The sequence below is a fragment of the Nyctereutes procyonoides genome, unplaced genomic scaffold (assembly GCF_905146905.1).
Source record: "Nyctereutes procyonoides isolate TBG_1078 unplaced genomic scaffold, NYPRO_anot_genome, whole genome shotgun sequence".
Classification (NCBI taxonomy): Eukaryota; Metazoa; Chordata; class Mammalia; order Carnivora; family Canidae; genus Nyctereutes; species Nyctereutes procyonoides.
The window spans coordinates 6,606,836-6,678,924 of record NW_026575130.1 but is presented as its reverse complement, the minus strand read 5'-3'; the positions used below and the strand labels follow the sequence as shown (position 1 = coordinate 6,678,924).

Here is a 72,089-nt window from a genome sequence, read left to right as displayed (position 1 = left end):
ATGGAGGCGAAAGCCAATGAATCCAGTTTGAGATCTGTTACTCATGAGGAGCCCACTGTACATCCAAGCATCTATTAGAAAGAAGATGGCATTTTTAAGGATCTGAAACATCTCTGTTTAAGTTTCTTTTTCCAGGGTCCCTGAGTGGCTCAGTTGGTTAAGTGTCTGACTCTTGGTTTTGGTTCAGGTCATTATCTCGTGGGTTGTAGGATCAAGCCCTATGGCAGGCTTCCCACTCAATGGGGAGTCTGCTTGAAGATTCTCTCCCTCTACCCCTCCCCCAATTTAAGTGCCCTCTCTCTCTCTCTTTTTCTTCATCTCCCTCAAATAAATAAATAAATCTTTTAAAAAAAGAGTTTCTTTTCCCTTAACAGATACTTTGAAAGGAATAAGATAAGATACCTTCTTATAAATATCACCTTGAAGCTGTTTGAATGCCTGCATATAGAATTTATTTGCTTCTTTAGGAAAATTGTACAAACCTCTTATTCTTTGAACTAGATAGGGCTCACATGCCAAGTTATGATTTCTATTCTTTTAAGTGACAAATAATTGTACTTGCCTCTTGATTTGGCAACTGATTCTTTCTTTCACTGATAGCATGTGTCTCCATACTTTTGCTTCCCACCAAGATTAGACTTGCCCATGGCCTATGAAGTAATCTAAACTGTTTTGTATTTTTAAAGACTAGTAGAGGAGACACCAATGATTGGACATCCTCAAAATTTTACCCAGTGGTTTGAATCATCATAAATATTCTCTGGACCCATCTCAACATTTGACCAATTCTTCCCATTAAGTCATACTAAAACAAAATACATTGTCTCAATAATTACTATATTCAACAACCTAAAATTAAGCATATTATCACAATACTGTGGTACAATTAGAAAGAAATTATCTCCTTTAACAAAGTTGAGGAGATACTCGTAATAGAGACGTAGAAGAAATTTTTAGAAAATATTTTTTTGCAATTGCAGGAAAAAGGTCTATCATGCCTCATGAAACAACAAAGCCCTCCTTTATTTCATTCCAAAAAAAAAAAAAAAAAAAAAGCCCCAAACTAAGCATGGTTCTAAATACTGCCATTAAAATTCTATTTAGATTTTAATTTCTGCTTAGTTAACACTGCATTCATTCTTAAAATACACAAATTGTCACTAAAAGTACATCTCCCTAGAATGTGATTTTTAACAATGAATAGCTTGTTATAACTAGCTAATATTGCTTTGCAAACCCAAAACCTTTTAGTAAGTTTATATAAAAACACTGATAAGGTCTTCAAAACATTTGTGATTAAGAACCCGCGATGCAATAATACTGTAGGAGAACTGTCGACAGTAGCTTCTCACTGCCTGCCAAAGTCTATGACTCTGTTTTAAGATTATGAAAGGCCATTCATTTTGTTTTCATGAACTTAAAGATGACTTAACCAAATCCCGTAACAGTAGTTAATGGTTCTTAATTATATGATGTGATTAAAAAAAAAAAAAGAAGAAGAAGAAAGCCTTATTCACTGAAAGGCAGTATTATTACTAAAATTGTCTAATTTTATATGATAGTAAAATTAAAAGATGACACAGAAAGATGGAAAAATAACCCATGAGGTGGTTAAACAGCATCCAAAGTTTTCACTTCCCTATGCCAAGTTTTAATTCAGGGAATCAGTCTTAGTTGCACACAATTTTAGGGAAACATGAAATTAAGTTTTGGAAGCAGAATTCATAGCTAAATAATTTCATCCAAAATCAGTTCTTTAGGGATGCCTGGGTGGCTCAGTTCGTTAAGCTTCTGCTTTGGGCTCAAGTCATGATCCTGGGGTCCTGGTATTGAGCCCCAATTGGGCTCTGTGCTCAGCAGCAAGTCTGCTTCTCCCTCTGCCTCTCCCCTCTGCTCATGCTTGCACTCTCTCTCTCTCCCCCTATCAAATAAATAAAATCTTTTTAAAAAATCAGTTCTTCATTTATTTATGAAGAAGTATGTTTTGCATCATTCCTTGAATTTGCTAGCATTTCCATGATTAAAATTTTGTCTTCAAAGTAGAATGGCAACATACTCATATCTTGAGTAATCTTCATTGTTATACCTATATATCCAATAATAGTTTCAATAAAAATAAAAGTAATCCTTGGCTTTCAAGGATTGGATAGGATTTAAAACATGAACATGATAAGCATACTTTAGATTGCCTACAACATTTCCTTTGATGTATCTGATGTATTCCTCTATTTTTTTCAAACCTATGTAAAGACACTGGCTATTCTAGAGTTTCTAGTCCTTATCTGTCTTTTTAATTTATATAATAATAACTACTATTCATTGAATGTCAAATATGTGCTCACCTAAGTTCTTCATTTGATGCTCTAGAAACCCTGATACTGCTATTTTACCCTTCATACTAACAAACAATGAAGAGCTTGAAGCTCATAGAAGTTAAACTATATCCTCAAAACACAGTCTAAGAACAAAAACAGGATTCAAATGTAGTTCCAAGGGACTCTGAAATTTGGGCTCTTCTACCACATAATGCTTCTTGTCATATATCCAACTCTCCGTAACTGTTCCACCTTAAACTGCAGCATAGTTTTAATATGACTTAAATATTATTAGTAGTTATATGGCTTAAATATTATATTCATTTACAGGAGTGTCCGAGTTGGACAATAGTTTATATGGTCACCCTACCTTTAGGTCGATATACATCTATAACTAAATGCATATCTTTCCAACCATCTCCCAAAATGTGCCCTTATTGTGATATCCTTTACCCCTGTGGATGGCACCATAACATCCATTCACCTGCAAAAATCTCAACACAGGAATAACTTAACTCTTTCTTTTTCCTCTTTTTTCATATCCAATCACCATCATTTCTTCTACTTACTATCTTTCAAATCTAGCTTTTCTCCAGTTATGCTTCCACTATCTTAGTTCTGACACTCACAATGTCTTTCCTGGACTATTATAAAAGTTCTCAACTGATATTTGTACTTACAGTGTAACCTATCTCTAAACCAATCTCTATATCACAATTAGTATGAGCTTTTAAGAGAACATATCTTATCATACACCCATCCTCTGTTTATCCTCTGAATAAACTCTTGTTTGGTACAACACTTGGCCCAAAACTCTCAAGGAACATATTGTAGTTATCAAGTTGAGCTTTGAGGTTCCCTCTAATTTTGCCCATTTCTCATCTCGTGTCATCTCCATGTGTAAGAGATGATGGAGTGATGATCTACCTCTTCTCTTTTACAATGTTCCTTTGTCCTTTTTCCCTTCTCCTTTAATGTCTCCCCAATTGAAATTAAACTCTTAAATAAAAAAAAACTTCTTTGATTACTTCCCAACTCTTACTCTGTTTGGGCTAAATGTTTTTCCTTTTAGCTCCATAATATCCAAAGTATAACCACATGATAATATAATGTTCTGGTTACTTGTCTGCCTTGCTGAGTAGACTATAGGCTCTTTGAGGTGGACCTTTCATCTTTTATTTCCAATATCCATGACTAGATCTGGCACATAATAAGTATACATCAGATTTTTATTGCTGATTATAACAAAATATTTATTTATTGAATAGGATTAAGATGATGATGATGATGATGATAGTGCTAAAGAAAGGCAATCTATAAGGTTTAATGTACCTATGATTTTTATAATACATACTGGGAAATCTGAGAACAAAAGATATCTATATAATGACATTTAAGGTTTTCTTTCTTTTTAAAGACATGATACGTAGCCTTGGTTTATAATAATATCTATTCAAGGGCTAAGTGGGTAACTCAGCTGGTTAAGCATCTGACTTTGTCTCAAATCATGATCTCAGGGTCCTGGGATCAAGCCTCGCATTGAGTTCCTTGCTTAGTGGGGACTCTACTTGTGCCTCTTCTTCCCCTATAGCCCCTTCCCCTGTTTGCACTCTCTCTGTCTCACTCTCACATTAAATAAAATCTTTAAAAATAAAAAAAACATTTTAAAAATAATAATCTATTCAAATGATAGTGACATAGAATTTCAGAACATGAAGGAAACATGGAATCTAGTCTAGTGATTTTCAATACATCATTTAGCATTAGATCAAAATCATACTCAGATCCCTGGTACCTGAACAATTTACAATCTACAGCTATTGCCTGAAAGTTAAAAGGATAGTAACTGCCAGAATATGAAATGTCTTGCTTCTTCTACTTCTGTGCTCCTTTCACTAGACCTCTGGAGGTTATAAGGCTCCAAAGAGCACAACTGTATAAACTTAAACCTAGTTCAAAATCTTTTCTGACAAAAAAGGAAGCTCAAACCTTGAGAAGGTTGTGATATTCCCAAGAGCATCAAGTGATGTAAGGCTAGACATGAATCTCTGGTTCCTAGGCCTATATTCTAAACCTGGTTTCACACTGCTTCTAGCAGAGAGACAGCTCAACTCTGGGAGCACCAGAAAAATATTCCTATCACCTAGGTAAAACAGTAGTACTAGAAAATGTGGACATTAAATAAGTGTTAGTGTGAATTTGTCTTACACATCACATTGCCCGCAATGCTAATATATGACCAAACACTGTGTATTGCAGGCTGCCAGGTACACTATTTCCTTCTGCCAAGCATTCAGCATAGTTTCTTACAGATTTATTCACCATAAGAGTCAATAAAACATAATTATAATATTAATTTGATGGAATCCCATAAATGTATGCTCTCTCTGAATCAGTGGCATTTTAGAGGGAAAAAAAATACAGTATGAGCAACAATGGGAGGTATCTCTTTTAAAATTGGCCATAAATTGTATTGGCTTTTGATATGGGTTGAATTGTGTGCCTCCAAAATTCATATGTTGAAGTCCTAACTCCTAATATCTCAGAATAAGGCCTTATTTGGAAATAGGGTCACAGCAGATGTTATTAGTTAAGATGAGGTCATACTGGAATAGAGTGAACCTAAACTGATATGACTAGTGTTTTTGTAAAAAGGGGAAACTTGGAGATACACATAGGAAGAATGCTATGTGAACGCTATGTGAAAATTGGAATTATGCTTCCACACACCAAGGAATTGACAGATCCTAGAAAAAATTCCCAAAAATAATTCTTCCCTAGTGGAAGAGGCAGCATAGCTCTGCGGACACCTCAATCTCAGACTTGCCTCCAGAACTAAGGCAATACATTTCTGTTATTTAAATCACTCAGTTTTGGGCACTTTGTTACAGCAGTTCTTACAAAATAATATAATTCTAGATCTTTAATTGCTCTCAAGGGGAATCTTTCTCAATCATCTAGTTAGTAAGTCACATGCCAAAAATTAGATCTCTTTACTTCAATGTTCCAGTTGCTTTGCTAGAACTTGATTCAGAAGAATAAGTAAAAAAGCATTACAATTTTATAACTTCCATATACAGAGGATGACCTGAATATAGAATACAAAATCACAAAAATACAGACAGTCCAGTGTGTTACAAAAATTAATTATATCTGAGCCTGGTCATACTGCTCTAATGATTAAGCTTCACATAACTGGACACAAAACTTTATGGCCTTCACATATATTTTTACCCCATTTTATCATGATCTAATTGCCACATTTAAAAACCTTATTTCTACCTATAGACTATAACATTTGAACAAGTTTTAAAATATTCCAGCATAAGTGCTCGCTTCGGCAGCACATATACTAAAATATTCCAGCATAAGATATCTTTATCTCTAATCCCTACTTTATACTATCCCTTGGTCTCTCGTCTTATGTATGATTTTACCTTTGCAAAAATTATGTTAAATATTTTTAAAAGTTTGTTTCAGATCAAGCAGTGATCTAAAAGTAAACACCTGTCTACTTTCTTTCAAAATTAGTAAACACTATTTTATAAACTTCATATATACTCTAGAGAAGATATTTTTTAATCAGACAATGAAATTAAGTCCCTTATAAACAGACATGATATTTAGGTATTCATTTTTCCTTCTCACACAAACATATGAACCAGAAAAGAAGACTATTATATTTCTAAATATCATCTCTTTGTATTTTTTCAAGAGGCATACCTGTTCTCCTTGAAATTTTTATTTCTGTCCTATGTTAGAAATATGTCAGTGTCACTGCCTTCATACCAAGAGAAGATGACCAGCACTGTGGTACAGGTAATGATCTTTCCAACTTTTCAAGAGTTGAGTTTGTCATTGCTTTTCTACAGGACCACCTAAGCAGCACAGGGATTCAGAATCTCCCAATTATTATATAATCAGCTCACAAAGGGAAATGCATAAGTTTAGGCAAATCATTTGATTTAGTTCAGCAAATGTAATTACTGAGAGCATACTATGTGTCATCATTGTGTTTGGCATGAGGTAAACAAATATAGAAGAAAATTCTTGAGGAACTTATAGTCTAGAGATACATAAATAAACAGATATTGGCATAAGGTGGTAAGAAAAAAAATAATAATGTGCCCAAGGTTCTGTGAAACCTAGAGATGAGTGTTATGAAACCATTTGGCCCATCTGAGAGTTGTTCACAAATTTCCTGGAAAAGATGTACCTGTGCTAACTTTGGATAAGAGCCTGGTCAACAGGGAAGTTGGGATAGTTCTCTCAGGTAATGGAGCAAGATGAAGTACAGTACAGAAGTGCAGTCAAATCTGGTTTCTCTGAAGTAGACACTAAGTCCAAGATATTATTAGGATCAATACTTGTGGAAGAGAACAGGAAGAAGCAGGTTTAGGAAGAGGGGAAAACTAACTGTGGTACAGGATGTTCAAGCCTCTGTCAACACCTTGGGGAGCTCTGGAGCCATACTTTATATCCTTCCCTGGCTCTGTCAAGAGATACCAAATGCCCAGAGGGGTATGACCTTGGGTATGACCTTAGCACTCTGAAGCTAAGGTAGTCAGAAAAAGACTAAGTGCTGGAGGCACCTGGGCAACAGATCCTTCCTAGTAGGAATCTGGGCAGAGCATGTTCCTCATTCATCATAAATGTCCAGTATTATTAGATAGTAAATTTTCATGTGGAGGATTGGAGGAAATGAAGCTGAAAAAAGTCAATTTTCACAATTTTCAAAGACATGTTCTCACAATAATGTGCTGCCGCTAAAGAAAGCTGATTGTACATCTCTTTCCAACTTTACATTTGGTGACATCACTTTGGTATCTTGAAATCATCCTTGGTGAAAGTATCTGCACCACAGAAATTGTCAAAAGTTACAAATCAGAGCTAAATTTTTCTGAGAACCTGTTTTCCATAAACACAGGTTTAAATTATAATGAATAAAAGCCCTGGGTAAGACAGCATTCTACAACTTGCCCAAAATAAGGGAGGTCATAAACAATAAGTCCCATCTCTTTATACTGAGAGAAGTTAAAACTTTTGCCTTTTCCTTTTCTTCTCCTGCCACTAACCTCATTTATGCCTTGGTAAAATTGCAGTAGTCTCAGAGGATAATTCATTCATTACAAGTATTTTGTTTTCATGCTATTCAAGAGTATGTACTGAAGGTATACTATGTGTTAAAAACTAAGTGTGAGTATTCTATGGTGAGCAAACAATAGTGCCTATTCTTAGAGTTATAGTTGAGATACATGTATTAGTTTAAAAACATCATGAAATAAATGTACATGGTGATAACTTTATGAAGACTAGACAATAAAAGATATTTAAATAATATCTTTGATGTCTTACCCTTTTAGATCACTAAATAGTATAAAATAAAACATCAGTGTCAGACACTAAGAATTAAAGTAATGATAGTTTGATCAAAAGCCAATTATAAATATTATTAAGAAATTTTATCTTATTATTCTTTTTTTAATTTTTTGGATCTCGCCCGCCCTATTATATATTCTTATGAAAAACCCAGCTAAATAGTGATTGATTTTTTTTCTAAAAATGTCCATACATGTCCCTTAGCAATCACAGTGTCCCTTTTTTTTCATGTACTGTATCATTACATTCATCTGCTGTACCATTACAAAGATATAGACAAAGAGAAATTTGAATATTATTGAAAATCAGAAATTTTTTTCCTCAGGCCACTGTTACTGACATTGGAAATAATATATCATATTAGAAGCATAAAATTACATTAAAATAAACTCTCAGGTATAGCATTCAGTTTTTCTAAATAATTCTCTTATTGAATATTAGTAAAATTCTTTGGTTAGAACAAAAGTTTAGCAAAGAAAATGCTGCATTTCACCTTCAAGTTTGTATCCACGTACGCATGGATTACATGAAAAAAAAATATCTGAATTCTATTTGCTGGCATTATTTTAGGGGAAAGGTAATATTTTGTACTTGGGATTCCTGATCTATACCTAACAATACCTGAAAGAGAAATTTCACATCTGTTCATGATATCACATTTCCTATGCATAGTCCTATCCATAATGTGCATTCAGTTACAAGCATATATCAAAATCCTGTTTTAGAGGATTTGGAAAGTAACACTTTCTATTTGGGACACTTCAATTATGTGCTTGTGAATTCTGAGCAGATAAAAAAATAATTAATCCATGACAATCTGATTCTACTTCCTATGGTCAAGATTTAGATTGAACAAGATTTTGTCATTTTTAATATCTATTATCTTCACCCCCAAAGTCATTACAAAATACATCTCCAGAATCAGATAAAAATTTATGTGTTACCACTGTGGATTGCACCAAAGAGTTAAAGCACCCCAACACATTATACATATATTCATACATATGGCCAAAGGGATACCATTCTCATTTTTCATCATCAAGGCATTTATAAGACTCCTATCTTCTTTTGCTTTTGTGACCTCTAGTCAGAAAGGCCAAAGTAAATAAAGGTCAAGATAGATGTCAAATCAAGCAATTACTACACAGGGAACTTGGCTGTGACCTTCAGATTAGAAACAGTGACCTGTCACAGCAACAGGGGAAAACCTTCCTGCAACCCCTTCTCCTGTTTTATGAAATACAATATAGATTCACAGCCTAGACTGAAAAAAAATTGATATCCTTCATTTGCGTTTTAATCTTTTCCACCCTTCATATTGGGGTTGTCCTTCCATTTTCTCCTTGGTTATATGCTCTGAATTGTAGACATGTAAGAGGAAAAATTAGTAGGAACCTGGAGTGAGAAGAGACAACATATCTATCTTAAAAAATGAGAATGAACCAACACAACACGAAGACATTCTAATATCACATTTATTCATTTAACTTTACTTAAGACTGCATAGAATTTAGACAATTTGTGTAATAGTAGTGATCTCAATCAATGATGCTCATATTTTTTTTCTGCAGTGGGTCTCTTGTAGAAATGAATTTTTGAAATATTCTATGGGAGGTCACTAAAATTTGCAAATTCATTTATATAATTGAATTGATTCCTCTAATCTCTAGATTCTCACTTTCCTCTCTACACTGAAGAAACTTCCACTCTTCATTCCAGAGGCTATGTTGAAAAATACTGCCTTTATTAATGCCATGCTAACCCTACAACCTAGTTTACTCCTGAATCACTGCATTCCTTAAATTTCCCATCCTTAAAAAGGTCTATATTAGTCTTTTCTTTTTTTTTTTTTTGTCAAAAGAGAAAAAGAAAATATTTACCCATGAATTTTGAGTTGAGGCAGGAGAAAAAGGAAGGGAACTGTAAGTTACAGAAATAGTTTTGATAATGGAATCTTACAGAGTTTTTTGCTTTGCCTTTTACTGCTTGGTTTATCAAAATTCACAAGGAAATATGGCTATTTAAAAAAAATCGCAGCCATACTTCCTAACAAATTATTATATTTCGTTGTATTAATGGATTTGGGCTGTTAAATATAATTATTTTCAGTAAAATTCATTAAGTCAAAGAACCTGTTTTGAAAATCTGACTTTGAAACAAGCGGACAGAAATAATATGAAAACTAAACACTAATTTGCAAACAGAGAAACCAGAAAAATGACACAGACATCATCCTCTTATTGGAAAACAAGGAAGAATTACCCAGGAAAGGAGAAAAAAAAAGAAAAACTGTTGAAAAGGAAAGGCTTACTTTTCAAAGATCCTTACATTAGCAAATTTTATATGTTGACCCTAAAGGAAGAATGTAAGTATATCACTTTACAGTAATTTTCATTTCAAATTCCACTCAAATCTAAATCTTCAGTGAAAAGAGGAAAGAAAGAAAGAAAGAAAGAAAGAAAGAAAGAAAGAAAGAAATTAAAAGATTTTCTTATCAGCATACTTAAGAAAACCAAAACAAAAGGAAATCTTTCCATAAAAAGGTGAAAGCCAGAGTGCTTTAAATTCTATGTAAAGGACATCTTTTAAGTCTAATTATTTTCTGACCTTATGCTGTTTTGCTTTGTTGTTCAAGGACTCTAATCAGAGATCCTAGTGGAAAGTTTGGCCTATTAGTATTGTTATTACACTGGTTCTTCTAAGTCACCAAAGAAGCTAACTTAGCATATGTGCTTTGCATGGTCAGTTTGGAAAGCTTTATAGACCCAAAGCGTTCCTTCATAGATTACATTAATTTTGCAATATTATTTCTTCCAAAAGTATCAACACATGGGGAGGGGTAGGTGTCAGCAGGGGCAAGAAAGAACTTCTAGAAATTCCAAATTGTCTCTGAAAAAATAATCTTCACCTCTACTGCATATATTTTTATTTACAGAATTCCCAGAGGCACACCTGGGTGGTTCAGTAGATTAAGCATCCAACTGTTGATTTCAGCTCAGATCATGATCTCAAGGCTGTGAGATTGAGCCCCGCCTCAGTCCTTGCTGGTTGTGGCGCCTGCTTAAGATTCTCTCTCTCCCTCTCCTTCTGCCCTTGCTCCCCTAAAATAATTCCCAGAGCTGAAGGCAAACAAAAACAACTCAGCTCACACTACTTTGAATTGTACATCTTATTTCTTATTTCATTGTGCTTGCAGTTAAAAAAAAAAACGTGAATGAATAAGACTGAAGAAGCAACCTGTGAAGGCTTGAGGTGTTTTCTGTTTTCCCAAGAGGTGTGGCCAGATTTGGAAGAAAAAAAAAGTTGTGTACTAAAAAATAATGTCTAGGAATAAGAACCTGGCATTTAAATAGGAGTGGATTCCCTCTAAATTTTACCTCAGTGGCTCCAAGATATGAATCATAGAAAATGGGCACCTCCCTGTGGCTAGCATTCCTTCTACCCACCTTCAATAATGCCAATTAGCCTGGGTGGGGCCAACATGGAGGTAATCTTACATACTGGACCATTTTAGTAATAATTTTCCCCTTTGGACAGAAGTCTATGGGCTTTAGGCAAACTAAAAATAAAACTAAACAGTTTAAGAATATGGAAAAGTTAGAAAAAAATTAAATTTTACTAATTAGTGTTTATTTTTAATGTCTTTATTCCTATGAAAACTTTAAAATAAGCCAATAAAGCATAATAATCATCTAGAATTATCACTAAGCACTGAGAATGCCAAAAGTTTGTTAAAATGTTTGCTTTAAACCCCAACCTTTCTAGAAGTGCAGTTCTCACAGTCCTAGACAAAATAATAGTGATGATAATAATAATAATGAATACAAAATAAATTTAGAAGACTGAATTTCTTCATAATGAGTTATTTTAGTGTTGTACTAAATATATTTGTTAAATAGCACTTATAATAAGTATAATTTTTATGTAGCTATTTTCCCAAAGTTCTATAAATGCTATAGAAATCAATGCCTAAACTTTACCAAAATATCCTGACAATGGACTATCATTCAGCCATAAGAAAGAAGAAAATCCTATCATTTGCAACAACATGGATGGACCTTGAAGACATGATCCTAAGAGAAATAAGCTAGACAGAGGAAAAAAAATACCACATGGTATCACTTACATGCATAATCTTTAAAAAAAGAAAAAAAAGTCAAACTCATAGAAGCTGAGAGTAGAAAAGTGGTTGTCAGGGGCTAGGGGTGGGAGAAATAGGGGCAGGGTGGTAAAAAGGTTCAAACATCCAGCTATGAGATAAATAAGGTTTGAGGATATAATGTATAACATGATGACTGTAGTTGATACTGTATAATTGAAATTTGCTAAGAGTAGAATTTAAATGTCCTCACACACACACAAAATGATAAATACCTGAAGTGATATATATGTTAATTAACCAGATGGTGGAGATCCTTTCACAATACATACATGTATCAAATCATCATGATGTACATTTTAAATATTTTACAATTTTATTTGTCCTCAATAAAACTAAAAAAAACCATAATAATCAATAAATAGTAAAAAACAAGTACATGTAATAATCCAGGACAATTTCTGAGGTAAATGCATTTGATCCTCTAACAATCTTATAAAATGGAAAAAAATAGTAATCTCATTGTTAAGATGAGGAAACTGAGATTCAGAATTATTATGCCTATGGTCTTAAGCTAACTATTGGAAGAAGAGGTAAGTTAGATTCTAGGCCTCTTGGATCTCTTATGCCAGTTCATATTCACCCTCTCCGTATATAATTTAGCCTTCAAATTTTTATGTAATCTATCTGTTCTTTAGAAATTCAGAGAAAGCATATGTAAGTTGGTTAAGGCTTCATATTGTTGAAGGCTTTGAGCAGAATCTTACAAGTGGACCAGTTAGGGTAGGTGGAGGGAGAGGAGAAATAAATGTATGCCAGGAGGGAGAAAACAATAGCTAAGAAAAATGTACTATACTGAGCATTTAATCTGTATTATCTCATTTACTCCTCATAATAATACATAATGAATTAAGTACTTCCTATAAGGAAACTGAGGCTTAGGAAACTAAGGAATTCACCTGGGTTACAGAGATGGGAAAGGACAGAAGCAGGAACTGGATTCCAGCCCTGATCTGCTTGATTCCCAAGGCCAAGCTCTTAACCTTTATTCTCTACTACTTCTGGAACAAAGCATGAAAAGGAGCAGAGCATGAGTGAAAATAGCTTGACTAGAAAGAGTCATACTGAGAGTGGAAGAAAATAAAGCTGAATAAACAGATCAGGACAGAGTTATAGAGTGCCCGAAAATTAAAGAAAAACTACACTTGATGTAACAAGCAATGGGATTTCTTTATAGAATTTTAAACAGGAAGAATGATATTAAAGGGAAATATTCAAAGAATGTCCTATGGCAGGAGACTGGAAGGAGTAAAAGATGACAGTAAAGGGCAAGTTAAAAAATTAATCTAATGGTTCAAGTATGAAATGATGATGAAGATCTAATCTGGAGTAGTCAGCATGATCATGAATCAGAAAAAAAAGGATATAGAAAACAATTAGAAGGAAGAATCAACATAATTTCATGACTAATTAGATGCAAGGACTGGAGCAGAGAAATGATGAGTCAAAGATGACTGGATGGTTTCAAGCATAGGGGACTAAGGAGATGGCGCCACATGAATAAGACTGAAGGAGGAAACAGTGGTGGGAGAACATGAGTTTGTGTTTAGTCATGTCAGATCTTAATGACTGATGAGTAGGACTTGGACTTGAAGACTCGTTTTCATATGTTGAAAAAAGGTGATTAGAAACAAGGGCACAGCATAGTAATGAAAGTTGTAGTTTCTGAATTGCTGCTGAAAAACATGGAAAGAGAGATAACAGGGCTGAGGATTTAGGTGAAAGAGTTTCCATAATAAGGATGCCTAAGATGAATGAGGAGGCATTCAAGAAATAAGGAAGACCAACCAGTTTCTTCCTTGTAAGGTGTTTGCAATTTACCTGGCTAAGCATCATTAACATGCATGAAGAAACATCAATGGAATTACTTATCTCAACTGGAATATAAGCTCCATGATGGCAGGAACTAGTACCTAAAATAGGACTTGGCATATTTAGAGAATTCTATATTTATTGAATTAATGAATAAATCATTGTACCCCATATGTCAGCAACTAGCACAATGCCTGGCAAATAGCTGGTGCTCAATAAAAGTTGTTGAACTGAATTGAATTAATAATTGTATCTTTACTCTGAAGAGATCTCATCTTAAAGTTGTTAATTACAAGATTCCAAACAAGTTCATTAAGAATTCAAAGAAAAGTGGGGTGCCTGGTTGGCTCAGTCGGTTAAGTGGCCCACTCTGTTTCCACTCAGGTCATGATCTCAGGGTTGTGAGATTGAGCCCAAGTAGGGCTCCAAGCTCAGATGGGAGTCTGCTTGAGGTTCTTTCCCCCTCCCTTCCCTCACTCTCCATTCCTCCCCTCACTCTCATGCACTCTCTCTCTCTAACATAAACAAACAAATAAAATCTGGAAAAAAAGAATTCAAATAAAGGATACATTATTGAGGCAAAAACATAAAATAGCATTGAAAATCTAAATAAAAAGAAAGAAGGATGGGAAAAAATAATCACTAAGTCACAGAAGCAGAAATGCATTTGAGATATCTGTACATCAGCTAAGAATTTTGATGTGAATGAAGGATATGAATTTAAAAATCAAGAGAAATATCACCACTTAGGTTGTGGTGCTAGAACCAACCACACACCTTCAGGACTGACTATAGGCAATAAGAGAAAAATGAGTTAAAGACCATACCAGGTCTGTGACCTGAGTGACTGTAAGAATGATGGCAATGGAGAAGCTCAAGTGGAGAGAAAGATGTGTGTTTTAATTCCAATATAATTAACATACAGTGCTATATTAGTTTCAAGTGCACAATATAATTATTCAGCAACTCTACAAATTACCATGTGCTCATCATGACAAGTGTACTCCTTATTCCCCATCACCTATTTCATTCATCTCCCCAGCTCACTTCCCCTCTGGTAACCATCAGTTTGTTGTCTATAGTTAAGAGTATGTTTCTCAGTTTATCTCTCTCTCTCTTTTTTCCTTTGCTTATTTGGTTTCTTAAATTCCATAAATGAGTAAAATCATATGGTATTTGTCTTTCTCTGGCTGATTTATTTCACCTAGCATTATACTCTTGAGCTCCATCTATGTCATTGTAAATGCCAAAATTTTATTGTTTTTTACAGCTGAATAATATTTCATTATATATATTCTACATGAGGAAGATGTGCTTGATTTGAAACATAGACGCTCCAAAATTTCCATTAGAGATCATTCGAATGAAATTCTTTCAAATGAGCTCAAGTGAAAATGAAACTCATAAAAATAAAATACAAAATTTTGTAGACATCAGGAAAATGAAAAATTGTACAGCTTGGTCACATGAAGGCATGCCTCCTGAAAAATCAGAAATAAAGTTGACAATCCTTTTCTCAGCCATTACATTGCAGGCCTCACATGATACTGTATCTCTGGTCCATTTTCCAGCTAGTCTCTGTAGACAAGCTTCCTCTGTTTTTACAAGGCATTTCTGTCCCTCCAAAACTTTTAGCTGAGACATCACTTTGGCTTTTCATGATTCCGACTCTACATGAACATCTGTACATTGTGTTTTCATTCTGAAAATAATGTAAACATTTCTCACATTCTTTCACAAGAAAAGTCTTATCACTGCTCTACTTTTTTTTATAAAACCACATAAAGTCAATAATAAATTGTGTAAGCGAATTTATGTTTACTGCCACTTCAAGTATACATACTGATTAATTCTCCCTTTGATTTTATGCTCATTAATTTATTGCCTAAAAAAACTATTTCTACATCCCATGTAATCTAATACAAAAATCAACAGATATTACTAACTGCCTTATTGACTACAATGGCCTAAATTTATTAGAGGAATGGATACTCAGTGAAATGCCACCCCAAAGAGACAAGAAATATAAAAAGTGACAAACCTGGCTGGTTCACAAACAGGAATTTCTGACACTAAATAAAGACATGTTGAGAAGACAATTTTAATTTATTAAGCTACAAACTGTTTGCAAAAATATTTTTTGGAACAAAAAGTATTTTTGTATTATTCTATAATTTGTGGTATGTGATAACATGAGGTCCAAAATTTAAACTAAGAGAAAAAAAATCCTCCTTTAAAATATATATTAAAACTAGAGAGCCTGGGTTGCTCAATCAGTTAAGCATCCAACTTTTTTTTTTTTTTAGCATCCAACTCTTGATTTCTTTTTTTTTTTTATATAAATTAATTTTTATTGGTGTTCAATTTACCAACATACAGAATAACACCCAGTGCTCATCCCGTCAAGTGTCCCCCTCCGTGCCCGTCACCCATTCACCCCCACCCCCCGCCCTCCTCCCCTTCCACCACCCCTAGTTCATTTCCCAGAGTTAGAAGTCTTTATGTTCTGTCTCCCTTTCTGATATTTCTCACACATTTCTTCTCCCTTCCCTTATATTCCCCTTCACTATTATTCATATTCCCCAAATGAGTGAGAACATACACTGTTTGTCCTTCTCCGATTGACTTATTTCACTCAGCATAATACCCTCCAGTTCCATCCACGTTGAAGCAAATGGTGGGTATTTGTTGTTTCTAATGGCTGAGTAATATTCCATTGTATACATAAACCACATCTTCTTTATCCATTCATCTTTCGATGGGCACCGAGGCTCCTTCCACAGTTTGGCTATTGTGGACATGGCTGCTAGAAACATCGGGGTGCAGGTGCCCCGGCGTTTCATTGCATCTGAATCTTCGGGTAAATCCCTAACAGTGCAATTGCTGGGTCGTAGGGCAGGTCTATTTTTAATTCTTTGAGGAACCTCCACACAGTTTTCCAGAGTGGCTGCACCAGTTCACATTCCCACCAACAGTGTAAGAGGGTTCCCTTTTCTCCGCATCCTCTCCAACATTTGTTGTTTCCTGCCTTATTAATTTTCCCCATTCTCACTGGTGTGAGGTGGTATCTCATTGTGGTTTTGATTTGTATTTCCCTGATGGCAAGTGATGCAGAGCATTTTCTCATGTGCATGTTGGCCATGTCTATGTCTTCCTCTGTGAGATTTCTCTTCATGTCTTTTGCCCATTTCATGATTGGATAGTTTGTTTCTTTGGTGCTGAGTTTAATAAGTTCTTTATAGATTTTGGAAACTAGCCCTTTATCTGATATGTTATTTGCAAATATCTTCTCCCATTCTGTAGGTTGTCTTTGAGTTTTGTGGACTGTATCCTTTGCTGTGCAAAAGCTTCTTATCTTGATGAAGTCCCAATAGTTCATTTTTGCTTTTGTTTCTTTTGTTTTCGTGGATGTATCTTGCAAGAAGTTACTGTGGCCAAGTTCAAAAAGGGTGTTGCCTGTGTTCTCCTCTAGGATTTTAATGGAGTCTTGTCTCACATTTAAATCCACATGCAGAAGAATGAAACTAGACCACTCTCTTGCACCATACACAAAGATAAACTCAAAATGGATGAAAGATTTAAATGTGAGACCAACTCTTGATTTCAACTCAGATCATGATCTCAGGGTTGTGAGATCGAGCCTCACATTGGGCTCCACACTCAGTACAGAATGTGCTTTTCCCTCCCTCTCTACTCCTCTCCCCATCTCTCCATGTTCTTTCTCTCTGAAATAAACAAATAAATAAATAAAGTATTTAAAATATATATACTATCAAAACTTTATGGAAAGGTAGTAGTCACTACTAATGTTTAGTCCCTCTTCAAATAACCTTTTTTTTCATTCTGCAAATACATATTTAATAACTAATACAGGAAAGAAAGCAAAAGACCACATTGATGTTTCCTAAATATGAAGAAAATAACAATTAATTAAAATAAGTCCTTTGTCAACCATGGATCAAAATATACATATATAATATATATCCCCAAATAAGACCTGATTGTTGCTTTATAGTATTCCACAAATATAAAAACCCTCAACATTTCATTTCATTCATTGGTTCATTTATTCTATTTACCTCTTGAAAATTTCTAATATAATAGCCATCTTTAAGGTGCTAAAATTTTTCTGAAGATAAAACTTTATTTGGTTTAATAAAATCTTTCAAAGTATAGACAATTCTGTTTATGTCTTTTTTTCTAATTGCAACAGTAAGGAACACATCTATGCGTTCCTATTTTTATATAGATAAGTGTTCAAATATGGGTTATGATATAAGATTTTTTATGTAAGATAGTCATCAATAGAGATTACCTCTCCATTTCCCACTAATATTCAGATATTGCTGGTAATTTTAATGCAACTACTCAATGTGAAAATTTCAATTATATTGTGTGAAAATATTTGAATTATGAACCATTCTGTGAAGTAACTCCATAAGGCAAGTGTTTATTAGTTTGATAGATTCATTCTGTTTTAAGTAAGCATTTGATCAAGTTATAATATTTATATTACAATCTATTCTATGTCTTCAATTACATAAATGTAGCTATGAAAAATCTTATTAAATTCTTTCATGTAGTTGCAATACCTGAAAAAGTCTGGTAATAACTCTGACCCTCTCTTTTGTAATCTGTTTGTTGGAGACAGTAAATCACAGCATTTTTCTGTAGGTTAAACTAAACAAGATATTAAAGTGCCTAGTACATAATAGATTTTCAGTAAATGTTTGCCTTTATTATCATAAAGTATTTCAGGGGAAGAATAAAAGCAGCATAATAACACCACTTTTAAATCCAGGCATTGAAATCACATGTATTCTTGGGCTGTCTTCTTACCTTACCACTACCTAGTAGCCTAGGTAAATACATTGGATTCCTGTCATCTTAATTATGTATTTGACTCTACAGGCAGATACCAAACCAGGAATTTCAGGATTATGCACAAAAGCCATATTGATGACCTTAATTAATTTAAACTCAGAGAATGCAACTTCTGAATGAATTAACTGAGCCAAGATATTAACTCTTAGAGGGTGATTACTTGCTTTTGACCTGGGACTGCTAGGAATATGATTTGGTCCTATTCCCAGACAGTCCCCAGCTTGTCTCTCATTTATATGAAGTAATAAATACATTTTTTCTTTCCAGTCCCCTTCTCCCTCCACTCTAATTTTATTCTCTAATATAATGGTAGACGGATCCTACCTCTCTAATTCTGCTAGCTATCCACTCCCTTCTCCTTCCATACTTTACAATAAGTGATCCTCAAGCATTTACTATGCAATTTGGTCATCTGTTTCTGTATTTCAGTAAATTGAAGATCTGGCTTTGAAGGATCCTTCTCTTAAAATCCCCTCCCCTGGATCTTCCCATTGATATGTCCTACAGTCCAAGCCAGGACCTGGATGATATCCAGAATAGTGAGGCTGACCACTATAATTCTGGTATTTATGGTCAGAGAAGTGAAAATAATACAGGTCAGGATAAACCTTAACAATCCAAAAACAAACAAAACTATCTGTAAGTATAATGCAAATGTTCTTAATAATGAGGCTCAGACAAATTGAAAATGAAAACAATTTTTATCCCCTGTAATTTAACACTAGTTCTAGGCTTCAACTGAAAATGTTTTATTTTATAGCTTGGTAGAATTTTGATGAAATAAAGGGAAATGTTAAATACAATGTCCCCTCAAGAGCTAATTATCCTCAATGGTTTTTTAATAGGCCAGAGTATTAACCTAATTAACCCATCTTTCAAGAACATGTTGCAGAAATGGGGCCTGTCCAACCACTCCTGCATATGTTCAGTTGCCTGAACATGCTTGTTTTTGTGGTTGAAACTCAAATTCTTACTCCCACACAACATAACAAAAACTTTCAAAAGGTTAAGTATCTGCAAAGATCCATATTTATTTGATACATGTTTTTCTTTTTATAAGACTTATATTTACTTATTTAATAGATTTCTTGTCTATCCTGGCACAGTCAGAAGTTTATATTTATGTAATCAGTTTCTCTAAGTTTGCAGAGTATCTATTACATGTCATTCAAAGCTACTTATTCGCTCAAGTTCTCTGTTTTTTGCCTAAATTCTGTAAATATTTTATGAAAATAAGCAAAATAGACTAAACAAAATCTATATTATATTTTGTGATTGTAGACTTAGTACAACATGTATTTTGAGAAAGAGTTAAATTTGGTGAGAGCATAAGTTTATAGTTTCATGCTACATACACAGAAAGAGGCAACATTTTAACATTTATTTTAAGTCTCAGTACTAAAAAGATTTGAGTAGATTCATTGATATTGAGCAATGTAATGGCAAAATAACACACACACTATATTATATGTCAGATCATGTTAGAATTCCACATGCATTATCTTTATTTCTCATAACAACCTTATGGAGTCAATCTATTGTTAAAATCCTCATTTATTATAGATGAGAAACTGAGACTATGAGAGGCTAATGAATTTGCCCAAAGTTCCAAAATTGAGGAGCAGTTGGGATTAGGATTTGAACCCAGGTGGTCTGATTCTAGATCCATGTTCTTTCCCGTAACGATAGAGAAAGAAAAGGAAACCAGAGTTAAAGTTGACCCAAGAAATGTGCATTGAAAATTCTGTTTTATACAAAAAGTGAATCATAAGTTTGGCTCTGATTTTCTGGGAACCAAAGAAAGAAAATAACATAATCCGAAATAAAATCCACACTGCCCATAAACTAAAAGGCATATCAACAACTCAAAAAAAGATGGCTTTTCCTCTGGTGGACTTTATGAGAAAGAACAAAAAGTAGTCTAAAAAACAAAAACAAACAAACGAACAGCAAAAAAATATGGCACCTTCTCATTTTCCCTTAAAGGTAAACTCAGGGAATAATATAGAACCTCACTCAAAGAAAGCATATTCATAATGCACCAAAGCAATATTATCCATATATGTATGTCCAATGATGTGGCTTGAATCCAGAATAAAATAAAAAAAAAAACTCAAGGAATGCAAAGACTACATCTTCTGTCGGCAATATTCCCTGTATAACAACGTAATATCTCAGAAGTATTTAAACATTTAATGAGAGTCAGGAAGCAAATATTAATATTATATTCACCAATAAGAAACTGAGATGTGCCTTTTTTATCTTGCTGATTTAGAACTTGTCTATTTACTTAATTCTTCAGTAAACTAGAAGATAGAAATATAGTGATAATAATAGGGAGAATAATAATACTCCCTCGTCTTCTTGCTTTGAAGATCAAATAAAGTAAAACATAAAAAGTTCTTAGTGCTTGCTCATGCTATACATTGATTAAAATGTTGACTATTAATAATATTTTTAAAATATTTATCATCCATATTTAGAAGCTCTGAGATGGGCCCTTCAAAGCTTCATAGAGCATAGCAAATTGAAAGAAGTATTTTGATTTAAGAAATTAAAAGTGTAATATTCATATTGTCCTAGGAATCAATTACTAGTTGAGTCAGGATATAACTGAAGAACTACAGGTTGATTTTGTGATCTCTGCCACTTTTTCAAAATATTATACATTAGCTTATATTGTTGTGGAAAAAAATGATTGTTTTTTCTTTAGTTGTCTAGACAAAATTAAGCCCTTGGATCTAATAATAAAGTGAAGATATATTTCTATCCAAACAAGGACACCATTGAATCAAAGGGGGTCCTGAAATACTTAACAGGCACTAACCTACAACAGGTATAAACCAGTATATTCCAGCACATCTAGGATATAGGTTCACCCTACCTACCCTTTCTTTTCTATTTCAATAATAGAGAAAAGAATTAATGACTATGCACTATCCTATATGCAATTTTAGAGGCCAACTATGCCAGTATTTTTTGCAAAATCAAAGTTGCATTTCATTCAATGTTGAATCTCCAAAACAAATCAAGTATTACTAATTGTACTCAGATTCAAACATATTTTAACACTTTCTGCAAAAGTTGAGACCTTATAAAAAATTCTGATGGATTATAGTGCTCATTAGTTTGATATCATAATTGGTCATTTAGAAAATAATAATAATAATTGGTCACTTAATAGTATTCAGATCTGTAATATCTGAATAATATTAAATTATTAATTATTATAAATTATTAGTTAATATTATTTAAATAATATTAAATTTTGACATGTCTTTTCTTTTTATTTGTAGAATTTATGGACAAATAAATACCCAACAAATTCAGTGACAATGTAAGTACATTTAATAGCTCAAACTTGTTCCATACCTTCTTTTTTTTGTTTCGTTTTGTTTTAGAAAGATATGCTAATGCAAGAAGTAAAAAAAATGTTTCCAGATTCTTTAAATCAAATACTTTCCTTTCACAAAGGATATTTTTTTTGTCTTGACATCCCTATAGTTTATTCTTTCTAAAGTCTTCAAATTCTCATTATCTCCTAAAAAAAAAAAAAAAAGAAAGAAAGAAAAAGACAAATATTTATCTATCTGACTTTTCAAATTAGTTTTTTCTTTAAAAAATCATTATAAAATGAAAATAAATGAAGGGTTAGAGAAGAGGAAAGTTAAGTACTGGGCATTCTGAAATGTTCCTATGCAGAGTATGAAAGTGTAATTCATATTTAAATAGAAGAGCGTGCCTGGTGGCTCAAAAAGTTAAGCCACTGCCTTCAGCTCAGTTCATGATCCCAAGGTCCTGGGATCGGGTCTTGCATAGGGCTCCCTGATCTTTGGAGAGCCTGCTTCTTCCTCTACCCCTCCCCACTGCTTGTGCAGGCTGTCTCTCTTTCCCTGTCATTCAAATATACAAAATCCTTAAAAAACAAAGACAAATAAATAAATAAATGGAGGAGTATCTTGTACGAGTATCAATAATAAAAATAATAATGGAATAAAAAAATGTTCCCATTGAATGAAATTTTACTATGTGACAATATAAATTAATTGATAAGGAATTTCTGGAAGAAATTGATATTTTAAGGAGAAAAAAATGTAGCAAAAAAAGAGTTAACATGGAATTCTTCTTGTAAACTATGGATGCCTTTCTCCACTTTACTTCTAATCTTTGAACCAAGTAGCATTGATTCCATGCTCATTCCTTATAGTGTTGTTCTTCTCTGAGAATCTAAGTTCTGTAAGAGCAATCATTGTTTCTATACCATTACGTATCCTCAGGATATTATGCAGAATCTGCCATTTAGTAGGTGCTCAATAAACATTTATTGGTTGATGAATTATTTGGGTTCCACACTTCAGCATTTAAAGTCCAAGATTAGAACAACCAATTTAAAAACCATCCTAATAACTTGAATTAATAATAGGTTTACTATGATCCATAAGTGTGAGGTAGTTTCAAAGCCTAATGCAATCTTTGACTATGTTGGTATAGATAAAGTGCAGATCAGGGACTAGTAATCCTGTTTTATTCTGTACTCATCAGATCATAAATCCTAAGAAATTTTGACAAAATGGACTCAATTAGAAGAGTAAAAGAGGGTGCTGAAACCTATAAATTAATCATTCATGCATCATTAAAGAAATTAGGGAAAGACAAGGTGGGACATATTCATCCTTTATTTTTAATCACCTTTATTTTTTTAATCACCTTTAAATACTGACTCAATTCTATGGAAGAGGAATAAGATACAGCAAGGCAAATTATAACTCAATATTAGAATAATTGTTTCAATAATTAGAGATGACAAAGAATGGAATTGGTTATCTTCCTTTGAGATGCTATGTTCTCTATCTGGATTGGTAAAGAGTTCTAGAAAGATAGATTCAACTCCATAGTACTTCTAAACTGCTATCATTTTATCACATATCTATATATGTAAAATATAAAATAGCTAAATTCCACTGTTTTATATAGAGCCTGCTTTATACAGAGCCTGCTCTATAAAGAGCCAAATATATATAATATTTGGATATAAAGTGAAATGTTTTTCATTATTCTACTATAATTTCAGAGATATACATCAACCAAAACAAAAAGAATTCTGTGACTGACTTCAGAAAGATGTCTGTACTTCTACAATGTTTATCACACGTACTTAGTTGTTAAAATCTGTTAAGATAGTGAATAAATAATAATTGGCATAAAGTCACTCTTTCTGAAGTACTTCTCAGGGTTTATTTCTATTTCACTGGAGCAATTAAGAATTTGTGATAAGCATACAAAACAATTCTCCACAACTTATGTCATCAGAGAAATGCAAATTAAAACAATGAGATACCACTACACATCTATTTGAATAGTTAAGATCCAGAACACTGACACCACCAAATGCTGGCAAGGATGTGGAGCAACAGGAACTCTCATTCATTACTAAATTACCAATAAAAAGCATATATGTATATATTGTTAAGCATACATATTATATACATGCATATATATCCTTTAAAGGTATGTATATTTTAACCTCCACTTCACTTCTCTTTCCCTATTCTTGTTCATTTACCCTAGGAAAATCAATTTCCTATTTTATTTTAGATTTTCTTCGATTTATAAATTATAGGGAATACTCTAACTCCTGCTGAAAAGTGTTGGTGAATTAATGGAAAATTGCCACAAGGAAAAGCGTCTTTAGTATAGAATTTAGATTTTTTTTAATGCTATCAGTATCTAAAATGCTCAAAATTGCCTCAAGTTGCCAACATCACCACATTCTTCTTATCAAGCTGCCTCTTCTCATACCCTGACATCCAAAATAAAGAACCAAAGAGATGTATGATATCATTGTTTTTCTGCTTTAATTAGTTGTGCTGTTTTTCCTTGCCTGACCACAATCCACTATGAGTTAACTCTGATTTAGATTATTTTTAAAACCCAACCCTGTTTTCCTGTAAAAATGCGTATAGCTCATTTTAGTAACAAGAGTGTTCACTTAAATTCTAATTATAGCCACTGTTCCCTGCAAACCTTTTTTTCTGCATAACAAACCATAAGTCAATCTTTTTCAGTTTGCGTCTTTGTAGTTCATGCTTTGCTAATGATTTTTTTCTCCTATGTTACCTTAAATCCTACCAAAATAAAGTGAATTTTGTTTTTAACTTTTTTAAAAAAGAAAATATAGTGTTCAAAGACATCATAGCTTTTTGGTTGTATGTGTATGTTATATATTTATATATATATCATATATAATTTTTTATTCAAAAAAATTAAGTACAAAAATTAATTAAGTATTATACAAGTCAGTCTAATTTTTTAGCACTGGAAATACCCAGAGAGACTCTTAATCTGCTGGGTTAGTGAGAGATCTATGAATAGTTCTTATTCATCAGTCTCAAACAGACCGCAAAACTCAAGACAAAAAAGGTTTGAAAGAGGATGTGGCAAGGTGGTAAAGGAAGTAATTTAACATGTTCATGGGGCTCTTAAATAGTAGATTTTGAGAGGAAGGGAAAAACACCTTTCTAAGTTCCTTAGACAATCTCTTAAACATGCAAATAAGTGACTAAGAAAAAATCAATGTAGCAATGGATGGGGCATTTTTCCATGGTATTTGGGATCATGTTAAAGCCATTGGGAATTAAACCGAAATCTCAAGGGTCTCATCTACAAAGGTAGGAGTAAACGAAGAAGAGACCAAATGGCTGAAAAGACTACTGAGCTGGGATTTTAATCACTAGTACCATGTAAGATTTTCATTTCTTCCATTATGCCATAAGGGAATTAAATGATTTCTCTGTCTTCTGAATTTCATGGGTTCCAAGTGGATTTTAATGGATTTCAGATGATTTTATTACAGTGTCAAGAAAACAATTCACATTACTTTAAAGCATTAAATCAAATGGACAGTTTTACAGTCTATTTCATTCATAGACTACTATGACGATGCCACTCTCTGTATCCCTCCAAATCTCATCTAGAAATAACTATTCAGGACAATATTATGTTGACAAATTAATACAACAAGAAATTTACCTTTTTAAAACATTAATGATTTTTAAAATCATATTCTAAACGTAATATCAAAAGAATGTAAAAGTATACCACCATGAAAGAAAATAACTATTCATTTTAAGTTGCTGAAAGCCAAGTTACAGATAAAAGACTCTCAAACTGATACTATTGCTAGATTCAGGGAAAAAAAGATTCAAGTTTCTAAATTCACAATATAAATGGAAGTGTATAGAAATGGTAGTTGCAAGAATAACGGTCTCATTAGTGGGCTTGTTGTTTTGAAGGAGACCATGTGTATTCAGCCAGACGCTATAAAATCCTGATGTATTCATTAATAATTATCACATGCCAAAATATCTATTCACTGAGTTAATCTTTGTAATAATATAAGCCATATTCTTGTTCTTAATCTATTAAGGAGAAAGGGGAGAGAGCAAGGTGATGATAATATAGTGTTATAAATGTAATGGAAAAGTTAAGGAGCAATTGAAGGGTGCTTAGTCAAGAGTTGCTAGGGATGGGGAGATACTAGAAGTTCAGCAAAGTTTCTTGAAGAGTTTCTGCTAGGAGAAAGAGAGAGATTACTTACAAAGGTTTACATTTCCTGCTGGTCAACATCCAAACTAAAGCAAATAGATTCAATCTCAGTTTAAAATGTTAATGCCAGGTTAACACATTATGTGAAAGTACTAATATAACCAAGGCCATCAGACTTTGGTACATCCACAAACTTCTCAAGAAAAGGTAGTGGGGCACATGGTGGTTCAGTAATTGAGTGTCTGCCTTCAGCTCAGGGTATGATCCCTGGGTCCTAAGATCTAGTCCCCACACCAGGCTCTCCACAGGGAGCCTATTTCTCCCTCTGCCTTTGTTTTTGTCTCTCATGAATAAGTAAAAATTAAAAAAAAAAAAAGAAAAGGTGGTAAGTTGATGTTCCCTAAAGATCTAGCTCATACAAAGCAAACTATTAATATAATGAAGTTTCTATATAATAAAAGACCAACAATTATTATAATATTTTAAATGGATATTCAAAACTCTGTATTAGGCTATAAAAATTCCATATTTCAAAAGACCCATTGTATAACTGCAACCATTTGTTTTACATTTATTTAAAGAAAGAAAAAACAAATTTGTTACTACCATTCATGGGTATTTTTAACATTTTTTCACTAAACTGTAATCAGACATTCATTGTTCTTTTTTTAAAAAAGATTTTTAAAAAATTATTTATTCATGAGAGACACAGAGAGAGGCAGAGATATAGGCAGAGGGAGAAGCAGGCTCCTCACAGGGATCCTGATGTGGGACTCAATCCCTGAACTGGATCCTTTGCCCTGAGCCAAAGGTAGACGTTCAACCACTGAGCCACCCAGGTGTCCTATACATTCATTGATCTTTCATTTTTTTTTAAGTCATCCCAATATTCTGGCCAAACTTCATCTGTAACATATGTATACATATGTGTGTGTAGTTAAAAACATATAAACAAATACAGTAATGTTTATTAGCTACACCAAAATATGCCACCTGAGATTTGCATACATTTTAATTTTTGTTTTGAGACAGTAAAACTTTAGGATTTCAGTTTACAATTAAATGGAGTAAAGATGATATTTTCCAGTTATTTATGCAGTGCTCTCTATAACTCAATTTTTTAAAAAGTGAGGAAGAAAGTGGACGAGATTCTTACCATTCATCTCTGAAGCTTGATTAAACATCTTAATTAAACCATCACATAACAATGAATTAAGGAATAGATACGACAAAATATGTTTTATTCACATTGGAGACTATCTCACCTGTGGTTTAGAATGACTTCAAGCTTTGTGACCTAAAATTTTAGAATTAAAAATATAATCAGACATGATTATGATTAACTGAGTTATCTCAGACAATGTTAGGTAGGCAGCTTGACTAAAACACAAAGAAATAGAGAAAATACTGAAAACTTTTTCTCATAGACTTCACACTGAATCCTAAGTTAGCAAGATTTTAAAAAGTGAATGTGTCCCTATCCATACTAAAATATTACAGAAAAACAAAGCTCCATTCCTAAAATAATCCTAGGATTATAAAACATCTATGTATAAATGTGAAAAATGAAGAAATACAAGACATCAAAAAGATTTAGCAAGTGTATACTAAGAGCGACAATAAATTCCTTTCAATAAATACGTTAAAGGAGGGGATATAGATATTAATTTAAAAAATAAAACTAGATAACAGATTGCTACAGAAAATATTTCCTTTGGATCACAAAACAGCTCTAAAGCATTGCTAACATACATCTGAAAGATATGTGGGGGTTTTTTTCTGCATGTGGCATCTCATATCTGAAAAGAAAATAAATAGGAAAGATAAACATGATAGCCGTGGAAAAAGAGGTATCAAGTGCAATTAACGTAAGATGTCCACCATGAACGTCATACAATGAACTATGATCACTATGACCAAAAATGAGTCCATGGAAGAGTCACAAGAAAACAAAATAACGACAACTGCAAAGGGTTCTTTTAAGATATAAATTAGGCTACCATTTGCAGCAATATGATCCCCAAATCAAAACTTTTATATAATTTTCCTTAATTCTTTGGAATTTTAAAAACACAGTGTCTAAGCTTATATTTCAAACAGATTATAAAACAGAGTTTAAGGGAAAAGGTAAGTTTTAAAAGGCTGCAAACAAGCACATATATCCAGATGCTGGCTTCATACTCTACTTAAAAACTTTGCAAAGAGCTCCATCTACAGGCCATTCATGATATGCCATTCTCCGTTAAAAAGATGTCTATTCCCACTTTCCCTAAACAGTTCCTTATGATTTGTTCTGTTTTAGCACAGAAAATGTTACATCGAGTAAATACATTGAATAAAACATAAAATTTTACAATTTTTCCTGTCACATTGTAATATTTCTTGACAGATGAGAGTATTACTCGAATATATCTATGTATGAAGATCCACCAGTGGGAGACCATTAGCTCCAGAGTTATTCCCTAAAGGGGTTAATTCTAAAGGAAGGCTAAAGGAGAAAAGAGTCTTTACACTTTCTTTCTAATTTTCTAATTTTAGAAGCAACTTTATTTTTTTTCTCCTTCCAATTTCTCAAATTCCTTGATAATTTAAGTTCTTAAAAATTTTTTTCAACCTTGCATTGAAGCAAATTAGAGATACCTTAAGCCAGAAGCTCTTCTTTCTTTCTCCTCTCCCCCCCGCCATTATTAAAGTCAGAGATAGTGAGAATACAAAAGAATCTGGAAGGAATTATGTGGAGCAAACAAATCCAATATATCACTAAATCCTGATTTTTTAATCTCTAAAGCCCTATGTAAGTCATTTGACCTCTTATGTCAAGGAGTGAGACACATCTCCAGAGAGATCTGATTTCAAATCTCACGTCTGAAAATTACCGTATTTATTCATTAGGCCGAGCAACTCGTGGAATCAGGGTGTAAGAGAAAAGACAGCCCTTCAAAGCATTACTTTTCATACCAAAGAGAGTAACATAGAGTGATTCAGACAACCAATATTAAATATTTACATACTTAAACAAGCATACAAGTCCACCACTGGCCACAAATTTTGACCATTAAAATCTCAAATGAAGTTTTATGAACACAATGCAATGGCTTCTGTGAAGATATTTCCATATAAAGATTGCATAAGTAAAACAAGATGAATTTGATTCTTAACAACAGGAATCATACCTGGCATGAAATATTAAATATCCCTCTCATGTAGACAATTATGGGATTGCTGTATTGATGTATGATAAACGTACAAATCTCCTTTTTTAAAAAAAGTAAAGACAACAGCTCTTCCAGCTCTCAGCTCTTTAGAACAAATCTGACACAAGGTTAAAACAAATTATAGAATCTCAGGTTTGAAGACTATTGAAGGTAATTTAATCCAACCACACCCCTTACGAAAGAGCCACCCCTTGTCAAGGGGTTATCCAGGCTATGCTCACTCACTACATCTCAAGTTGTCAATCTTTTTCTTTGAGCAGACCCGACCATAGGGAAATTCATCTTTATTTTGTTTTTAAAGATTTTATTTACTTATTCATGAGAGACACAGAGAGAGAGAGAAAGGCAGAGACACAGGCAGAGGGAGAAGCAGGCTCCATACAGGGAACCTGATGCGAGACTCTATCCCGGTCTCCAGTATCACGCCCTGGGATGAAGGCGGCACTAAGCCGCTGAGCCACCCAAGCTGTCCCAGAAATTCATCTTTATATCTAGACTAAATCCTTCCATTACAGTGTCAGCCAGGAGCTCTGTGATCATTTTTAGGTTTATGCAGAACAAATTCAACTCTTTTCCAGGAAAGAGCCCTGTGATAGTTGAAGAGAGCTTTAACCATTCCCCTGATCCTTTTCTTTTCCTCTTAAGTAGTTAAGTAGTTTTGTTCACTCTTCCTATATGGAATGGTTTTAAATCTCTTGTCTTCGTGGACTTTTCCCCCAGAAGAAGTATAATTTGATATATTGTTGAAAGTATGATACCCAGGACTGAGTACAATCCTCTAGAAGGATACCTTTACAGAGTTGGTTGGAGTCATCTAACACCTTGTGCATAGTAGGGGATGTATTTTTTTTTAATATAAGTTAGTTTAGTGAAATTCATTTTAATCAGGGTTGGGGGAAGTGAAAAGAGTAGGACACCAAAATCTTATTGCTTACTAACTAAATGTGCAAGTTTTCTATTCTTTTCTCCATCACTATTGTGCCCATAAAGAAAACTGCAATCATAAATAGACTCTCTAGAAAACTGAGTGTATTGAGGTATAAATGTTACTCAGAAAGACAAATATATTTTTATCCTGAGCTCTTAATTTCTATGAGAAGTTTTTATAGGGTTTTTATGTAATTTATATAAAACATATAATAAAATTTTCTCATTTCCTTTGTACAAAAAAAAGGTAATACTTGCTAAAAAATTTTTTTTAAGATTTTATTTATTTATTCATGAAAGACACACACACACACAGAAGCAGAGACACAGGCAAAGGGAGAAGCAGGTTATCTCAAGGAGCCCGATGAGGGAAGGGACTCCATCCCGGATCCTGGGATCACGCCCTGAGCCAAAGAAACACTCAACTGCTGAGCCACCCAGACATCCCCTTGCTAAAGACTTGTATGTTAAATGTAATTCCTGAAATGAAAGAAGTTGGTCTACCTTTTCACCATATCAAACTATAAAACTAAACTGGAAGAAATAACTTAGGATACCTCAGCTTTATTACTGAAAAAGAATAATACAACCAAACTGGTCTTTTTTTTTTTTTCATTTATCAGTAATAACATAAATTCAACCCAAGTGTAGTCTTATATTCAACTTACAAAGTTAATAAAATCTTATGTACAAATATATATATGCATAAACATAGATATGGATTATATAGTTATGGAGAGAGGGAGATATGTAAATACATGTATATACACATATACAATATTTCCTTGTAATATTTTAGAAATAGATTATAATGCAAGCAACTAAAACTCAAAATATGAAAGTGAAAAATTTGGTCCACTTTTATCTTTACTTTTCCTTTTATACTTTATATTCTAGAACCCCAGACTATTTTCCCTTACTGCATTTAGATGAGTTTTGCTAGCATCAAAACCAATCTCTATATTATATTCACATCTATATCTATATCTGTATCTAGTCTTTTCAAGTAGATGATAATTATTTGGGCCCAGAGTTAAAAAGCAGAAAGAACCCCATTATACTCTGTTATTTGTGAAATAAACAGATTTCTGAGCCCTCACCTCCAGGAATGCAGGGACTACATGGAGCATACTTCATAAAAAAGGAAAAAGTTAAGGAGTGAAGTGAGCAGCCTAACAGCACACTATCTGTTGAATCAGAGTTCCCGGGATCCCTGGGTGGCGCAGTGCTTTAGCGCCGGTCTTTGGCCCAGGGCGCGATCCTGGAGACCCGGGATCGAATCCCACGTCAGGCTCCCGGTGCATGGAGCCTGCTTCTCCCTCTGCCTGTGTCTCTGCCTCTCTCTCTCTCTCTGTGACTGTCATAAATAAATAAAAAAAAAATAAAATAAAAAAAAAATAATGAATCAGAGTTCCCTGAATAACTAGTTCTGCAATGTGAATGGGGGCTGTGCTACTAATGATGCTGTTAAGGACTAATACAGAAAAAACAAATATCATCTTTTATGTATTCCAACAACGCTGTGTAAATATATTTTTTTGAAATGAGTAGAACCAAGTTGCTATGATTTCGGCATTGGTCATCAGAACCACTTAAATCAACAATGAGAATTCTTCCCCAATTTATGGGATCTGCTTGAGCCAAAGCTGTAAGTCTACGACCTACTTGATCATATTCAATACTATAGACATTTCAATAAGCTGAGACCTTTTAAAAATCATAAGACAATAAAAAGAGGGAGAAAATAACTCTTCTCAATGGAAATGATGATACAATTTGTAATTTTAGTTACCTAAAAAAACCTTTCTCAGTGGAGACTTAGGGTCAAATGCGTTTCACTAAATTTAATTTAATCACTCAAATTTTAAACTGGGAGATGAAAATCATTTTTCATAAATTTATGATTAAACATAAATGATGTGTATACCACTTAGGCTAATAATGTAACCAAGTATAATGTTTTCAACTACTTAATTAGGCATTAATATTTAACTGAGAATATCAATAGTTAACTGGAGAATATTAATTGAATTTAGTCCATACATATCATAGATATTTCTTTATTCCTATTAAGAAAATTCAAATTTCTGATAAAATCTAAAGAAGCAGGAAAAGAAAAATATAAAATAAACCAGAAAAAAATACTAGTTTTTTTGTCTACAAAAATGTAACTACATGGGTATGGCTGCATAGTTACATTTTTATAGACAAAAAAAGAGAAATATTAATTTTAATATAATTCTAAGTAAGTTGATAAAAACATTAAAAGATTATTGCACTGTCACATACTACATGTTTTTCTTGGTATAAAACTAAGACAGAATTATTGGTTAGCTGAGAAGTAAATATTAAGAGAAAACAATACTATTATTATGTATCATCATAATAATAAAGGTCTTTTTGAGACTTATGTTCTCAGCATTATACTAGGTGCTTAAAAACATTAGATAAGTTTATCACCACAACAAACGTTATGTGTATTTTATCACGTGCATTTTTCAGATGATAAAACTGCAGCTAAGATGCTGCATTCTGTGCCCAAGGCCAGTCTGTCTAACCTAAAACTGATGATGTGAGATCTTCCCTCCCTGCCTTTAAAACATCACATTTAAAAAGCCACACTCTATGCTTTAATAATCATATTGATACATGTGTCCAAAGAATTTGAATTTAATTTTTACAATTCTATATTCTTGTATATAGCAAACATTTAAAACTAGGAGTACATCATATTTTTATTTTTATAGAATGTTCTATTGATTTAACATTAACAAAGGAATTTCATAGATACAAAATTTAATCAAATATTTATAGTTTTACTGTATTTTAAAATTATACTGGATCTTTATATTCAGAATCAAATCAGAGTATTAAATTGCATAATAGAAGCCAAATTTTGAGGACATTAAATTGATTGCAAAGTATTGAGCAAAATATGGAATAAAAGTTTGATTTTTTTTTTCAAAGGCTTGGGAATTTTTTTTTTTTAAGATTTCATTTATTTATTCATGACAGACACAAAGAGAGGGAGAGAGAGAGGCGGAGACACAGACAGAGGGAAAAGCAGGCACCATGGAGGGAGCCCGATGTGGGACCCCATCCCAGGTCTCCAGGATCCGGCCCTGGGCTGAAGGCGGTGCTAAACCGCTGAGCCACCCGGGCTGCCCAAGTTTGATTTTTCTAAGTTAAAAAAAAATGTTGAAACAATTTCCAAGAAGTAAAAGTATCTTAAATTGTCATTAATCATTGACAAAGAGTATATTTTACATATAAATCTTTAGGAAAAAATATAATGAGAGATAAGGAAGAGGTTACATAAATCAGTATTCTAATTTTCTTAGTTTTCCAAGTGACGTAACATTAGTACATGAATGCAAGTGATTTAAAATGATAAATGATATAAATTAATCTAGAATGTTGCATTATTATTCTCTGTGTCAAATAAAACAGTAATTTTGAGAACAGAGAGGAATTTAACCATATATTTGCTTTCTCATAATTATTGGAAAACATGCAGTTTTGACTTTTAATAGTAAACTAACTTTACTATTAAAAATTAAGTTTTCATTTTCCCTTTGATGAGAACATCCCTTTGATACTTGCTGTGAAATTAAGTTTCTCTCTGAAGGTGCACCCAACAAGGTTATATTTTTTGTTAGCACTCAGATTAGGCCTGCCCTTATAGAAAGCAGTTAGGAAGTCCCCAAGTCCCATGCTTGGAAAGGCTGTTAGTCTGAAATGTCCCTCAACAGGAAAGAATGATTGACCCATTTGCAATTGCCACTAGGTGGAAGTCAAGACATTTCCTCAATGCAAGCCCACGTAATACGGAGGCTAGCCTTGCCAATACTTCACCCAGAGCCCCAGTGTAGAGAGGAAGGCCCGTGCCAGACTCACTGCCATGTACAGGCCCCATGCCCACTCAGATGCCCACAAAGATGCTGACAGCTGTGTGAAGCCTTAACTGCCACCTCTCAGAATTTTGAATGTCAGCCAGGAATGTAAAAGAAGAGAGAGAACATCTTATAACCACAGCCAAGCTTGTGATGGCCTGATTACTCCAAAGCCTCTAAATCATTCTGAAGACTATCCACATAATCAGTTTTACAGATAAGTTTTCTTTTTTTATCTTTTCTGCCAATGTATTCAAACAGCTCAACAGCTCTTGCTGTTACTTCTTGTTCTAATCAGCCTTCCTCATACTTCAGACATCAGTAGTTTGTTCAAGAGCATATGAATTTGTATTTCCACCCCGAGTTAAGACACAATGTCCAAGAGCTAGGCACTGTGGAGGGCCACTTAACTGCATTCAACTGAGAGAAGCCAATCACTATGAATTTCCAGAACACAGACCTAAGACAGCATACCCAGGTGGTATCATGAAAGGGGACAAGACTGACCCCAAGACTGGCAGATTAACCATGACCACCAGAATCTTGACCATGATAGTCAAGGTAGGGTCTGGTCTCCCAGTACAGAAGAGCAACTCAAGGCACAATAGCTCAAAGTACCCTTCAACTCAGGTTTCGTGAAGAAAATGAAGAGAATTATTGAATAATCACTAAACCTACAGTATTGAATGAAGTATAATTATAACTAACCTAATTATAATTTGGGGAGTCAAAACTTACACATGGATTTTTAACTGTGCAATGAGGGTTTGGGGTGCTTGGAGCCTTAATACCCCCATTGTTCAAAGGCCCATTGTGTAAAACTACAACTCATATGCAATAAGGCTCCAATACAAATTTCCAAATATTTCCTCTCTAATAATTGGTGAAAATTCTTATAGACACTGTCTCTGTTCTGGTGCACATCAGTCTCCTTCTGTCTTTGCACTGTCCATTTATTTGACTTCTTCTGTGTACTTCAGTCCTTTCATGTCATTTGAAAGAACCAAAGTGCTTATATATTAAAGCCATCACCTAGGACTCTGCTAATGAAGTTAGTCAGTGTATATTTCTAGTACAATCACTATCTATCAGTAGAGCCCTATTTGGGTTTACTCTCCATTTGGTGCTGAAAAAAAAAATGCTGCCAATATTCACTCTCTGTTAATGTGGCTCCAAGACCTGGGACCACCCTGTTTGAGGGCTTTGCTGGGTACTCTGCAGCTTGCTTCTTTGATTTAGCACCCAGGATGATTACAATTAGGAACAGACGCTAAAGCCAGGCTCTTTCAATCTTAATCCTGGTTCTGTCACTATCTATGTGGCCTTAAGAGATCTATTGAGCCTTGGGACACCTGAGTGGCTTAGCAGTTGAGCACCTCTCTTTGGCCCAGGGCGCGATCCTGGAGTCCCGGGCTCCCTGCATGGAGCCTGCTTCTCCCTCTGCCTGTGTCTCTGCCTCTCTGTGTGTCTCTCATGAATAAATAAATAAAATCTTGAAAAAAAGAGAGAGCGAGAGATCAAGTGAGCCTTTTTCTGCTTCAAATTCTCCATCTGTACAATGGGGATAATTAGACTCACTCCTACAGTTCTGTGAGGATTAAATAACTTCACTGATGTAAGGTACTGGAAACTGAAATTGGCATGTGGTTTTTATAAATGTTACCTAGTTTATTCTGCCCAACTGACATCTGCCCAATTTAAGAGTAAAGGTCTGAATGCAATACCCAAGTAGTGGTCCTGATTCCTGTAACTAGAAAAGGGGATGAGTCTCACTTAACTAGCTAAGTGTTTTGATCAGTAAGAAGGCATAACAAAATTCCAAATTTATGCACAAGCTCACCTTAGGGAAGAGATGTGAGAAAAGTAAAACCCTCCTTTTTCTTCTGGAACTATGAGATCTAGGTGTTCATATTTAGGAGAAAGCTGCTGACGTTTGGATTAAACCTGGGCTTTCTCCATGTCCCTAAAACTGAACCTATCCTAGTGTAATGGTTAATTTTATATGTCAACCTAGCTAGGCCACAGCACCAATATATTTGGTGAAATATGTCTGTATGGTGCCATGAAAAGTATTTCTTAGATAACCTAACACATTTCAATCAGTAGATTTTGAGTAAAATGGAATATCCTCTATAATGTGGGTGGACCTTATCCAAACAGTGGAAGGCCTTTAAAAAATCAGCTCTTCTATGGGCATCCAACCTCTTGGCCTACTCTGTCCATTTTGGACTTGTGAGCCTTCACAATCACATCAGTCAATTTCTTAGAATAAATCTCTTGACAGATAATATAGAGATAGAAATAGAGATAGAGACAATACATCCTATTGATTCTGTTTCTCTGGAGAAGCCTAAAACACTGAGCTTCTGAAAGTAGATTCTTAAATGCTAACAACCTATACTAGGTCCAGAGGGATAGTCACTCATGTCTTCTTCAATTTCCCTTGAGTAGATATTAGATGACACATATTTTGTAATTGTTTTTATGAAAGGTCAGGGACTGCCCAGCTGATGGGCCTCCATATAGTGAGAACTTACCCAGCCTGAAGGGTAGTTTGATGACTTGACAAAAACAACATTGGATTTACAAAAAAACAATGCAAAGATATACTTTCATTCTGCCTCTTTTCAAAAAGCATGAGCTCTTAATATACTGCAAATCTATGAAATTTTGGAAGAACTTGCTGTACCCTATTTTTACCTTGTAAAAATACAAATATTCATTCAATTACAAAATACCAAAAAGGTAGCTTCTTAAATTTCAACTGCATAGCACAACACTTTTTTAATTCTCCTCCTGTATCAGTAAACAATGCATTTGGTGGCAAGTACCCATGCAATGTGCTACAAATGAATCACAGGTGTGTTGTGACTATTGCTCTTACCAGCTCTTAGATAAGCTGGGGAGAGTCTGGGTGGTCAGAGTTCCTGGGCCAACCACCTCTAGCCAAGAGTATCTTTTTCTAAAGTTCCTCAAAGGACTGCTACTATAGAATGAAGATTAAATGTGTGCCTCCTGGTCATCATGGGCAGCAAAAACCAAGAGTGACAACACCCAGCTCTAGTCACTGTTATACCATGACATGCTAAATATAAGCCAAATATATTACCTGAATATCTGCTTCAATAGCTAGCCCACCACTGCCCACCATGGATGGATATAGAGCCCAAGGAGCTACTGAAGGGGTTCATGATCCAAACACCAATGAAGCAGAGCAAACAGCCTAAGGTTATAGTTATAAAGGGCTGGCTGATAAGCTGAAAGTGAGGCTGGCCCCAATCTTCACTTATGTTGGATACTTCTCTTTGATGTTACTTATATGCTGTCATAGCAGTACACAAGTAAGTTACAGGATAACTCTTTTACCTATGTATTTCTACTGATTATATTATTTAAAATAAATATTTTTATTTAAATAAAATTTAATTAATAATTAATAAAAATATTTTATTATTTAAAATAAATTTGAGCTGAGTGAAGTAAGTTAATCGGAGAAGGACAAACAGTGTATGTTCTCATTCATTTGGGGAATATAAATAATAGTGAAAGGGAATATAAGGGAAGGGAAAAGAAATGTGTGGGAAATATCAGAAAGGGAGACAGAACATAAAGACTCCTAACTCTGGGAAACGAACTAGGGGTGGTGGAAGGGGAGGAGGGCGGGGGGTGGGGGTGAATGGGTGACGGGCACTGAGGGGGACACTTGACGGGATGAGCACTGGGTGTTATTCTGTATGTTGGTAAATTGAACACCAATAAAAAATTAATTTATTAAAAAAATAAAATAAAATACATTTGATATGAAAAATGATTACATTCTATATCTCTTTACATTATACTTTAACATTACATCTATCACTCATACACAGACTCAGATAATAATTTCAACTGGTATAAATTTTTAAATAGTAAAAATGTGTTTTAAAAGTATTTTCTGTTATTGGGGTACCTAGGTAACTCAGTCAGTTAAGCATCTGACTCTTGATTTTGGCTCAGGTCATGAACACAGGGTCACGAGATTGAGCCCTGCCTCTGGATCCACACTGGACATGGAGTGCAGAACTCTCTCCTCCTGCTCCTCCCTGCTCACACACACACTCTCTCTCTCAATAAAAAAGTATTCTCTGCTGTTTAACCAAATAATTTCTCATCAGGGATTATTACCAAGAATCTGAAGAGATCATAATTTAAAAATCTTATAAAAGTTTTTCATATTATTTTACCTAGATGTTTATGCAATTAAATACTGAATTTTTAGTAAATTAAATATTGATTTTCTCTCAAACTACCCTATATTTTATTATCATCATAAATTCCCTGCAGATTATTCCAGTGTACATTGCAAACACTATCATTGTCTATGCATACTGTTATTAGATACAAATGAGAAACACTGGCTTAAATACTCTATTTTGCAGCATTCCTAAAAATAAGTGCATGCCTACTTCATTACTATATCTTCAATTTCTTGTCTGGTGACTAGCCCAACAAATACATGGTAAAGGAAAGAATAACTGATAAGTATGGAAAAAATCACTTTCTTTCTAAATAAAATTTCATAACTTTAGCTATTTAGTTATGGATAAGAGAAACTTCCAGAATTCCTTAGGGGAAATTCTGTTTTTCTTCAAAGAAACACTTTAAACTTTGAATAATAATCCATACTACTTAGTAAGGAAGAAAGAATTCTAAGTCAGCATTTCCAAAAATAGTAGTATGAGCAACATCAGCTCTGACCCTCCAGATTCCCTCTGATCTTCCCACTATAAAATTCCCCCACAAAATTCTCCCTCTTACCCAGTCTGACTCCTAAAAGTGACTATCATAAAAAAAAAACTTAACTTTTTCTTCTTAAAATAAAAAATAATAATAATTAGGAATTTTTTTTTAGTTTTGTTTCATTTGTTCTTTAACATGTGAGTCCTTAACAATAGTTTTTCTGTAAGTCAGTGACCAGCATAAAAGAAAGATTTTCCTACTGTTGTTACAATGTTTTTCATAAAGTCTTCTACTCTTTAATGACATTGCCACAGTCAAATTTGCTAAATTCTCACTTTAAGTCAAAATTTGTTCATATGTTTATAAATTACCAGGAGGTAAAATAAAAGGAAACAGTGAAGAGGAATTATGTACAGAGTTCTTATTGCAAGAGTAATTGTAAAGCATTCAGTTAATAAAGTAACACTAGATAAATTTACCAAGCTTCCTGGTATGCCTACCACCTTCATCACAATCAGAGTCAAATGGAAACACCCTTCTTAGATATTTTCCCTTCTAAGAGTACTATCTACCAGAAGTGAAAGCTACAGTGGAGGAAAATTTGATTTTAACCTCAGATAAAAGTTTCTGCAGGAATATAGGAAAAACAACAGGCAAACACACAAAGGAACGACAGATGTTTTGGCTATGAGGCCAAAGTAATTTACCATTTTAATCCCCCACCACCACAGGTACCATATTTGAACAATTGGAATATGGTTCATTTAATATGTGACTATCACTTTTCCTAAAGTCTTTTTTTTTAAGATTTTTATTTATTTATTTTTCATGAGAGACACAGAGAAAGAGGCAGAGACATAGGCGGAGGGAGAAGCAGGCTCCCTGAGAGGAACCTGATGTGAGACTCGATCCCAGGAGCCTGATCATGACCTAAACCCAAGGCAGATAGTTAATCCCTGAGCCACCCAGGTATCCCTACTTTTCCTAAAACCCATGACCCACTATATCTCACAACAATAGAAGCCAAAATGGTATGCCACCTCCAGAAAAATGTAGGTGGGTTTAGCAAACCTGGATTTACTGAGGTCATCAATTATGTAATTTGATTGTAATTTCTTTGGTACCTGTGTGGTTAATCTGTTTTTAACTGAGCTCCACTGTTGTCATATATTTAGTAAACATGGGCATAAGTATAAACATCATGATGGTTTATAGCACAAATATCCTGTAATTTGCAGTTTTAGAAGATCCTTTTGGCAAACCTTAAAACTAAAAGTTTTTAATGTCCAGAAGTATTCTTTTCATTACACTTTTGCTCATGATATCCTTGTTTTCTGAACCTCACAAACCCAGCTATTAGCTTACGTGACATGGCAGCTGAATGGACATACCAAAAAAGCTCTTATTAAACAGAGATTCTTTCTGGTTCCAATTTATTTCTCCACTAAACAAAAGGTAATTTCACACCTGCCTGGAAAAAAAAAAAAAAACACTGATTACTTTGTGAGGAGGAATTCTTGATTATTTGATCAACAAACAGATTACAATTCTCTCTCGTGCACAAGTCTATCCTCCCATATAAAATGTATATCATAAGCAAAACAAAAATTAACTTGCTTTTGAGGCATTACTAGTGGTGAAATTTTTTTAAATAATAATTCTAAATAGCTGGATGCCTACTGTTCCCTCCAATTCTATATCTGAGTTTGATGTCCTTAAGAAAAAAATTTTGATTATGTCTAACATGTTCCCCCAAATCTTAGATCCCCTAGAAAAAGAAGAAAATGATAGTATATACAGAAGATATGCTTTTATCTGTTGTTCTCAAATAGCTGGGAAATATGACCCAAATCAAGAAAGGTCAGTACTACTTGCATTATTAAGCCTAATAAATTAAATATTGAAGGTAAAGAAAGCCTAAGACTTAAAAGTGTAGACAAACATACTACTCATTTGAATTTCTCATTCCAGAATAATGTGCAGTTACCTGATGACTCCAGCCCAGCAAAATGTTTGTTAGTTTTCAAAATTCCCCAAGTTCCTCTTCCTTTTGCTAAATTTTACTGGCTATCTATTTATGTACCATACAATATGATAGAACAAAACTAGAGGCTTTTAGAGCCAGAAGCCTTTTAGAACTGACTGTTGAACGTATGTCACAGGCAAAGCAATGTCTCCAATACTTAATATGCTAGAGGTCTTAAGGGACTTGCTCAAGGTCACACACCTGGTTAGTGAATAAAGCAAAACTAGATTCAGCCTCTGGAGTTCTGGTTCCGTGGCAAGTGTTTCTCAGTTGCTGCTGCTAGTTTAGCATGGAAGACCTGGAGAAAAGAGGTGTTGATCGTCAGTGCTCCACTACTGAGGACAAATGTAGCTTCACTTAATCAGAATTCAGTCCTTCATTGAGCAAAATCTCAAAGTGACATCTACTGGAATACCCAGTCTCTATGGAGAAATTTAATTAAACTTCAGTCCCTTTATTCCAACACAAATATTGTGAGGGAAAACAACTCAACTCCTCTGACATTTTTGCAAATAGGTTTAGTGGAATCTATTCTGTTTACACTTACTGACATTTGTTTTTCACTCAATTATCCCACATGGTTATTTTTTTTTCTTTTCATAATTTATTGCTAGCAACTTAGCCATAAGAATAAATACAAATAATTCCTTTCTTTGGTACAAGCAACAGAGCTTAGATTCATAATAACTGAAGAGAATAAACACTCATTTTTACCCCTCCCCTTTCCTTTTCCTAATAGTTCTGGTTTACTTATTAATCAGACTAGTGACATAATCAGATTCCAACCAGGAAGAATTTAACCTCAAATGCATCAGAGGTTTCTCCTCACATGGCCCTAAAACTTTGGAAAATAATACAGTATATCTGATTACTCATCTGCCAGATAACTAAATATGACAAGGATTTTTTAATCATGTACCCATTTCCAATTTTTGCACACCTTTATTTTGAAACTGTGCAGTCTAAAAATTTCAGAAAGCTTTCATTGCAAAAATTCCTATTCCTTTTTTTAATCCATGAAGTGTCATTGACTAGACATGAAACAACTAATTTTTAAAAGGATGAAAAATATGCAGTGTAGAGCAGTACTGCTGAAACTCTACCATGAACATGAAAGCACCTGGAGATCATCATAAAATGCAGATTCAAATTCAACAGATGTGGAGTGAGGCCTCAGAGTCCACATTCCTAACAACTTCTCAGGCTAGACCTTAGTCTGCACTTTAAATGGAGTGTAGAGAAAAAGGACATTTATTTTGGAGCTGAGGAGAGCAGGATGGAAATCCAACTTCATTGGTTCCTGGCCATGAGAACTTGAGAGAGCCCACCCCTCCCCCAGAGCTTTCCTTTCTTCCTCTATAACACTCACAGCCACACCACTATCATCAGCCTTGATCCACTGCGACAGACTTCATCATGCCCTTTATCCTACTCCATGTCAGGCTACCCGTACACTCCCAGGCTGCCTGTAACGCCCGCAATTGAATCCCTGTGAGCCTCTGTGAACCTATTCTGTCCCCTTTTCCCATTTCTCCCCAAGTTCTGAAATTCTTCCATTCTATCCTCCAAAACTCAGTCAGCCATCAGCAAAATCCCCTATGTCAATTCTCCAACTACCTTCTGAATGCATTTTTTCCCCTTCACGCATTAAGAGAAACCTGGCTCTCCATTGAGGAAACTGCCACTACTGCAGTTGCCTTAGTGATGTTTAGTTTCCTCTGGTTCTCACAGTACTAGGTCTAGAAGTAGAGAACATGTCCTTGGTGCTCCTTATTGCTACTTTCAGACAATTTTCCAATTCTTCCTCATTCCTAAAAACTGCCCATTTAGGATTTCTGTCATCAGATTATATCATCACCCATGACTCCTCGTTGTTGTCACAACAACCTAGTCATCCCATGGTTATTACCCTAGACTTCGTTTCTATCAATAACTGCATCTTCTCTTTAGTGTCAATTGCATGCATCCTACTCTCTGACAACACGTCCTATCATTTCATCCTATTCTGTCTCTATTCTGTACCCCATACTTTCATACCATTGATGTTACTAAGCCATTGATCCTACCATCTTTTCAGTGGTTTTCATCCCTTCAACATCCTTATTTCCCTTCCTTTCCAACTTAAATTTCATTGTCAATGATTATTGACTCCCTTGCCTCTCTACAGTTTTACTGCTCTTGCTTTCCAAAACTATAATATTATCTAAATCAAATTTCTGCCTGCTCCAAACATTCCTCTATGCTAAACATGGTGGAGAAAAACACAAACCAGGACAACTGGTCTTGCTTTAAATATTTGACTCTCTACCATTCATACCAAATATCTCTAGTCTATGCACTTTTTTAATCATGGAGGTTGACATTTTACACTGTCTCAAGTTCTCAATACCTCTCCTCACACTGTTATCATCAGCTGATAGACTTGTTTCCTATTTTACTGAGCAAAAAACTGGATGCAATAAAAAAAAAAAAACCAATGTCTACATCCTTCCAACAACAGATCTACCCACATGCCTATATCAGCAAACATCATTGCTTTCCTGCCTGTTACCATTGTTGAATTGTCCAATGGTCTAATAAAAAAAATCAATCTTTATACTTATGCACTAGGTATTTCCTCTCACTAATTCAGCCCAGCCAAGCCTGCAGATAGCTAGAGCCGTGGCCAATACCTGAATGTAACCTAAGAGACCCTGATCCAAATTCCAAATTTCTGACCCATAGAAACTATGAGTTAAAAAATGCTTATTGTTTTAAGCCACTAGTTTGTGGGGTGATTTGTTACACAGCAATAAACATAAATGAATTAATGAAATGACAGATCATAAGATCAACATCATATCTACTAGCTAATTAGGAAGGATTTACAAACCAGTCAACTGAAGAACTAATTTTCACATACCAGGAAGGGGAGTTACAGTATGTAGTTCTTCTAGATAATAGGGGCTTATAAGGGAAGTCAATAAGGAGTGAAGCTTCATATAAAACTGTAGAGTGTGAGTAAAACATCTTTCATTCTTCTGAGCCCTAGTGGGAAAGCAAAAGAAAACTCTCTAGCCAAAAAGAATATTTGACAATTATGAATGCCCACTCTCCAGGCAGAGTTAACATCCATTTTCAGTGCAGTAAGGTGGAAAGAGAGGTCCTAATATCTGTGGGGGGGGGGGGGGGGGGGCCTCAGGAATGCTGAGTCATTTCTTGCCTCTCCTGAAAATGAACAGCATTTACATTTGTTAGTCCTAAAGAATACAATAGCAGCAATTTGGGCAGATTTCTGTCAGTGCTGCCCCTTTCTCATGGGGCCTACCAACTTGCACGATTTTTTTTAAAGATTTTATTTAATTATTTATTTATTCATGAGAAACAGAGAGGTAGAGACACAGGCAGAGGGAGAAGCAGGCTCCACGCAGGAAGCCTGACGGGGACTCGACCCGGGATCTCCAGGATCAGGCCCTGGGCCCAAGGCGGTGCTAAACCGCTGAGCCACTTGGGCTGCCCAACTTGCACAAATTCTTATTGGAGTGGCATGCAAACCAGAAGCAGACAGCATCACATTGAAAGCAACCAAGTGTTTAGAGGTCAGGTTGCCCACTCATCATTAATGGCCAGATATTCAGGGCCTGGAGCTCCCAGGTTAAAAATGACCCACCATGCCCTTTAAATCACAATTAAAATATCAATGACACTTTCACATTTGTAGCTAATATGGAGTCTAAATTCAAGCTCCTATTTGATGAAGAATTCCTCAGCTAGTTTTATATCTAAGCCCATAGATTTTAAATTTAGGAAAAAGTTTAATGACCATCAGGGAAAGAAGTCTCATTCCAAAGTAGTTTTTTGCTTGCAGAAATTCCTACCAAAACGCTTAAGAGTATCTATCTATTGATAAATTGATTAGTAGATGCATAGATAGACACAAACACATTTAGTTAAATTCATGTAAGTATAAATTTTTTTAATTTAGCAATAAAAGGTATTTTGCAAAACATAAGTAGAAAAGTATCAACTAATTAAATAATGTTTTCATTTTTAAAAAAACTTTTTCCTCTACCGGCAACTTCAAACCAAGACACAGTTCTCCTAGGTTTTACAAAGTATCCAACAATGAAGGTAATCAAATCTTACACCTATAGTTTAGGTGTTCCAATAGAAAAGTATAAAAATTTTAAACATTTTGTTTACGGAAAAGATGCATTTGAATATCCAGTATTCTAAGTGAAAGATCTTTACTACCATAAAGCAGTTGATGTTTTCATATAATTTGAATGTACCCAATATTAATTATATTTGTGGCCATGATTAATACAGAAGCTATCAAGCCATTTGTACTAACTCATATAAAATGTGCTCTTTGAACTTCATCTTTCCTCTAGCTACACTCACTCCCATGATGATCTCATCGAGTTACTTGGCTTTAAACATCATCTATACACTGATGATTCCCAAATTTATATCTAGAGCCAGACAGCAACTCTGAACTCCAGACTCATATATCCAGCTGCTTGTTTGACATCTCTATTTAGAGACCTTACATGCATTTTACATTTATCTTGTCCTAAACCAAACTTCTGATCTTTTCTCCCAAACCTTCTCCTCCCACTGTCTTCTCCATCTCAGTAAATAGGAACCCTATCCTCCCAGTTACTCGGGTGAAAATCTGGGAGTTATCCTTGACTCCTCTCTTTCTTTAACACCTGACATCCAATCTATCAGCAAATCCTGTCAATTCTACCCTCCATATCACTCAGAATATGACTACACTATCTCCACTGCCACTGTATTGATCCAAGGCACCATCATCTCTCACTTAGATTACTCAAGAGCCTCCTTACTAGCCTCCTACCCCTGTCCTGCTCCCTATAATCTATTAGATACACAACATTCAGAAATTAACACACAAGTAATTAAGAAAAGCATGTCATCACTTTGTCTGAAACCCTAAAATCGCATCTCATTTCAGGAAACTAAAAGCCAATTCTATAGGGTCCTACATAATCTCCACATCTCACTCTCTACCTCCTCTACCCTGTTACCTCTCTAACTCATATCCTGGTATTTTCCCCATTGTTCACCCTATTTGAGTTGCTCTGGCCTCTTTATTGTTCCTGGAACACTCAGGGCCTTGGCAGTAGCCCATCCATTGTCTGGGATGCTTTTGATCCAGTTAACACATGGCTCATTCCCTTACTTCCTTCAAATCATTGCTGTACTATAACCTCCTCAGGGACTCCCCTATTGAAAAAGTATAATCCCTACCCTCCTCAACAATACTATTCTCCTTTTCTTTATTCATCTCCATAGCCCTTCTCATCTAACAGTGTAAATATTTTATTTGTTTGTTTTCTGTTTCCCTTCACAAGAATGTAAACTTCCTGAGGGAAAAAACTTCAGTCCATTTCATTAATACTATATAGCCAGTTCTTAGATTATGCTTAGCAAAGGTAGGCACTCGATAAATATTCACTGGGGCACCTGAGTGGCTCAGTCCATTAAATGTCTGCCTTTTGCTCAGGTCATGATCTCCAAATCCTGGGATTGAGCTCCTCTTCCAGATCCCTGTTCAGCAGGGAATCTGCCAACCTCTCTCCCTCTGTGCCTCCCCGCTCCCTACCCTTCCTCCACTCCTGCTTCCATGCCCGCACTCCCTCTCTCTCAAATAAATATATAAAATCTTTATTAGAAAATTAAATAAATAAATAAATACTCATTGAAAATATGAATATTAATGAACTGGAAAACTACTAGCACAAATATTTTATTATTAATAGTTCAATAGTCACTATTCTAACTAGTACAATGAAAGCTCAATACAGTAGTATTCATTCCTCCTTGCAACAAACATTCTTTATCATAACGTTAAATACCTAAGATCTTTTTCACCTTGACCTTATGAATTTTTGCAGCAAACCTAAGCTCCAAAGTCATGACTTTTTCTGAAAACATTGGTTTCTGAATATATCAATATCTTCTCACATCTGAAAATCTCGTTAGAACTGATGATCATATCACCATTTAAAACCAAAGCACACAGTATGTGTGAGTTTGAACCCCCTCACTCCTCCACCAAATGAAGCCAGAGAAATATTTTGCAAGAACTGAATGGTTATAGAATAGAGGTCTACAAACTGTGGCCTGGAGACTACTAAAGCCAGCCAGGATTGCCAGATAAAAACAGAATACTTAGTAAAATTTGAATTTCAGATAAGCAACAACTTTTTTTTTTGTATAAATGTATCCCAAATATATACTAAATGCTAAATCTGGAAACTTTAAATCTGGCCCACCACCTGTTTTTGTAGAGCCTACAAGCAAAGAATGGTTTTTCCATCTTTAAATGGTTGGAGAAAAATTAAAAGAAGAATAATATTTCATGGCAAGTGAAAATTGTATGAAATTCAAATTTCATTGTCTATAAATAGTATTTGTTATTGGAACACAGACACTTGTTTTCTTACTCTTGGTGGCCACTTTCACATTATGGCAGCATGGTTGATTATTTGCAACAGAGAACATATAGCTGCAAAGCCTAAATATCTAATGTCTGGCCCTTTACAGAGAGTTTACCAACCCCTGTTGTAGAATATTTACTTTTATACTTCTCCTTACCAAAAGCAAACCAAAGTAACTTCTTTCCCTTTAGAACTCTCTCCACACAGGAGTACTTCTGTTACTTTATCATTATACTAGAAAGAAAAGTATGAAGCAAACTGAGAAGAGGCAGTGTGATGAAGGTTGTGGGCTGTGGATCCCCACAGAGTTGAATATGAATCCTTTCTTCACCCATCAGAGCCTGAGTGAGTTGCTTACATGGGGGCCCTATGAATGCCATCACACAGGGTGGCTATAGGGTTAGGAGATAAGGATTAAAAGCTTAATTTTAAAGGACAAAAAAGGATCAATTTCTAGACTATACCAGAAGATATGATTGTCAGAAGAACAAAAAACAGAGAAAGAAGAAAAGTGAAAAGACAAAAATTGAGATGAGGAGGACAGACTTCTTAATCACTCACAAAGAGGTAAGCTAAAGTGAAAAATATAGACTTTACCTGGATTCAAGCAAAAATATCATGACCAAAATTAGAGAAGTATGGTTAGATTTATTTGGGCTAAGGCAGCAGTAAAACTCTTTTCAAGGTAAGTAAATCTTGGATTGCATCTGCTCAATATACATAAATGATATAAACCCCACTTGCAGAGTCATATGTTTGGAAGGAAAAGCTTTTCATGTTGCTTTTAGTATGAGGGAAAAGGAGAAAAGACATAGCGACATTTACATGGCTGTGGAATCCCCCCAGGTTCTCAAAAGCACCACCAACATAGAAAATAGCATCCACAATTTCTTCAGCCATTCTCTCCAGGAAATATTTTCTATTTTGGTCCCTGGGTTAAAGTATCAAATCCCTGTTTTTAAGGTCTAGAAATATAAGAAGTATATAGGTCCCTGTTTTTAAGGTCTAGAAAAATATGAAGTACATAAAATAAAGGGACAGCATATAAGGTTTATCAAATAATTGTATCTGTGACCCATGACCCAAGGCAGTGGTTCTCAACATGTGAGCCTCACATGTAGACATTCCCCCAAACACAACTTCTGACACTAGATATAGTGCACTTCACTCCTCCTAAAAGGCGTATCAGCATGGGAGAGAGTGAGAGTGATGTTATCACAGAGATAACCTTGAGGTTGTTCTAAATATATTTTCAAATGTAAATTATTTGCAAGCTTCAGTACTTCAACTGTATTTGGTAACAAATACAATGACAGCCTCACTTCTGACCTAGGTCATAACACTGTAATTGAATAGTACTGTTTTATGCCATTTCCCAAGAATAAAATTATTCTGACATATAGAAGTCCATACTAATATTGATCATGGTAATGCCTGTAATCAATCCCCAAGGTTACTTCGAGAATTTATTTTTGAAATTGATTTTTGTTCACAATATAAGTTGATGTGCTTCACAGCTGATGGGAAATTGATTTTTGTTCACAATATAAGTTGATGTGCTTCACAGCTTCACAGCTCCACTCAGAGCTGGAGAAGACACTCATTAATTCATTCATTAGTTCATTTGTTCTCAGCATGAAGCTCGCATGCTGAGAACCACTGACCAAATGTGATAGACTACAAATAGAGACATTTAAAATATTTCAATCAACCAATATGTAAGGAGATCCTACTCTTTGCCAGTTACAGTTCTGGGAATAAAGATGAACAGTGAAAGCCCTGGCCCTCTGGGATCTCAAAGTCTAGTGGAGGCAACAGACAAAACAATTTCAATGTAGTATGATTAAATAAAATGGTAAACATAAACAGAGTACATTATGAGTTGAGGGAAAATGAACTGAATCAGTAAGGGAATGATTAGAGAAAGCGTTGTAAGAGAGATAATACATTGAGCAGCTGCCCACCATCAGTAATACTGGGTTCTGCAAGCCATAGATAGTTGTTAAAAAAGTAGTATGGTGCCGGACATAAGTGAGCTCACAGTCTAAGATGAAGGCCAAATCCATTAACTAATCTCAAAAGCAAATGGAAAGTCAGTGAACTATGTTGGTGCCCTTAACTCTAACCAGGCCTCTCACCTTCACAAACCTGTATTCTCTTGCTCCTCTGTGGCTGGTTACTTTAAGAAATAACTTCTTAGCAAAAAATTCTCTCCCCGATGGGAATGGCCACAAACATAAGTATAGGATATGAGAGGCCACATCTTTATATGACATCGGTCCCCTAGAAATAGCTGATTGTTCCAGAAGTAGATATCTGACCCAAACTGGACTATTCAATGATCTCTTATTAAAAGTTGAAATTCTAAACTGAGATGCACTAGAACTTGGAGGCCAATCACATTAATGGCAATAGCTATAAAGAACAATAACAAATCCCTGACGCATAGGAGACCCATCCTGCTTCTACTCTTTCCACATGTTGCTTATTGGGCTCCTTTCAATTCTGTAAGACTTCTAATTCCCTTCCAACTGCAGAGGTCAACTAGAGTCAATTCTTATGCATATAGACCAAGAAACCTTGACACATGTTCCTTGATACATGTCCACATAATTTCCCAACTCCTGTACCCAGTCTAACTATATTTCCCTGTGATCAAACAATCTGCTGAGAGATTAGTTGCTCATAAAGTTTAGTATGTTATCTACCCTCCAGAGAGGTAATAGTTTGGGGGGACTTGTGAAGATACAATGTTGGAATCCAGAGAATTTATGGCAGGGGTATTTCAGGACATACTGAACCATGATAATCCTGTAATGGAGATATTTGGACATACAGAGAATTATCATTAATGCCCCTCAAATTCCACCAAATATGGTTCCAAATCTGTCATTCACATAACCAAATTTACACAGCTAGTATATGACAAAGCCAAAATTTGAAATCAAATCTGACCATTTTCAAATTTCATATACTTTTGATACCATAGATGTTATCTGTTAATGCCTATTTTCATTCTTCCTTTAAATCAGTGCTTCTCACTACGTGTTGTGCTATATGTTGGGAAACTGAACTTCAATCAATCAATCAATCAATCAATGATTCTCAACTGGGGGCAATTTTCCACACACATGCCCAGAAGACTTTGAGCAATGTCTCAAGTCATTTTTGGTTGTTAAAACTGTGATGTGCAACTAGTATCCAGTGGGTAGAAGCCAGAGATGCTGCTAAATATCTTAAAATGCACAGAACGCACCAACGACATTAATTATATTTCCCAAAATTCCAAGGGTGCTGAGGTTGAAAAACTCTGCTTTAAATCAAACAAATAAATTTTCTGAAGAACGTTTGATTCAAATGTACAAAAAGAATTAAACAAAAATTCCATTCTATGCAAGATATTAGAGTTGTATGTAGTCACTTATTAAAAATTTATTGATGTAAAAACTATTTCTATTTTTAAATAGGAAAGGCATGCTTCATAACAGTTATGTATAATATGATCTTATTTTGTAAAAAAAAAACAGTCTATATATGCATGAACATGGGTTCATTTACATGTAGGAAGAGAACTGAAAAACTATAATACCTCTAAATTAGTAGTGTCTAGCACTAAAGAGAAGAGAGATTATTAAATGATTTGTTTTTCTCTTTTTTCCTTGAGATGCATTTCTAAATTAAAAGTTATTAGTTTTCATTTTAAGATATAACTCTACTTGTCAGCCTCATGCCTGACATCAGCTGGTTCAGATTGGTTCCTACTACCACATATCTTGCTTCACCCACCTACATACTCAAGAAAAGAAGCACTGTTTCATTAAAAGAGGCTCAGAAATGGCACCTTTGTTTATGAGGTTCTGGTGCATGTGTGAAAACATCCATTACATTCATTCAAGGCCTCATATTTCCCCAAACTTCTTTGCTTTGTACTTAGGTAACTTAGTCCTAATTCATGCTGTGACACCCCCACATCACTCTTCTTTCTGCTACTGAGTCAGTTCTTGTTAAGATCGACTTATTTCTGAATAAGCCTTAGATGAATGAAACATCTTTTACAGCTCCAACTCCTCCACTTATAGCACTTAACTGAGGGAATGGAAGAAGAATTTTAGAACCTAAAACTAAAAAAAAAAAAAAAAAATCATTAATGGAAACACATTTTTTCCCAAATAGTCCTAAGCACTCATAAAATTGACCCTCATATTCCTTCTAGATTTGTTTCATTCATCAAGCACAATAGCCATAATATATGTCTTCTTTCTATTCCTATCAAAGCCACAAGAAAGACGGATTTGATCTTCATTTGGGAAGTTAACTGACTAGGATGGGTCAGTCCAGAACTACTCTCTTTCAGGTGCTAGAGACAAACTCCTTTGCTATAGTTACATGCATTTTTAAAAATATAGACAACTGACTAGGGAAAACTCTCTTTTGGGGGCAAAGGAGCAACTTTTCAGTAGCTGAAAAGCATTTTTTATAATTTTCCTTATTTGTTCTGTGTTTGTTACTACTGCAAAGACATTTTAATAAAACTCAGAATAAAATAGAATGGCACATCAAATTAAATTATATTCCAAATAGTTCCTTCTCTTTCCCACAATACTTCCTCTGATCATTTGAATGCACTGTACATTCTCAAGACCTTGCCTCTAAACAAGGTCTTTCTTCCAGTTCCTGCACACCTCAGTAGAACATGTGTATGAGTGTGTGTGTAAAAATGTATGTATGAATATGTTTGTGTATGGGTATGAGTTTGTGTGTGTGTGTGTGTGTGTGTGTGTGCGCGCGCACGTGTGTTTATTCCGGATGAATGGAATAAGACATTTACTGAACATCTTAAAACTGAGGCTGGAAAATAATAGTAGATACTTTAAAAATATGTGTTGAATGAATGATCAATGAATAAACAAAGTCCATAGCATTTTAAATAAAACTTAAAAGTGATATATTGTCCTTCTTCTTGATAAGTTCATACCTTTGTAAGAGAGAGTACTTGCATCACCAACAACTATTCCTGAAAATTTGCACTATCTTCACCATTTCAATAAACACATTAATTGCTTGAATTGGAATCTTGCTTTTCCATGAAGGTATCAACACATTTGATGTGTTTTTGCTCCTGACAGAATGATTTTTTTAAAAAAAACTCTATCTCACTGAGAAATTAGTCTGCTAATACTTCTTTTTGATTATAAGTAATTAAGTATTCTATATAATCATGGGAAGGTATTACTTTTAGCTGAACTGAAAATAGAATTATAATGAAACAGAAAAAAAAGAAACAGAGATGATAGATTTCATTTTTAAATGATAAGAATGACTTATTGTTGAGTTAAACACAAGTTACTTTTACATGTAGTAAAATGCAAACTGTTTTAGCTCCCATACATGGCAATTTCTATAATTAAGTCTAATTAATTTATCTGGCAATTGTAATTAATAACCTCTGTCCTACTGTTTCAGGAAATTTCATCCACAAAAGGCATTGGTCAACTATTCATCACAAGTAATAAAAGCTTTCTTTCATGGAAAGATCTTTTAAAACAATTAGCAATTAATGAAAAGTATGCAAGTACCCAGAAATTGCAAATGCTCAATTTCAAATGATATGTTCCTTAGCTATCCCATCAGCAAAAGAAGCAGTTTAAAAAAATAAATAAATAAATAATAAATAAATAAATAAAAATAAAATAAAAAAGTAGTTTATTTTTTTAAAGATTGTATTTATTTATTCATGAGAGACACACACACAAAGAGAGAGGCAGAGACACAGGCAGAGGGGGAAGCAGGCACCATGCAGGGAGCCCGACGTGGGACTCAATCCCGGGTCTCCAGGATCAGGCCCTGGGCTGAAGGTGGCGCTAAACTGCTGAGCCACACAGGGCTGTCCCAAAAAGTAGTTTAAATCTAAAAACTGATTGGTAAGAAAAATTACAAGAAAGAAATTAATTACTCATGTGTAAAATTCAATATAAATGCTAGAAATGTAAATTAAAATAATAACATCACAAAACAAGTAGAGAAAGAATACATTAAGAGCGTGTAATAGAGTTTTATATTGACTATATTCAGTTTTGTCTCTAAACTCAAAGTGAATAGTTTATATATCTCATAATTTATATAATCTCATGCTCATATTTTATGTTTATCAGAGAAAAGTTGATCTATAGAAAATTTGCCTATATAAACTGCTCTATGTACTAAAATTAGATTTTTTATTTGATGAAATAATCATTTCTCAAGTACTGGAAATACTTCCCTATTATCAAAGTAATTTTCACCTCTATTAAAGGACCTTCTTAGGTTTGGATTACAAACATATGTTTGTATTATACCAGAAAATTTAACTGGATAATTTTTTAAAACTGAGTCACTATCTGAAAAGATAGTGATAGCATTGTGATAGATCTACATAGAAAACAATTTCTACTGTTCTCTCTGACTGTTTCTGCAGTATCCTGAGTCAAGACCTCCTGTTGACCAATTCTCACACCAGCTCTATTAGTCAGTTCTAAAGGGTTCCCTTCTGGTTCAAATCCATTAGCAATCCCTAAATTTCAACAAAAATAAAAATTAGGTGATGTTATTTGTCAGAAAATTACTCAACAAACCAGACTTTTGTTCAATGATGAATTATTTTCTGTGATGGATAATAGTTTGTCTAATATGCTACTCATTAAGATATACCTTGTATCTTAAATATTCTTGTATCTTGAATTTTATCTTATTCAGCTCATTTTGTCCATTCATCTTCACAGATCTGAGTTTAAAGCTGTTTTCCGGGATCCTTGGGTGGTGCAGCGGTTTAGTGCCTGCCTTTGGCCCAGGGCGCGATCCTGGAGACCCGGGATCGAATCCCACGTCGGGCTCCCGGTGCATGGAGCCTGTTTCTCCCTCTGCCTATGTCTCTGCCTCTCTCTTTCTCTCCATGTGACTATCATAAATAAATAAAAATTTAAAAAATGAGCTGTTTTCCCCCCTATATGGATAAGCATGTCATCTGTAATGAAGACTCTGTTAGGGTATTGTCACAGACATTTTTGTCTACCACATACCTCATCTTAGATGTCTGCTCTGTAATAGGTCTTCCTGACACTCCTCTGATGACAGAACATCAACCCACAGAGGAAAATGAGATTATCATTCCATGGACAAGCATCACTAACGGAAACTGTAGAAACCAAAACATGGAACACCAAGAATAAAAACAGTAAGAATAGTTTCACATGTTGTATATGACATGCAAAATATAGCATTTGTTCTTACTCTTATTAAAATGGAATATTTTCCTTCACTTGATCAATGCTAATGAGCTATAGTTAAGCCACAATCTTTTGTGACATGTGACATGTCTCTCAATAAAAGGAAAAGTATATCATAAGCCTACTTCTTAGCTGTGACATGCTGTCTAGGCTCTGGTATGCCTCAAGTTGGAAAATATGCCTTTCCCTTCACAAAGAGAAATACCACATGCCACAAAGACTGTGAACCCTGTAGGGGTACTAACTCATGGTTTTCTGAAACTGTAAACTACCTGTTTTTAAATCATATGTTATTAATATATTTTTATTCAATTTTCTTTATTTAATTTTTTAAAAGGCATCCTTCTAATAGCAATTTATTTAGTGTTGGGATAATTCCAAATAACTGCTATTTCTTTGACTACGATATTTTATTTTTAAATCTCAGGTAACATGTCCTTGAGGTGAATTGCTACAGCTCTCTAGCTATCTTCAGACTTTAGACTGAATATCTAAAGCAGTGATTCTCAAACTTGTCTTCACATTACAATCATGTACGAGATTCAAAAATTTACCAATGCCTATCTTCCACCCCAGAGATTGAAGATTAACTGGTCCCAATGCGACCAGAGCTTAGAAATTTTTAATATATGCTAAGATTATTCTAACATCCAACTAACTTCAGAAATCACTGGTCTATAGGAATATTGATTAACATACCATCATGTGGATATTAGATAATATTTACTATCATCATTGTCTGAAAAAGTCAGAGAATGATAATCAGACTAATTAACCTTACCAGTAATTGTTACCACATATTAAAATACCAAGCATTTTACCAACATTTTATCTAATCTTCACAACATTCTAGCAAGATAGATATTATTATTCTTACTTCACACATGGGGGAACTAAAGGTCAGAAAGTTTAGGTTGTTTGCCCAATGCCATCAACTAATAAATGGTAGGGCTAGTATTTGAATCCATGTCTGTTTGACACTAAAAGACTTATTCTTTCCACTATGCTGTAATTTTCAGTAGAGGTGATATCACCTCCAAGGAAGTAAAAATCAAAGGAAGTGAAGATCAAAAGATTCTTAGATACTATAACGGGTTTTGGCTCTCCAAATTTCAACTTCACTGATGAAATTTTATTCTTTAATATTTAATTTCTCTTACTGAAAAAAAATTAAATTTAATTTTATTTTTCTACTTAGGATGTTAAGAATGAAAAAAAAAAATTGAGAAACACTATACTATACCATACTCTGCCTCCAACTATTTTGGTTAACAATTAGTTAACATGTATATTACTCACATACCACATACATATTATCTACTTATCTACATTATATAGAATACCTGTAGAGAAAATGGCTCTCCCCTCAATTTTATAATTCCCAAGTTGTACTTATAATTGAAAAGAACCACAGTATAAACAAAAATATATATGTTATAGGTACCCAAGATGCTAATGATAGGAGAGGAAGTAGTAAGTCCAAAGAGTATTATCAATCAGTCTTCATGAATGTCTGTTATATATTATATACAGCATTATAACAGTAGGTTGTTGGTTCAAAAACTTAAGAATTTCCTGGGTGAAATCTGAAACTGGCCCAGTGCGTGAAAGGTAAGCAGAGACACTGCCTCTCTCTCTGTGTGTGTGTGTGACTATCATAAATAAATTTAAAAAAAAAAATTAAAAAAAAAAAAGAAAGGTAAGCAGAGACAAAAGAAAAAGTCAGACCACTCCAGATTGGTAGGTGGCAGGTTCAGCAAGGGAACTTATAAGGCTTATCTTGGGTGGCCACAAGATGAGTACATCTCTACAGCCACCCACTAGAATCTTAAAAGTTTATATAGAGGTCTTAACTAGATTCAGTCACATAGTCCATCCTGATGGTCTCAACAACACATTACTTTCTCAAGGCTGTTTCCTTGAGGCAGCCTCTGATTCAGGGAAGGCAGGCAGAACACATATTTCAAGTATATGGGAAAGGGTGAGAAGTCTCCAAGAGCCTGGGCCCAACTTGAGGGTCAACTGGTGGTCATGTCCTCTTGATGACCTCCTTCAACATAGGTATTTAATAGGGGTACCTGGGGGGCTCAGTTGGCTAAGCTTCTGCCTTCAGCTCAGGTCATGATCCCAGGATCCTGGGATCCAGCCTAGCATTGGGTATATAATAGGTATATAATAGAGTAAGCTTTCTCTGATATGACATGGTTATATGCTAAATTATTTCAAAGTTTAAACATCTAGAGTCAAGAATCAAATCATTCAACTTTGTATCTCCTATAGCACTGGGTGTCATATAAACTAGTCAATCAACAAATATGTGTGAAATTAAAAAGAAAATGGGATTTCCATCACCATACCATCACACAATCTGATACACACAATAATAAAACAATTTTAAGCAAATTTTAATTAGTCTTTATTGGTTCAGAAGACTTTTTTACTTTCTTTAGAATAATTCATTTTAATACATTTATATTCTATAACAGAAGAAAGTGTAGCACAGAAAGAGTATCAAACTTTAACTTAATATCTTCTCTTAAAAACTATTAATTTGATTTACCAAGCTGTCACCACACCCCTATGGATAACACATAAAGAGGCATTTGAGGATAGTGGCAAGTGCTCAAATACTGAACTCACTTTGGCTGAAGTCAATGATAAAGGCTACCATACAGCCACCTGAAAGGGCGCCTTTGGGAAAATATATCCTAATTTAAGCCAAAGAGTCAATAACATATATATGCTCATATTAAGGAAACATAGAAAGAAATTGAAATCAATCAGAAATATGGTGTCATAATGCTTATTTGCCCAAGGGAAAAAGGGCTTTAAATGATTTCCTCAAAGGAGTTATTGCTTTAAGAACTAACAATCTAATAATCAAGGAGGACTCCCTTGTGAGGAGCATTCTAGAAAAATACTCTGAGGCTTCCAGCTAGTGCAACAAAAAATATTTGAGAATGTTCCTGGGGGGCAATGACACCAAAAGAGGAGTCATTGTAAGCTATTAGCTGGGAGTTGCTATCCACACCCATGGCCAGTCAACTGTACAGAAGAACAGAATTGAGATAGAAGAGAAAATCCAAGAGGAGCTATCTCTAACCCTTCATGCAGCTAGAGCATCTTTTGTTATTCTTCTGAGAAGAAAATTAGGTCTACCAGAAAACAAAACAAAACAAAAAACAAAAACTAGTTAAATTTGCATTACAGAATTCAAGCCAGTTATTTAGACTCAGAAGGGTAAATTAGAATTCCTATCCCTCGCCTCAAGGGAGTCTGCCCCATCAAAGGAGCTATATGAAGTGGTATCCATAATAATAATAATAACAACAACAATAATAACAATGATAGTATATAACATTTATTGAACATTTGCTGTACGTAAGTCACCATGTTTGGTGTTTATATTCATTTTTTCACTTAAAACTTTCAAAAATCTACTAAGAATTTTTTCTTCTTATATATAAAGAAGTCTAGAGAGTTTAGATCTATATAATGCTAGAAAACAGAATTTGCTTTGAGTTTTCTTGAGTTATAAGCCAGTACTTGAACTTGCAAACAATTCTCTCACAACAACACTCTTTTTCTAACAGCTATTGGTGTTATAGAGAACTTTTGCTTCTTTTGTTAGGGGCAGAAACCTAACTCAAACAGGTAAAGCATAGATCCTATTGAAATGCAGATTCTGATTCAGAAGGCCTGGGGCAAGGCCTGAGGTCCTACATATCTAGCAAATTCCTAGGTGATGTCAAAGACCACACTTTAAGTAGCAAAGCACTAACCTTTCTATGCATTGCCCACATGTTTAATGTGGTAGATGCTCTAAAGCTTAGGACTCACCAACAGGAATGAAGGCAATCTTGCAGGCTTGTCTGAGTATGATGCCTTCTCAGGACCAGCTGTGTCCCCGCCGCAACACTGAAATAGCAGAGGTGTTGCACGTCAAGATCGAGACATATTGGCAGAACTCTGTGATAAAAACACTTTACAATTTCATAGCACCTTTCATTCCAAAGTGTTTCAGAAGCTATATACATTCAGCACCACAGAAAGATGATAGAGGCAGCAGTCTCCATGGGGTGAAGGAGGTGTCAAGGGATGGAGTGGGAGTGGAGGAATAAGTAAGCCAAGGACAGTGGGACATTTCTCTATTAAAGGCAACACAACACCAAAACATTTCCAATGGGAAATAAATCTTAAGGTCCATGTTCAAAGAATGATAATGTATAGGTTAATGTTCAGAATCATTTTCATAGGATCATCTTCTTTCAATAAATTGCCTATCATATGGGTATTCTGTGAGCACAGAGAAAAAGAAAAGAAAATCAGAAATGAGCTAAACAAACAAGAATATTAAAGATATCAGGAAATCTGTAAGGTCTGAATCCAATAACTCCAACTTGTATAGACTATCTCAGAATTCTTAATTAAACAATCAAGTCCTAAAATCTTAGAGGACAGCTTTCCATAATATATTCTCTGGTATGGGAAGTAGCTTTTTGTTTGCAGAGCATTTAGTAAAGAAATGAGTTTTCTAAGTATTACAAAATGTAAACATCTAACTTAACCTTAATGTACCTGGATGACAATGTGGATAGTTTGTATATATTCTGGAAAGGAGGGGAAAAAAGGTCATTTTATGACAGAAGTTGGAAATGGAACTTTTTAATGACTCCTAGAGTGTTTGCCTTTAAAAGAAATCCATTTTCTAGCGCTGCTGTTTCCTATTTGTTACCAGGGACTCTTGGGGGCTTCCAGTGTTGGAAAGAGTTCTATTTTCACTTCTGCTGGCTCCTGTGACTACATCCAGATGATAAATGAGGACCCACAAGCTCCCACAAGAGTTTCAAAGAGTCTGTTCTCCAGGCATTCTGTGGCTACCTGCCAGAGAAGCACATACCAAATTAAAAGGGCGAGGAGAGAAATTCCTTGGTATTTCATATTTCCTGGGGTTTCCAATGAACTCATTGCATTGGTCTTCTCTGTGAAATATTTTAGTAAATGTGCTTATTTATGAACATTCACAAAAACCTCAAGATAACAAGGAAAAAGAGAACAGGGATTCTTAGACCAGAAATCCATCTTACCACTCTTTTTTATTCGCTATCCTCCTGTCTTTTCTCCTCCCACTTTCACTTGAAACAAGGTGGTGAAAACTTTCCTCACCAGCAGATAACAGTGGTCACTCCATCAGGAGAATGTAATCTTGAATCAGAGTTACTGTTTTGTCAGAGAAAAAATCATGCTACTCATATCCCACAAACATGTTTCCTTTAGGAAAAATCATTAAAATAGCCTGTTACTCTTGTGCCCTCACACTGTAATTCTAGGCCACAGGCAAAGTTCCGCTCAAAGGCCTATTTTTATAAATGATGAAAAGTAATGGATGCTTCTGGTTATCTCTCAGAATTTTGTCAGTTTCACAACTAGAAATGATGCTGCCAGGCTCACTCCAAAGGAAGCTGGTGGTGAAGTGTAGGCTTCAGATAAGGATTTACACTGAGACTCTAGCTCCAGAAACTGCACAAAAGATTATAGATATGAGACAGGCAAAAAGAAAGGTGCAGTCATAAAATTAGGTATTGCAATCATGCAGATAAATGAGTATGTTCCATTTTGATTTGCTGTGTATTTGACAGTAGTGCAGAAACAAAACTGATTATACACCTTATGAATTATAATAATCTAAGGCCAGCTTGGAATAGCAATATAAAAAGAAAGGAAAGTTAAATGGCATATTTTAAGCAATGAAGTCTTTGGAATTATATCCTTTTTTGACTTACTGATAGTCCATTTATTTTTCAAAGATTTAAGTTGGCTCAACATTTAATTAATGTCAACTACATAAATATGAATTGAGGGCTTACTTCATCCAGGCACAGTTCTAGGAATTGGGGATTCTTAGCAATCAAGACAAATATGCTTTTGCCTCTCAAAGTTTACTGTCAAACACTTCAGTCTGGTTGAGTATGAAGAATATAATTGTCCCAGTATGAGCTACTGCAACTATAACAATACTATTGAGACCTTTATGATCCTTTCATCTCATCTACTACTTTTTAAACACATATTTATTGAGTGGAAATGTTTATCTTTAACACAAAATTTGCCATATGAGTCTGTAAAATCTGTAAAATCTAACAAGTTTTCTTCTGCTGTCTGAGTCCATACTCATTAAAGACATCTTAACATGGATAATAAACATATTCAGAGCTCAGAGGAACAGTTTAGTATAACTGAAATTAACTCCAAAAACACCTACTGACTGTCTCTGAAGTTTAAAGCATATTATATGCCCCCTCCTAAAAGGAACACAAAACCAGTTAAGACATGGTGCCCACTCTTAGGCTATTTTGATGACGTTCAGGAAATATTTACATGAAGAACAGGAATAGAAAGTAGAATGAGGTGGACACTATAACATAGATTTAAACCTATGCTCTAGGTATATGTGGTATCAAAGGTTATCTTTAGCTAAGACAGCTGGAGACCTCTACAGAAGCTGTAATTGCAAGAATGCCATAAAGAATGAATTAATCTCCTCAGGCACACTGGGTGAGGGCAGAAGAGTACAATGGTTAAAAATTGGCAACACACAGTGATGGTCAGAATTCTGGCACTCTTTGTTACTACTTACTTATATGACTTGGTCTAGTCTCTCATCTATGAACAAGTATAATGTAAGAGTATATCATAAAGAAATGCCTGAGTGCCTCCGTGGTTGAGACTTCCACTCGGGGCATGATCCTGAAGTTCCAGGATTGAGTCCCACATCAGCCTCCTTGCATGGAGCCTACTTCTCTCTCTGTCTGCCTATGTCCTGTCTCTCTCTGTCTCACATGAATAAACAAATAAATAAATAATCTTTTTTAAAAAAAAGTATATCATAAGGATGCTATAAATATTAAATACAATGATTCATGTAAAGTACTTTACACTGTACCTGTTACATTAAAGCTCAATAAATATTAGTTTCTATTATTATTATAGAGTAAGAGTAAAGGAAGAGAAGCAGGAAAGTATAGATTATGCTTAAGGAATAGCTGAAGAGGTACATGCAGGGCTGATTGAAAAACAGACCTTGAGAGATAGATTATTGAGGGCCTCAAAATACAAGAAAAGTAACATGGCATTTATTATGTAAGCAATAAAAAAACACCCAAGAATTGGGCATAAAGGAGTAAGTGACATAACCAAACAATAATTAAATTGCATTTCACTCTTACAAATTTTAATTTATTTCTAAAGCCTTTTTAAGATGAATAGCTGTACAAGATCAGGATTTTGAGTAGGCTAATAATAACTACTATTCACAGAGCACTTAACATACAAAACATTTTGCTTAGTACTCTGCATATTTTTTTTAATCTTTACCCCCAAAAAATAAAAATATAAGAGAAGAAAAACTAAGGCTCAAAGAGGTTTTTAAAAAGCCCAGGGTCACACAACTAAAAGAAAAGTAAATATTATGAAATAATAAGTCCTTCAACAAACTTAATAGCATGGCCCTGGTTTGTTCTATCCTAATACACATCACACATCATTTTATTTGTCTGCTTAATTGTCTGCTACCCCCACTAAAGTGAAAGTTCCTTGAATTGAGGATTGCACATCAGTCACTATTATGATTTAGGCAATTAACAACCATGTTGTGAATAAATAAGTAAATGGATAAATGTAATTTTATGACAAGGAAGGCAAGGAAGGTAGCGCCAAGGGCTCGTTGCTAACTGTTGTAGAAGGCCCTGGACTCTGCGTCTGCGCCGAGACCACCTCCTCCTCCTCCAGCAAGGAGATGCACATAGCCCTCTCCACTATACTAGTTTGGCCGGCTCCCAACAATGTCAGCCACTATTTGAGAGAAGAGGAATGTTTATATTTTTGAGTCCATATAGTTAAAATCCAAGATCGAGAAGGAAATTCTATATTCCTGTGATTACCAAATTAGAGTCAGTTAAACATAAAAAGATGAAACTGTCATATTTTTTCCCATTGTTTTACTCATACAGATGTTCTTAAGGCTGACATTCCTGGTATCGTATTATGATTGAATGCATCTAAATTGTAATAATTTAAAATTGACAAATGTAATCTTCATAGATTTACAAAACTGTTATTAAAAGCTTCTTGAAGAATCTAGATTTCTATTATTTATTTTCTTTTCAACTAGTAAGGATTTCTATGTAAATGTAATGGAAAATCTTTAATCTTAATAAAGTATCTTCCAATTGCATGTAAAAAAATGACAGAATTTTCCTTAAATGGCATATTTATAAGCTTCATCTGACTTATTGCAAGCCTGCTAGAGCTGTTTCTAGAATATATGTACCGTTTATATTTTCAATTTTTAAACTTCATAATACAGAATAATTTTAGGAATTTTTCTGGTCTCATTAATGTAGTAGACCCTTTAAAATATAACAAAACAAGACTTTCAGAGTATTTGTTAGTGCGTCTTGTATTTGTGCCATCAACAAGTTCATGTTTTTTGGTTAAATAATTTACATTATTCTAGACAAGGGAAGCTTCATATTTCTATTCTTTGAGTAATCTTTTCCACGTAAAGGAAAAAAGTTATTTCTTAAAACTAGACTACATGTAGAGTCCTCTAGAGTCAATTTGACCCATATTCAGCCCACTCAAAGAAGAAAAAATACAAAACAAAAATAGAAACATGAAACACAATAACTCTAAAAATGGGCAATCAATAAAGTTAAAAAGAATACAAACACGTCAAATCATTTAAGTATGGGTTTTGTCTGGCTGACTGATGTTAATTCTCTGGCTCTAAACTAACATGACATAAACAGAAGTTTTACTGTCATTTCTTCAATACATTGAAACTGATACTATCTGTTAAACATTACTATGGATAATCTTAAATGGTTTGCAATTTAAAGGAGGAAAGCCCATAAGACATTTGATTTTTCCAGAAGATTTGCAACCCAAATAGCTTTTTCTCTTTGGTTCAGCATACAAAATGTGAGGCTTATGATGATTCATAAAGGCTAATGGGTAGCTAGAAAAATCAAGTTCTAGGATTTTTAAATTACCAAGAATAATCCAGACAGAAAATATGCATGTAAATGTATCTGGATTGGGTGATTACCAAAGATTTTAATTTCTATATTAGGATTTCATTATCTTCCATGTTTTCTACAGTTGTAATAAAGAGTCTGATTCCATTAATGATGTTTGACTGTTGACAGCTTTTAAGGTCAATTTCTGCCCCTCAGATAGGCAAGCTTTTAAGAAATCCCAGATGCTGATTTCTTTGGTGCCAGTGGGAAGTTCAAACCACACAATCCCTGGGCCATCCACAGGAACCCACACCCTAAACACATCCCCTAACTACAGTAAAAGCTAAGCCAGTCTCCCTTCCCTGCTCTTTCAAACTATCTCTGGATCTTCTTGGGAGCCAACTCTGCACTTCCCAGAAAGTTTATTTGCAAGTAACAAACCTTTTCATACCCACTTGGTTCATGTGTGGTATCATCAGTCTCAACAACAGAATCAAATTTTGGGTTAGAGTTCATTCACTTCTACAGAGTGGGCAACAACTATCAATGTATATTATTTTCATAATTTAAAAGGTACATAAAAATGAACAAAGTTTAGGGGCCCCTGGCTGGCTCAGTTGGAAGAGCATGTGACTCTTGACTCTTGAACTTGGGGTTCTTATTCGAGCCCCATGTGGGGTGTAGAGATTACTTAAATAAATACAACTTTTAAAAAATGAACAAGGTTTAAGGGTGTTGATAAACTTTATAAGTCTATGCCATGTGTTTCATGCACACACACACACATAAAGCAAAATAAAATATATGTCACTTTTCAGTGTATATTTCCCAGATATTTTGCAAAAATATTTTACATCAGATCATGGAAGAAATTAAACTACTACTTTCAAATACTCTGTGGAAACATTATATGGTGTGAATGAATAACTGAAAAATGGACAGTGAGGAAACTTTAATAAGTATATTATGAAAATAAAGGTATTAAAAATAAACATTTATCAAATGCTATTGTGAAGTAGGCTCAGTTATAAAAGCTTTATATGTATGTATTTCAATAGCCCTCACAATAACCATATGCAATAGATATTTCAGGATTCCATTTTACAGATGGAGAAACTAAAGCCCAAGGAGATAAGTAACTTGCTTAAGATCACAAAGCTAGAAGAGGTGAGATTTGAAAAATCAGAAAACATGCTTCCACAATTACATACCATAAAATATCTCCTAAACCACCTCTTCTCTAAAATTTAATTAAACTGATTATTAGGGGGTGGTTCAAGATAATACTGTAGGAAGATCTTGAATTCACCTCCTCCCACACACTCAACCTACAGTTACATATAGAATAAATTCCCTTTGAAAAATATATGAAAACTAGATGAACACCTTCTTCACAACAAAAAGTAAAATCAAGATGGTTAGGAAAGAAAGAGATGTAGTCTTGCCAAACCCTCCCCCCACCCCACACACAGCATCCCTCAATCAGGAGGGATCTCACAAACTGAAGCTTCTCTCTAAGGAGTGAGGGGTTTTTGCCCCCCAGGCACTCCAACCCAGGATCTACAATGGAGAAATGAGACTCCAAAACATCTGGTTTTGAAACCAATAGGGTTCACATCCAGGAGACCCAAAGGGCAGTAGGGAACTGAGAAATTTCTCCTAAAGAGCTTGTGTACAGACTCACTCACACCAGGGACCAGAGCAAAATCAGCAGTTTGAAAAGCACCTAGACTATATGTAAAGATGATTCATCTGGTAATCTTATAGCATCTGCCAGAGGGGCAGGGGTCTGTTGGGACACTCTCCAGAATTGGAGACACTGGCAGGCACCATTTTTGTGCTCTCCCTCTACCATGATAATTTTGATGGATGTGCCCAGACCCTGTGCTCTTCCACTGCCTCACTAAAAAAATAGGTGCATCCTAGCCCTGTATTTTCCTAACTCCCTATTAAAGCAGGCAGCCATGCCCCAGCCCTGTACTCTCCAACTGCCTTGTTAAAGTCAGAGAGCATATGCAGTCCATAGTAAGAGATGCCCCTTTATCACCTGGCTCTGGTGGCCTGAAAGAGACTTGCATACCTGAGTGCCACAGGACTATAACAATCAGAAAGACCATTTTTGGCAGACTACCATCCCAGGGCACCATAAAGACAACAAACTGAAACACACCCCCAGACTTTTTGTTAAAAAAGGCATATTTACTTTTTTGGACCTTCAACCTGAGATGCAGACTTCAGATTTGCCACATATCCATAGGTTACAAAAGTGCTCTTATGGAATGTAGATGGAGGGACACCATCTTTGTGCTCCCCCTTGGCCTCATTACAACTCACCAGTGTCTCCCAGAAAGGAGCTCATACACTTGTCTGAAGCTCAAATTTTTGCCTCTATCACCCAGGAGACATCTCTAGATTGGTCTGATCTGGAGGCTGGCAGAGTATGATTGTGGTACCAAGGAACTATATGTATTTGTTTATTTTAAAAGCTCCTGCCCAAGGTTCTGGCTTCCAATTAGCCTAAAAGTAGGTGCTGACTGAGAGTCCTCTTTTTGGAACACTGGCAGATATTGGAACACTCTCAACAACTGGGAACTGTTAAGAATAAGTCAGACTGCTTAGAAAATTTACAAAGGTTTGAGAGACAACCAAGAGCCAGGGCAAGGTTAAAAGATAAGGTCCACCTCTACAGAAAGCCAATTCTTAAAGACTGGAAGAGATAGCTGTTTCCTAGTACATAGAAACAAACACAGAACCAAGTGAAATAAGAAGATGGAAGAATATGTTCTAAACAAAGCAACAAGATAAAACTATAAGGGAAAGCCTTAATGAAATAGAGATAAATAATTTATCTGATAAAAAGTTCAAAGTAATGGTCATAAAGATGTTCATGGAATTTGGGAGAAGAATGGATAAACACAATGAGAACTTCAACAAAGAGATAGAAAATATAAGAAAACACCAAACAGAAGTTATAGATCTGCCTTCAGTTCTTAATACTGAACTGAAAAATACACTAGAGGGGTTCAACGTCAGACTAGATGAAGCAGAAGAAAGAATCGGTGATCTATAAGACAGAGGAAGGCAGCTCACACAAACAGAACAGAAAAAAAAATTTTTTTAATGTGTAGATACCTTAAGTGACTATAGAACAATATCAAGCAATATAACATTTTCATTATAGGAGTCCCAGAAGGAGAAGAGAGAGAGAAAACAGAAGAAAATTTATTTGAAAACATAATGGCTGACAGTTCCCCTAACCTGAGAAAGGAAAAGACATCCAGATCCAGGAAACCCAGAGAATTCCAAATAAAATGAGGCCCAAAAAATCCACACCAAGACACATTATTATTAAAATATTAAAAGTTGAAGGTAGAGAAAAAAATCTTAAAAGTAGCAAGAGAAAAGCAAGTTGTTACCTACAAAGTAACCTCCACTAGACTGAGCAAATTTTTCAGCAGAAAGTTTGCAGGCCAGAGAGGAATGAAATGATATATTCAAAGTTTTGAAAGGAAAAAACTTCCAACCAAGAATATTTACCCAAAAAGGTTATCATTCAGAATTGAAGGATATGGTTTCCCAAACAAATGAAAGCTACAGGAGCTCATCACCACTAATCTAACCTTAAAAAATGCTAAAGGTACATCTTCAGCTGAAAAGAACATTAATTAATAGCAAGAAAATATATGAAAGTATAAATCTCACTGGTAAAGGTAAATATATAGTAAAGGTAGTGAATTAATCAGTTATGAAGCTACTATAAAGGTTAGAAAGCAAAAGTAGTAAAATAGCTATAATTACCATAATCATTTAAGGGATACACAAAATTTTAGAATGTAAAATGTGAAATCAAAATATAAAACATAGGTAGGGAGACTCAAAGAGTACAGTTTTAGAATGTATTCAAACTTAAGTGTCTAGTAACTTAAAATAGAATAATTAAGCTATTATATGTAAGTTCAAGATAACCAAGAAAAACTTATAAAAGATACAGAAGAAGAAGAAGAAGAAGAAGAAGAAGAAGAAGAAGAAGAAGAAGAAGAAGGAGGAGGAGGAGAAGGAGAAGGGAGGAGGAGAGGGGAGGAGGGGGGAGAGGGGGAAGAGGAGGAGGAGGGAGTAGAGGAAGAGAAGAAGAAATGTATAAATTCCTAGAAACATACAAAAATCTCCTAAGATTTAATCATGAATAAATAGAAAATCTGAATAGGCCATTTAGTTCTAAGGAGATTGAATCAGTAATCAAAAACCTCCCAAAAAACTAAAGTCCAGGACCAGATGGCTTCACTGGCTAATTCTAGCAAACATTTAAAGAAGATTTAATATTTATTTTTCTCAAACTCTTTCAACAAATTGAAGAGAGTGTTCTTCCAAATTCACTTTATGAGGCCAGCATTACCCTGATAACAAAATCAGACAAGGACACTACAAAAGAGAAAAATGCAGACCAATATTCTTGGTGAGCTCAAATGAAAAAATCCTCATCAAAATATTTGCAAACTGAATTCAACAATACAGTAAAGGAATCATTTAGTATGATCAAGTGAGATTTATTCCAGGGAAGCAAGGATGGTTCTACATCCATAAATCATCAGTATGATACACCACGTTAACAAAATTAAAAAGAAAAACCGTATGACCATCTCAATAGATACAGGAAGAGTATTTGACAAAATTCCACATCCATTTATATAAAATCTCTGAACAAAGTGGATATAGATGGAATGTACCTCAATATAACAAAGGCCATATACAACAAGCCCACAGCTAACAACATACTCAGGAGTATGAAGCTGAAAGCTTTTCTTCTAAGATTGGGAACAAGACAAAGATGCTTACTCAACATTTTTATTCAACAGGGTATTGGAAGTCTTAGAGCTATTAGGCAAGAAAAAGAAATAAAAGGCATACAAACTGGGAAAGAAGTAGTAAAATTGTCACTATTTTTGTGGACAACATGATTTTACTTATAGAAAACCATAAGAGACTCCTAACTATAGGGAACAAACTCAGGGTTGTTGGAGGGGAGTTGGGTAGGGGGGGATGGGGTAATTGGGTGATAGGCATTAACGGGGGCACTTGAAGTAATGAGCACTAGGTATTATATGTAACTGATGAATCACTAAATTCTACCCCTGAAACTAATAATCCACTATATGTTAACTAACTTGAATTTAAATAAACTTAAAAAAAAAGAAGAGAAAACCTTAAAGACTCTATAAAAAAAAGTTTAAATAAATTAATTGAGTAAAATTACAGGGTATAAAATCAACATACAAAAATATGTTGCATTTCTATACACTAAGAATGAACTATCAGAAAAAGAAATAAGAACACAATTCCATTTAAAATTGCATCAAAAAAATAAAATACCTAGGAATAAATTTAACCAAAAAGATGAAAGATCTGTCCACCAAAAACTCTAAAAGACTGATAATAGGTATCAAAGGAGACACAATTTAAAAAAAAAGAAGAAGAAGAAGAAGACACAATTAAATGGAAAGGTATTCTGTGCTCACAAATTGGAAGAGTTAATGCTATCAAAATATCCATGTTACCCAAAGCAACCTACACATTCGAAGCAATCTCTACCAAAATACCAATGGGATTTTTCACAGAACTAGAACAAATAATTCTAATATTTGTGTGGAACTTCAAAAGACCCCGCATAGTTAAATCAATCTTGAGAAAGAACAATACAAGAGGGCATAATTTTCCCTGATTTCAAACTATACAACAAAGTTAAAGTAATTGAAACATGATTTGGCATAAAAGCAGACACACAGATCAACAGAACAGAATAGCAAAACCAGAAATATACAGTCAATTAATCTGAGACAAAAGGGAAATATTTATAATGAAAAAAAGACAGTCTCTTTAATAAATGTCATTGGAAAAGCTGGATAGCCCCATACAAAAGAAAGAAACTAAACTACTGTCTTACACCATCACAAAAATTAACTCAAAATAGGTTAAAGACTTAGACTTCAGGCAGCCCAAGTGGCTCAGTGGTTTAGCACCGCCCTAGGCCCAGGGTGTGATCCTAGAGACCACGGATTGAATCCCACATGGGGCTCCCTGCAGGGAGCCAGCTTCTCCCTCTGCCTGTGTCTCTGCCTCTCTCTCTTTCTCTCTCTCTGTCTGTCATGAATAAATAAACAAAATCTTAAAAAAAAAAAAAGACTTAGACTTCACCATAAAATCTAAATCATAAAGCTTCTAGAAGAAAATATAGTTGATAATCTCCTAGACTTTGGTCTTGGTGATATATTTTGGGATTTAACTCTAAGAGCAAAGGCAACAAAAGTCAAAATAAATAAGTGGGACTGTATAAAATTAAAAGCATCTGCACAGCATGAAGAGACAACCTGTTTAATGGGAGAAGATATTTGCAAATCATATATGTAAAAAGGGTTAATATCCAAAATATATAAATAACTCATATAACTGAATAGCAAAAAGATAAGATTTTATGTATTTATTTTTAAGATTTTATTTATTCATGAGAGACACACAGAGAGAGAGGCAGAGACATAGGCAGAGGTAGAAGCAGGCTCTCTGGGGAGACCCTGATGGGAGACTCAATCCCAGGACCCCAGGATCACAACCTGAGCCAAAGGCACATGCTCAACCACTGAGACAAAAAGATAAGATTTTAAAAATGGGCAGAGGTATTTTAATTTTTTTAAATGGAAAATAGAGGACTTGGACAGCCATTTTTTCTAAACAAGACATACAGATGGCAAACAGGCACATGAAAAGATCCTTAGCATCACTAATCTTCTGGGAAATACAAATCAAGACCACACTGAGATATTACTTCAGACCTATTGGGATGGCTATCATCAAAAAGACAAGAGACAACAAATGTGGAGGAAAGGGATCCATCGTGCACTGTTGGTGGGAATATAAATTGATTTAGCCACTATGGAAGACAATATATAGGATCCTCAAAAAATTAAAAACAGAACTATCATATGCTCTAGCAATTGCACTTCTGGCTATTTATTTGGAGAAAATGAAAACATACATCAAAAAAATATATGCATCTCTATGTTCACTGCAGTACTATTCACAATAGTGAAGATACGGAAACAACCCAAATGGCCATCAATGAATGAATGGATAAAGAAGAAGTAATATGTATATATACAATGGAATACAACTCAACCATAAAAAAGAATGAAATCTTGCCATTTGCAATAATATAGATGGACCTAGAGGTTATTACACTAAGTGAAATAAGTCAGACAGCAAAAGGCAAATACCCTATGATATCACTCACATGTGTAATCTAAAAAACAAAGCAAAGCAAACTCATGGATATAGACAATTGGATGGTAGTTACCAGAGGGAGTGGATTTGGGGAGTGGGTAAAATGGGTGAAGGGAGTGGAGAGGTACAGACTTCCAGTTGGTATTATGGTGCATATTTGAAGGTTGCTGGGAGAGTGAATCTTAAAAGCTCTCACCATGGGATACACCTGGCTGGCTCAGTCGGTGGAGCATGTGACACTTGATCTCGGGGTTGTAAGTTCAAGCCACACATTGGGTGTAGAGATTACTTAAAAATAAAATCCTTAAAAAAAATGTTTTTTAAGTTTTCATCATAAAAATTTTACAACTTTTTATGGTGACAAATGATAACTAGACTTATTGTACTGATCATTTTGCAGTATATACAAGTGCTAAATCATTACATTTTCCACCTATAACTAATATATGTCAATCATGCCTCAATAAAAGATTAATAACTCTATTTTTATCATAATTATATTTTATACATGATTTATCTATTCCCTTTATGTGAACATTTAAGTTTTCAGCATTTTTCCAGGGATCAAGCCCTACACTAAACACAAGCTCCAGAATGGCAGTTATCATGGGTTAAATTTGTAGAGTATCCATTCACATTTTTCCTTTTCCAAATAATGGCCCAAGTTTCCTTCATGCATTCATCTCCTCCCCCATAAAACCCATATGTATAAAGCTCTGGAGCTCACCATATTGTGAGCTCCAGAGTAAACCTGATTGGTTTAAATCACCTCTGCCAAGATGAAATCAGAGAGGGAAACAAACCATAAGAGACTCTTAATCATAGGAAACAAACTGAGGGTTGCTAGAGGGGAGGGGACGGGGGGGAGGTAACTGGGTGATAGACATTGGGGGAACATAATGTTATGAGCACTGGGTATTATATAAAACTGATGAATCACTGAACTCTACCTCTGAAACTAATAATACATTATAATGTTAATTAATTCAATTTAAACTAAAAAATAAAAGCTTAGGATGACATACATAAAATAATAAAAATAATAATAAATCACTTCCACCACAGTGATTAGGTCAAGAATACAGACATAAACCTATTAGCATGATCACTGACCTAGCCATAGGATTAGTTCAGGAATGGATATGTTATCCAATTTATTTATTTTTTAAAAGATTTTATTTATTTATTCATGAGAGACAGAGAGAGAGAGAGAGA

General features: G+C 34.6%; 1 long non-coding RNA gene across 1 annotated transcript; it reads right to left on the bottom strand.

Moving 5' to 3' along the window:
- Positions 1 to 41,127: 41,127 nt before the first annotated feature.
- Positions 41,128 to 58,538, bottom strand: LOC129521247 (uncharacterized). The gene is made up of 3 exons (XR_008666783.1): positions 58,426 to 58,538; positions 54,379 to 54,494; positions 41,128 to 41,172 (listed from the first exon to the last, which is right to left on the bottom strand). It is a non-coding gene; the product is annotated as an uncharacterized LOC129521247 (long non-coding RNA).
- Positions 58,539 to 72,089: the final 13,551 nt, after the last annotated feature.